Consider the following 63,325-nt stretch of genomic DNA (forward strand, 5'->3'; position numbering starts at 1 on the left):
CTTTCAAAGGGATCTTTTCTACAGGGGGAATCCAAACCCCACAACGCCAAGGAGAAAGAGCTGGTGCCTGCAGGGCCTCCAGTGTGCAGGGCAGGAGGTTAGGGGCCACCGGCTCCAAAAGCTTTATTGCTTCTTGGTTTCTGATAATTCTAAGGACTCTAGGACTAACAACCACTATCAGCGAACATAGCTGTAGTTAAGGACACCCTGGCTGTGCCGGGGGCGCGATGAGAAGGTCACGCTCCGTTGGCCCAGGCATCCCTGGCAGCAACTGTGGCAGGGCCCCACAGCCCGGGGTTCAGTGGGTGATGCAGAAAGGTTGTGGTAGAAACCAAGGAGAAACTGCAGCCCTGAGCCATGCAGTCCTGAGCCATCAGTGGCTCTTTTTTAGGGTAGCGTGGAAACCAGAGTGCAGGGAGTTGAGTCCAGCAGCCCAGAGGAGATGGTCCTCCCCACAGTTGGGCTGCCTGAGCCTCCTGGCACATGGCGGCTGCAGCCCTTTACTAATGGAAGTGGGAGCATTGCTGCCTCATGCAGTCCCCTGTAGGCTCTGCGCTGGTCTGCACTTGGCTTCACCCAGAGACAGCTGCACCAAAGGTCTGCTCAGAGGGACAAGCTGGGCCCTACCATTCCCAGCTGGACTCTGCCATCCTGCTGGGCTACTTGGTGGGCTCTGTGGCCATGGTGTCCGCATCTGGAGATGGCAGAACACCGCTGTTTCCACCATTGCTCACATTTCCCTCGCTGTTGTCCATCATGAGGCCGCTGCTTTTATCCTCCACTTTTTGCTTGAGTTTGAGGGAAGAATCTCTCTGGGACAGGAGGGGCTGGTAGCCAGTGAAGACTCCTCCACTCACGTTTGAACGCTTGTCTGTGGGTGGACAGAAAGAAAGAGTTGTTTACCTGGGGTCCAAACTGACCATTCAACTGAGAAAAAGGGTTGTGGAGCCTCTTCTTGCAAGCAGCATTCCTTCTCTGAAAGATGAGGATCCTTCTGGCCCCCAGATGCCCCCAAAGAGGGGATGATGGGTGGGGGACTGGGCTCATGCCCCAGCATGGCCGTGCTCAAGAGAGGGTGGTTGGTTGGTCTCCTACCTCCTGGCCCAATGGGGTGCATCAGTCGGTTCATCTGGACATTCCAGTGCTTGACGTTGGTGCTGGCCTGCCGCAACTTCCGCTGGGCTGCCTGGAAGGGAATGGAGGAGAGGGGTGAGCTGGTCACCCCACTGCCCCCGACTCGGGACTCTGGGCACGGACTTCCCTTCCCTGAGTAAGCCTGGATTGGAGGTTCCCTCTGGGATGGAGACCCAGCTCACCCTCCTCTAGGTCTCCTGCTCCTCTTTCACACTCCCACACTTCTCCACACACTCCCACTGTTGACATCACTTTGGACACCAGGGCTGTCTCCACGGGGCAGCACATGCTTATCCCGTCTCAGCCACTGCAGCACCCTATGCCTGCACATGGCACAGCTCAGAAACCCCCGAGGCAACGTCACCTTGGTTCCCAAAGCTGCTGGGTCCTCCCCAGTAGGAAGGTGGCTCCAGGAGGGCTGGGAAGTCCCCTGGGGCTCACCGCATGAAGGGATGTGGCACTGATGTGATACTCACCATGACGTCTTGGTCCACCCGCTGCCTGTTCACTCTCACTTCTTCCAGCTGCTTCTGTGCCTCTTCCAGACATTTGTTCTTGTTCTCCATCTCCTGCTTGAGGACTTGCTTCTCCCGCTGAGTTTTGATGATATATTCCTCTTGCTCCTCCTTCAGCTTCATCAGCTGCTTCAGTTTCTCCTCTTCCTCAGCCAGTAGCCTGACAATGAAGAGCAAGAGGTGAGGATGTCCCTCTGCCACTTCATCCACCAGCTTGCCCCGTCCCTGCCAGCATACTGGGAAGTCACCAGTGCACCCCTGTACCCAGGAGAATTGAGCTGCCCTGGGGAGCACATTCCCATGCACAGCTGCTGCCCTGGGAGCGGGGCTAGTTGAGGAGGGGGAGGGATGCCCTGGTCCTACCTGGCCTGCGCGTATCTCACGGCTTCCTCGTCCTGCCGTGCTTTCACCTCCTGCTGCAGGGCCTCCTGGAGCCGCTCCTGCATGGCCTCCAGCTCCAGGATGCGCTTGCGCTGACGCTCTGCCTCTGCCTCCTTCAGGACCATCTCTGCCTGCATGGAGGCACGAGCCTGCCACCAGGACAGGAGCCATCAGTGTGGGCAGCTGGCTGGGCCACTGCCACTGTCCCCAGAACCCCCTGCATCCCAGGGTGGATGCCAGACATCTCCCAAAACAGGGAGAGCCCATGGCAAGAGGTCCAAAGCAAAGCTGTTCCCCTGCTCAGGAGACAGGCTGCATTATTTGGAGCCAATGCTGGCTGTGAGGTCAGAAAAGGGCTCCCTGGCCAGCCTGGCACCAAGCACTTGTGTCTCACTGCCCCCCTCCATACCCTTGGGGCAGGTTGTCCTCATCTCCTGCTCCACAGGGATCTCAGGTCTGTCCAAAGGCTGACCCAGGCAAGGGAAGGGGAAAGAAGCACCTACCCCATGAGCAACGCAGCCCTGGCAGGACCCTCCACAGGGTGCACCCACCTGCTCAGCTTCCCGCAGCTGGATCTCCAGGGTCCTCTGCATCTCCTCGTGCTGCTGCCTCCGCCGCTGCTCCTCCTCCTGCAGCAGGATCTCTGCCTGCCGCTGGGCCTCCTTGAGCAGTTCCAGCTCCTGCAGCTTCCTCTCCTTCTCCTCCTGCAGCTGCTTGAGCCGCTGCGTCTCCTCCTCCTTGGCTGCCTTACGCTGGTCCCGCTGCTCCCGCTGCTCCCGTCGCTTCTGCTTCAGGTCCTTGTGTAGGGATTTCTTTCCCTCAGCCTGCAGCCGGATAGCCGTCTGGATGGCTGGAGAGGGAGGCCACAGTCAGTGGGGACATGGAGGGGGGCACGGGGAAGCTGGGGAAGGGGCATGGGGTGGGCACAGACCGAGTGTCCACTCCTGGCGCTGCCGGGTGTCAGAGGCGCTCATCTCATAGGTGCGGGAGGAGGTCTTCACACAGAACATGCACCTCTTCCCATCCCGGTCAGGCAGCACCTGCAGGGTGAGGACACAGGACAGCGTTATCCCTTGTACCCCACCTTATCCCCCTGGCTCCCGTGCTCATGGATGTAAAACTGTGTGTTCTTGGGTCTCCCTTCCTGGGTTCTGAAGGAGATCTCCCAGGTCTCCTCTCCCCAAGTTGACAAGTGGCCCTGGCCGTACCTCCACGCAGCAGTGCTTGTCCAATGCAATGCTCCCCTTTTTCTCCTTCCGTTCCTCGCTCATGTAGTATGAAAGGACACTGGGCTTCAGCATGAACCACCGCTCTGACCAGTTCCTCCTCAGCTGGCCCCTCTTCCAGAGGTATCCCTGTACAGGAGAGATGGAGATCAAAACTAGGTTGGGGGCAGGACAGGGCTTGTACCCCCGGACATGTGGGCTCCTTGCCTGCTTGAGCACATCCTCAATGACCTCCTGGTACACCTCCTCCACGGCCATGCTGATGGCCTCCTGCTCGATGCCTCGCAGGAACCGCCCTGAGTTCACCATGTCTAGGAACTGCCAGACCGTCAGCCCCTCTTGCCCCTGCGGCTCCTGGGACAGGTAGTCATCCAGCTCACAGGAGTTCAGCTCCATGTTCATGGCCGTACAGATCTTCTTAAGCAGGTACTCCACCTGTGGGGATGGGGAAACTCAGTGACGTGGGCAAGTGAGAGCTGTTCCCACCCCACTGACCCCTTTTGGAGAGCCCAAGACCACCTCTCTTTCCAGCCTGGAGATGCAGAACCCTGATCCCAGAGGTTGCAGTGGCTGAGGTCATGGCCAAGGCATTCTAGGCAGCAGGTTGGCTCAGGAGGCTGGCACTGGGTTAGAGCTTGACCACTACTGGGAGGTTTTTCCTTTTAACCCCAAGGCTGAGATATTTTGGCTGGTTTGTCTGCAGAGTAGGAAAACTCTGCAGCAGTCAAGAGCCTGAGGGAGAACAGGCCAGCACTGCTGGACCCCACACACAGCCTGCAAGGCCAGTGTCTCAGAGCACAGCCCTGAGGTCAGCACCACCCTGATTTCCAAAACCACTGGGAGCAGCAAGGGGACAGGTCCCAAAGGACATGAGCATCGCTTTGAAAATGCAAATAAAGTGCTTTTAAAAAGAGCCAAGATGGTTGACATGATGTGGGGAAGAGCTATTTCAGCTCAAGTTTTGCTGTCAGCTGCCCACGATCTGGGGATTGAGGCAGGTGGATGACTGCAGGGAGCCACACAGGAAGGTGACACACAGCAAAGTCCCCGTCCCTCCCTCCGCTGGATTTTTAATGTAATTTAACTAGGAGAAGGGCAAGCAGTGAATGCGCTTGCTCAGCCCCATAAGCAGAAGGATGATTCAGTTTCTCATGGTCTGGGGAACAGGAAACACTTCTCGCAGGGTGCAGGAAGTGTGGTTGCCCTCCTACATCTGTGCAGCATGGCCCTTCTTGCCTTTTTTTTCTCCTCTTGTGTTTTGGAGGTTTTTTTTACTTTTCTGCTGATCTCAGGAGGTTGATGGGGTAGAAGCCAACAGCAGTTGCTTGCGCAGCTAAGTTCCTTTTGCTGAGGTCTGTTCTTGGCTTCTACACTTGTGGCTCCTCCCTAGATCTGCCCCCCTTCTCATGGGGCTTTGATCTGACCCTGGAGAAGGGAGAACCTCCCCCCCCCCCCAAATTCTGTGGGATTTGGAGATTACTGCCAGAGGCTTTGCTTTGGCTGGTACCTCGCCCTTAACACTCCGGATGCTGGGCAGGGGTTGAGTGCCTGGTGGCAGCGGCCACAGAGGAACAGACAGTTCTGCTCTGCCACTACCCTCTAGGGGCAGAGAAGGTCCAGCGTTTTGGAGGCATCCTCCCAGATGCTCCCAAATCACCCCCTTCTCCCTGGCAGGGGGGGTGGCTGTGGGCATAGCAGGGCATGCCCAGGGCAGACAGCCCCCTCCTCCCAGGCCTTGCCTGCTCTCTCTCTCCCCCTGGAGCACCACTTCTTGCAGGATGTGGTGGGACGTGCCCGGAAGCGATAGCAGGATGTGTTACCCCCAAACAGGGCTCTGCCAGAGCACGGAGCCCTGGGAGGGCAGGGATGGGGGGGAGAGGCAGTCCTACCTCATCTGGCACCATGACAAGAGGGTATTTATCTTCAGACAGAAAGTTGAAGAGACACCAGAGCTTGAAAGCATCTTGGTGGGATACAACGCTATTCCCATTCCGGTCAGGTTTGTAGTTCTTCTTCGCTGTGAGGGTCCAGCAGAGCTCGTCAAAGTTTTCTTTGACAAAAGCACCTTCCTCCACCTGTGGGCAGGAGTTGGGGGTGAGCAGGGAGGCGCAGGGCTATGGAGAGGGATTCTGAGGGGGAAGTGCTAGCAGGAAGAAACCCTCACTCCTAAAATCTCTTGTCCCTGCCAGTGAGAAGCACGGGGTGATTTGGAGCACCAGCAGGAACCCCGTGGTGCAGCACATGCAGCAGTGTGGTGCTCTTCAAACCTCCCCAGTACCTCCACGGGATCGGGTCTCTTTTTATCCCACTCCACCATAAAGAGGAACTGGGGAGCAAAGGGAAGTGCTGGCCTGAGGGCAGGCAGCAGTGGTGACAGGAACGATGCCTCTACCGGCCCCACTGCTGTCTGTGAGCTTCTGTAACTGTGTCCTGGCACTGCAAGCAGCCTCACACAGCAGGTTTGGTGAAGATGGGTGAACTGTGATGTGTGAGGAGCCTTGGCTGTCCCTGGGTGCTCCATCCCAGCTGTAGGAGCCACAGGCTGCCAGCACAAGAGCAAACCCCAGCCTGCAGCAGCAGAGCTGGAGGAAAACCTTCGGGTGGGTAGCAAAAGCTAAATGCCTCTCTTACTAGGAAAACCCACTTCCCCTTCTCAGGATGCTTCTGGGATTTTATTACCCAGAATTATTTACGGTGAATCAGAAGAAGGGGGTTTAAAGATCATCTCCCAAAGAAGGATTTTGGCCACTTTGTGATGGGGAGATTGGGCTGGGCTGACCTTGGGCAGCTCTTGCCTGGGCAGAGGGAGCTGGGGAAGGCTCTGCCCTCACTCGCTGCAGACCAGATCCCCCACAGCCAAGATTAGCACCAGACTGGGCAGCTCCTGACCAGCTCCAGGCAAGGCAAAGATGGGCACAGAGACCCACAGAGACCAGCATGCCAGGAGAGCCAGGGGAACGAAGGGTTACTGCACCCAGCTCTGGCCCCCTTCTGTGAGCACAAAGTGCAAGAAAGCTGTCAGTCATTCTTCCTCTCCTTGCATGCCTGGAGGAAACAGCACCCATGGACAAACTTGTGGTTGTACAAGACAAAGGTGCCTTCGAATTACGGAAAAAAGGGAGAAAGCCCCTGCCCACCCCAACTCTGCTCCTGATCTGGCACCTCATCCTCCTCCCTCTCCTTTTCACCAAATGACGTCACACCCCAAATTTGAACAGGGTTAGAGAGGAAAAAGGGGCCAATTTCTCTCTCTGAGCCGTGCAGGAAACATGGGCAGAGATACTGCTCCATCCAGAGCCTTGATGGAAAGGGCTGACTTCATCTTTGCCGTGGAGACATTGAGAATTAAACGTTTCTCACTTGTTTTGGTATTCACCTGAGCGCTCCCCATCTCTCTGCACCCTTTTTCCACCCGTCAAAGCACGTGACCTTCCAGAGCTGCAGGGAGTGGAGCCACTGGGCTCCCATGTGATGCAGGAGCAGCTGAGGCACCACTGTGTCCCCCCGCTCCGAGGCCAAGGGGCTCACCTTATCCAGGATGTACTTGTTCAGGTATGGCATGTAGCCCTGGCTGGACACTGGCCCATCATCGTCATCGCGGAAATGCTCTTCCAGCGCCACGGGATCGTGGGGGATGCACAGCACTGTGTACAGGTTGTGAGACAGCACCTGGCCAAGCACGAGGGATGGTGAGAAGGTGAACAACCTCCAGCCCTGCCCCAGCACGCCTCTGTGGTGCCACCCCACACCCGCTGTGCCCTGTGACCTCCCTGCAGCCACAGCATTGAGGCAGAGTTTGGGTTTGGCAGAGGACGGGGCATCATTCCCAAATGAAAACCTTAGAGAATCATTTAGAAACAGGCAAAAATAAAGGATTTTTCCATATTAGTTACTTTTCTAAGCACACGAGGAACTTTTTTTTTTTAAAGAGCTGTTTCAAACCTCTCAGAGAAAACAGGACTTGCTCCGATCTAGAAAAGCTGATAAGCCACCCTGAGCCATGTGTTTGGTACAACCATGGCCCAGCCTGGCAGCAGTGTCTGTCTGTCAGGGGGCACAGAAAGATGAAACAGGAAAAAAGAAAAGATTTATAAGAAACTAAGAAAAAGTTTTGTCTGGAATGGAAGCAGACAGTGGAGATCTGGAGATGCACCATCTGCAGAAACACTTCATGAGTCTCACCAACAGCCCACTTTTGTTCACATTCCACAAAACAAAGGGTGTTTGGAAGCTCCCAAATTTCCCACGTGCTGGTAAGCTCAGAGCAAGGCTGTCCATGAGCATCACCAGCATCCCCAGCTTGTCATGCCAGACAGGCAGTGCTCTCCTTGTCTTTACCTCCCAAGAGCAGATGATTAAATGAGCACCCTAGACTGATGCCGCCCCATTGCACCAGGATCTGTGGATGCAGCTGGCCAAGGGTTCAAGAAAGGGCCTGGAGGAGGAGGTGGTACAGCATCTCTACTCCTCTATGCAGGTCTGGAAATTTCCTCCCAGCAGGAGAGGAGCCGGAGGCCACTCTGGCTGCTGCAGCTGGAGATGGTTCTTGCTCAACCAGATTTTCTTTCTCTTTTCCACCCTCCAGACTGATGGGATCAGCAGGACTCCGCCCTGTGCTCACACACCAGGGCTGCAGCCCTGAGCACTGTCGCTACAGCTGCACCTTTCGGGGTTGGTGCAGCCCTGGGACCTGCACAGGACTGGAAGGGGTTGGGAACACCCTGGACATCCTCCAGGATGGCTAACACATCTGTCAGGATGGACCGAAACTTTGGGAATCGCATCCTGTTCCCTGTTTCCAATGTGGGCCCTCGTCCCCATCCCTCACCCCTCTCACAGCACCCCTAAAAAGCACTGGGAGGTTTTGCACATGCCCCTGCCCATGATGGGCACCTCAAGCCCCTCTGTCCATCTTGGCACACCATGACCCACAGCTCCTCCACTCCAGAGCTGTCACTGGACAAACTGGGAGGAAAGCCCCAGCCTGGCCGATGGTGGGGTGACTGGACACACGAGAGGTGGGAAACACCCTCGGGCTCTGAAACAGAGACTGCAAGGGAAAAATATGACAGTGTGCAGCCACTGTCATGACCCCCACCACCTGTGAACAGAGGTGCCAAAAAGCACCAGGACAGTGCTTGGTGGCTCCCACCTCCTGCTCCAGCCACGCATGGCCACGCTGAAGGCACACATCCCACATCCCAGCCCACATCCACAGAGACAGGGAGCAGCTCCCTCTGCTCGGCCAGGGAGGATGCAGTGGCTCTGAGAGGATAAATGCCTTTCCAAGAGCAGGGCTGGTGTGTGCCTGCGCTAGGAACAAAACCACCCGACATCGCTCGGCGCATAGCACTCTACCGCAAGCTGCCCTTCCTTCCTGTGCACATACACACCTACACTCACAGTGTCTGCACACACTCTGCAGAGGAGTGCCCCTGCAAGGAGCCCAGCGGCTCCCACAGCTGCACCACCACACTGGGAACCCCAGTATGTTTACAGCAATTGGCTGGAACAAGGCTGGAATTCAGGCCCAGCTCCCACTTGGACACTGCCCGTCTGCCAGCACAATCCCACACAGCTCTGGGACTGCTTCCTTTCTGTAGGTGCAAACCCTTTGAACGCTGCTGTTTCTCCCACCCTTGTTCAAGACCCTTCATGCAGCTACACGCCCAGGTGAGGGAGCAGAGCACAGTTTGGGAGGGGTTTGGAGAGGGCTCAGCCCCTGTGGCTTCAACATGTTATTAATCAGACCTGTAAGACCTCAGATTCCTTCTGCACCGAACGGACAAAAATGCTGCTGCTGGCCTGTGTAGGCTGGGACAAACCTGAGCATATTGGGGGATGGAAATGATCTCTCCCAGGCCTCGAGGCAGGTGGAAAGTTATCCAGCGTTGAACTTCATCATTCAACGGTGCAGCTCAACCTACTACCAACCTGTCCTGTCACTGAAGGTTGGGGGAGAACATCAAGGAGGGAAGTTCCCTTCCCCTCTGGAATGTCACCCTGGGTAAAGCTGCTGTGGACACACCATCTCCAGCACCCCTACAGCCCCTACACGAGGGTTTGCAGCCCCTGTCCCCCATTGCACAAGCTCTCTAGGAAATTGCCATAAATTGAAGGTCTCTGTGGCCTCAGCATCATCTCTGATGATAAAGATCTCTCAAGACAAGCACTGCACGTGTTCATGCTGGCGCTTTTGGGTCTATCACGTGCCTGGGCTGGGCTCAGGACCCAGAGCTTGGGTGCAGGGGATGCTGTGAGGGGAACACAGCAGCCCCTCTTAGGGATTAGCAGAGGGAATTAAGCTTTGGCCTACTTTGGGATTTTCCTTAATTCCTTCAGCTATTTTCCGTCTTCTATTTCAGTTTTAGCAGGTGAGTGTGGCTCGCAGGACACACGCTATGAGTTCTGGGGAGCAGCAGAAGACTTTGCTGCAAAGGCAGTGGCTGAGCAGGAGTTGTCTGACTCCTGCTACTTTTCCTCAAGATTCCTGCAAACAAACTCTTAATTTTGGAGCAAAACATTGCCTCCCCACCAAGCGCAGCACCTTCCCTGCAGTCTGTCCTGGGGAAACCCTATAAAATAGAGGAAATAGTGGAAAAGAGCTTTCTTTGCAGCACTTCACAAGTGGTCTTGCAGACTGGCAGCAGCTGCCAAGTCCTGACGCAACATCTCCCTGTGCCCGGCATTTTTCTGCTCAGGTCTCTCCTCTCATCTCAGCCCCCGATGCTGACCAGCATTTCCAACCAGCCTAAGAACCAAGAGAACGTTCACATGGCAACAAAAACGAGGCCCACCATGTGCAAAGGAAAAAAAAATCAATAATTACTGTCGAAGCCAAGGGCTCCCTGGCGGGTTCGACCAAACACAGCCTGGGGGCAGGCAAAAAGGTTTTTAAAGCCGTAATGGGTTTGATAAAGGGCTAAGAGCAGGAGCCCTCTGAAAGCTGCTAAGCTGGGGGAGAGGGGAAAGCAGAGAGTTTTTAAAAACGTCTTGTTATTTCTGGCCACACCACTGTGGAGTTTTAGTTTAAAAACAAGCTGCCCCTACCTCCCGACCCAGTGGCTCAGCAGGAAGCAGAAATGCAGGTGCTCTGGCAAGCAAGAAAATATAAACTGAGTTTGGGCTGTTAGTTAGCCATAAAAACCGTAAGAAACTGTAAAGAACTAAAAACTAGGTTTCTCCTCATTTTCACCTAGAAAACACACTTGAGCATGAACTCCTACCCCTCCCTCTTTTTTTTTTTTTTTTTTTTTTTTTAAAGGGAGGTGATGCAGAGCTTGAGAACTTCACCAGAATCAGTATAGAGGCAACAGCAAGGTCTTACTGATCTCAGTATTTAACAATTCCTCCGCGGAAAGTGAGGGGATGCAAAGCAGCCCTGGACCTGCTCTGCCCCCCTCGCCGTCCCCCCTCCCCGAGCCCCCCGGGAACTCACTTTGAGCTGGGATTTGGAGACCTTGCCGCTCTTCTCCACGTCCAGGGCGGTGAAGGCGTACCAGATGGACTTGAGCAGCTCTGCTCGCAGGTCCATGGCTGCCGGCGGCTCTGCCGAGCCCGCGGATCCGGTTCCTGGACGCCGCCCGGGCGGGCGGGACGCGGGGCGGGAGCGCCGCCTGCCCGGGGAGCCGCGGGAACCCCCCGGGCCGCATCGCTGCGGCTCCGCCGCCCTCCTCACCGACCCTCCGCTGAGCTCGGCCCGGCCGGCATCTGTGCTCTGGGGAGAGAAATCTCCTCCCTGGCTCAAGCTGCAGCTTTCCCTCCCGGGACTGAGATGCAGAGCTTCCCCTCGCAGCAGGAGCACGGGCTGCGCTTTGCAACGGCTCCAGCTCTCCTTGTTTTGGGATCAGTCGCATCAGCGCAGGTGGGGGGAGACCCAGCGTGCTGCACCCTCCCGGGTTGTGCCCGTTCTGTGCCCGCAGAAACCTCTTCCTCCGCAAACTCCTCGGGGACGTCCAGAGAATGATCCACCTGACTGCCGGGAGCCTGCACTGGGCTCAGGTTTACAGTTGGAATCAACGATCTCAAAGGTCTTTTCCAGACAAAATGGTTCTGTGGTGCTTCCCGTGCTGGCTCTGTCTGCCCAATGCCCAGCGCAGTGGAAGGGCTGAGGGCACCTGCCCAAGTCCCTCTCCCCAGATCAGGGGCCTGTAAGATGTGTTCACAGACACAATTCTGTAAATCTGGGCTTGCAGGGAGTCCCTGGAAGAGCCAAAACCTGATCTGAGATTTTAGAGACACCTCTTAGCCCCCTCCAAGCCACGCACTGGGGGCTCAGAATACAGCTCACCCTGCTCCCTGCCCTCCTCTGGGACAGTCACTGCTTTGGCAGGACACATTCCATCAATTCCACAAATCTCCTCAATTTATTTAATCCCTACAGCTGCAAAACAGCAACATTGATCACCTCTTTCCAGCCTCCACCAGAGAGAAGGGGGCTGCTTTTAAAAACAACATTTTTGTTTATATTTCAACTCAACATTTACATTCAGGTCCAGCTCAGCCCTTGACAAGTGTTGGCTGCTCTGCTCCCAGCCAAGGAGTCAGCCATGGAAGCTTGCTTGAGAGCGGAGTGTGACAAAGAGATGGGAGAACTGCTGTCTGAGTGCTGGCTCCAATGGCAGGAACTGGTCACCCTTGACACTGAGCCCAGGACAGCCTGGGCTTGCTTTGATGGGCCTTTATTGCTTCCGTGCACACGCTGCCCACTTGTCCCTGAGCTGGAGGGGTGGACAGGAAAGGGGAGCTGTCAGACTATTCCTAGAGGTAGACGGCAGGAAGTGCCTTTCTGAAAACAGGGCTGCTGCTCAGACCCCAGAAGAGGCTCCAGCAGAGCCTCCAGGAGAAGGCAGCAGTCCAGTATCTTTGCCCTCCCTTCTTGGAGAGGAGAGCCCTTCGCACAGCCCCGCACTGCCGTGTCAGCCCTCCCAGCCCAGGTGGGGCACATGCTGGCTCAGACACCATCCCTGCCCCATGTCCTGCCTGCAGCACCCACCGGTCTTGACTACGACAGGCCAGGGCTGCCTCTCCCCCTGCCCCAGCAGCTCTGCTGGCCTCAGCTCTCTTTCTCAGATAGGGCTGTGTCAGGTGTCACCGGTCCACAGTGGATTACAGCTGCAGCCATGCTGATGCCTTCCTCCAGGCTCTGCTGTTCTTCCAGCTAGGGGAGGCAAGGGAGAGAGACAGTGAGTGCTGAATCCCCAAAAGGCATCTCAGGGCAGCCCTCAGCAGGACAGAGGGGCAAGGGGGTGGGTGACACAGGCGTGAAGCAGAGGGGCAGACATGGCTGTGATGCAGAAAGGCTGTTTACAGAGGAGCATTCTGCAATCCCAGGAGCATGTCCCTGTGCTGTCCTCTGTATGCAGGGTATCTGGGAATTAAGGAGCAAGCCCTCTAGACAAGCAGCAATGCAGCAGGGCAAGAGGGCAAGTGCTGCAGGCAGTAGGAGGCCAGGGAGCAAAGGGGTGCGTGGCAGGAGCCATGTGGTACCTGCACAGTGATGTGGGTGCCATGGGCAGTGGCCAGCAATGCCACCTGCTGATGACAGAGTGGGGCAATGGCGGATTCCTCTGGCACGACTGCCCCAGAAGCAATTATGGTCACCTAGGAAAATCAGATTAAAACCAATCATGTTTCAAAAGAAAATGCAGCTCCTTTCTAGCAGAGAACAGGAAAGGTCCGAGTTTTGTCTGTACCCCCTGCATCTCAGTGCGGTCAGTGTTGGCCACAGTCACCGTGCGAGTGTTGTCACCCGCCAGCTCCCCTTGGGTACGGCAAGGGCCCTGCTCTGTGTCACCACACCGATGGCACTGCCCAGGGCCTGCAGCTCTTCCTGTGACAGACTGACCTGGGGGATGACAGCGGATGCTCGGGGAGTCTTAGGCAACTCCCTAGTTTAGCAATGCAAAGGTCTGGGCAAGGATGAAACAATCTCCCTGCAAGACCCAGGGCAGTGAGAACTCCCAAGGACTTTGCCCAGGGTCACGGACAGAATTGATGACAGAGAACTCAGAGCTTGGGTCTCCAGCCCTCCTCACTTGTCCCACAGCTCCCCTCCCCATTCAGCCTCTTCTTTCCAGACTGTACAGGACAGCTTGTGCATTGTGGCAGCAGAAGCATCTCAGGCTAAGAGGAAACAAGTCACTTTTGGCAGCTGCTTCCTTTGCCCTGTACCACAAAAGGGAGTTTTTTCCACTCAGCACATGGGCAGCTGGTGGAGGGAAGTAGAAGAAAAGCACTACTGTATACAAATGATGACAAAACACCTCCAAATCCAGCCTATGTCAGCACATCTTGGGAGCTGCTGGGAGCCAAGGACTGACAGGCACTGCACACAAGCCTGGGCAAACACCTGGAGACCCCATCAGCAGGGAGAGGCACCCTTCCTGCTGGATCAGAGGCACCCCAAACCAAGACTGCAGCAGTGGGTGAGGCTGTAGAAGGGAGCCCTCAGAGCAGGCAGAGCACATGGAGCCCCAGGGTCTGTTTTATGCTGAAAAAACGCCCTGAAGAGAACACTGCAGCTGGGTAGAAGCAGAATCTCACTTCAGATAATAACTGCTGTCCCTGATGTGCTGGAGGCTGTCAGTGTCTGTACCTGCTCCGTTCCATCCTGCGAGATAAGTGAGACCTGTGTAGGCACAACATCTTCCTCTTCATCTTCTTCCATCTCCGACAGGAAAGCAACATGCTGGCTCTTCAGTGGGCAGCCTCTGTCAGCAGCTGGGTGAGGGAAAGGGAAGAGCAGCATTATCAGAACATGAAAGCACATGCTGGGCCCCAGGACCTGCCTGTGGCCTCAAGCACAGAAGAGCACAAGATCACAATAACACCAGCCCACTGATGGCCTGGTAAGAAGGGCCTTTACCTCTCCCTGTACTATAGAATGGGCAGGGACCTGTTCCCAACCAGGGACCTGTTCCCAACCTGACCAGGACCATCAGAGTCTGGATTTGATAGGGAGGCAAGAGGCCATGGCACAGACCTGGGTCTGAGAGGGGAGCGGCTGCAGGCTCTTGCTGTCACCTCTCTCCCCTTGGCCACATCTGACTCGAGCCTGCTGCAGGTGATGGGGGAGTGGGGGCTCACCCTCCAGCTGCTGCTGCTGCTCATAGAGGGCCTGCTCGCTCTCCTCCGTGGCCTCCAGCTCGCCGTGGCTGCTGCGCTTGTGCATGGCCAGCGTGGAGGTCTGGCGGTACATCTTCCCACAGCTGCTGCAGGTGTAGGGTTTGCAGTGAGTGTGCACCACGTGGTGCTTGTAGAGGCTGGAGTACTCCGTGAAGCGCTTCCCACAGCCTGGCACAGTGCACAGGTATGGCTTCTCTCCTAGGCAGAGGCCACAGAGCACAGCTTCACCCACTCACCCTCCTCATGCTCCAGGGAGGGATTCCCCCCCAGAGCAAATAGCTGGAGGTGGACCAGTGGAACTATAATCAACCCAATAAAGCAATTTCCACTATTTGTTTTAACTCCCTGACCACCCCCAGATCTAGTCCTGCAATGCCAGGCCTGGAAATGCCCATTTCATGCCCACAGACCTCCCTGCTGCTGGCTGGGAGGAGCTGGCCGCCTCCTACCTGTGTGGATTCTCATGTGGTTCTTGTAGTTGGTGGCACTGGTGAAGCCCCTCCCGCAGCCGGGCTCTGGACACACGTACGGCCGCTCACCCGTGTGCGTCCGGATGTGAACCTTGCGGATGTTGGAGGTGGTAAAGGAGCGGCCACAGCCCACGAAGGGGCACTTGAAGGGACGCTCACCTGCATTGACAGAGTGACATGGATGAGCCCTGCCACCATGCAGCTACCTGGAATGCCCTGGAGACCCTTTCACTGGCAGTGCAGTTCTCCCGCTGTGCTGCTCACCTGTGTGTGTGCGGATGTGTTTCTGTAGATCCCCAGAGGTTTTGAAGGCTTTGCTACACATATCTTCTGGACACTTGTATGGTTTCTCACCAGTGTGTGTTCTCACGTGGCTCTTCAGCCCATACCCTATCCAGGACAGAAATCACAATTAATTTCGTAAAGAAACACCATGACAAGCTGTGTATCACCCCCCACTTCATGTACTTGAGTGTCTTTCTTGTGTCCACAAAGCTCAGGGGTAAGAAATATCCAAACAGCCCCCAACACTACATCCTATCCTGCTTCCACCATTATCTGACTACAGTCAATCAAGTCCTCAGGCTCCCGTGCTGAGGTTCCCTTGCAGAAGGCTTTAGATGCTCTGGACATTGTGCTTTGCTGGACCAGAGCCAGGGCTGAGGCTCAACAGGGTTTTGGGTTGGACAGAAAACAAAATCTGCTCAAAAGAGAAGCTGTTACCTGTAGCAAATGCTTTCCCACAACTTGGGAAGTCACATGTATACGGCCGGTCACCTGTGTGAGCACGTTCATGTACCTGGAAAAGAAAGAACAGGTCATTAAAATGAGGACCAGAGCAAGGAGGAAGGAAAACAGCTGCACAGAATGCAGAACCCTGGCACTGTAACCTGGGACAGGTCTGGCCTGTACACTGCCACATCACCTGTTTTACCTTGCGGTGGTGGGCGGTGGTGTAGAGGCGGCCACAGCCTTTGTACCCACAGCGGAAAGCTCTGCTGCTGACCTGCTGCCCCTTCCTGTGGCTGAGCACCTCCTCCTCCTCCTGCAAATCCTGCCAAGACAAGTACAGGAACTAATCCAGCAAGCCACCACAGCAGGCTTCACCAAGCCCACACAAATATTTCCCTCCTTGCCATACATATGCACTCCTGCAGTTATGCTCCAAAACCATGTTCCTACAGACAAGCTTGTACCCACATAGTGCAGCCCAGGTGACAAGAGCTCCACGAACCTGCATTTCCCACTCCCACCTCCCTGGGGGTTCTCAGACACCTCACTCCCTCTCTGGGCTTTGCTCAGCTCATTTGTAAAATGTGCACTTACTATTTGCTAACTCGGCAGAGAAGCCACCAATGCTTTTTTAATTATTCGCTGGCAAAGAGGAGTTCGGTCTAGTTCCAGTCACTGAAAAATTCAGACCTGAGAAGGGACGTTGCTGGAATCCATACTCTTCATATGGCACGTGCCTGTCACTCCCTCCTCTTCCTTGTCAGACCCCTGTGGGTGAAGAAGCACAGGCACTGTTTGTGCCTCCCTGTACAGTGTGGAGCAGGAGAGCAACCCAAGCAGGAAGACAATGACAGCCAGTGCCACTATGCCCTTCCCCAGAGAGCTGGGACTGGGCCTGCTGTGGCAGAAAGGTCTGTGCCCAGCTGAGCATTGCCAGCACACTGCTGGCAGCCCCGTTTACACAATGCTATGCAGATGGGAGAAAATAGCAGCACCAGGATATTCAGGTGGGACACTGCAGTGACAACACATTAGGATTGAAAGCTGTTTTGTTTTTTTGAGGTCTTTGTCACCATGGGGACAGTGGCCATAGTTTAGCTGCTGCTGATATGTCAAAGGCTGTATCACAGCAGCTCTCCTCTCTTCCCAAATCCAAGCCTGTAGCACATTAAGGGTGGCAGGCCCAGCACTCCGTGGGACCGAATGGCCCTGTTCTGGGTCCGTAACTGCCAGCCACCCATCAGTGGTGGCACTTGCCCTGGAGCCCTGTCCAGCTGCTTCTCTCAAAGCTGGCACTGCTGAAAGACAGATATACACAAGTACTGCTGAAGTGAGGGCCGAACATGGCCCCCAGCCCACAGTGCTGCTGGAAAACCATGGGAGCAGTGCTTTGCCCTCACCTTACTCCGCTGCTGTAATGCATTCATGGTCTCCACGTCAAAGGCATCATCTTCCTCCTCCCTAGCTAACTCCTCAAGCCCAGTTTCTGTCTGCACTTCCAGGAGGGTGCTGCCAGGTGTCACAATGACAGGATGGTGGACATAGGCAGCGGAGCCATCCTCCACCTGCATGGTCTGGAAGGTGCCAGGACCATAACCACCTGGAAGAGAAAACCAATTACATTAAATGTAAAGAGCTGCTGAGTGTGAGGCAGAAGAGTACTCTACCTCCCCAGCCACCCACAGCCTTGGAGATCTGGGACACTTCAGCAGCTTCTGCTCCAGCTGCCGAGGGAAGAGCAGGGAGCACTTTACCTTTAGCTGTGCTGTGTATGTAAGCCATGCTGCCATCTTCCAGCACCACTGGCTGACCGTCTTCCAAAGCCACAGACTCTAAAAGAGAGGAGAAACATCGACACACCTTCCTAGAGGACTCAGGATGGAGGGAATACTGTGGCAGTTCCTGAATCCTACAGCATTAAGGCTCCCAGGAGAGGACACAGGCTTCCTGCTTGCCCTCGAAGGCAACCACAACTGTAGTTTTTAAGACACCATTTGAGCCCTTCTGACGTGAATGATGAGATTTTCAAGGCTTCATGCATTACTTCCAACAATGCCCACCTGCCCTTCACCAACACCTATTCCAAAAGTAATACATTATCTCACAGTTCAAAGGACATTCCTGTCCAACTGCTCCCACATGAAACAAAGTCTGTGTGGGAGCAGCACACAGCTCACTGGGCTTGTGGTCTGTCAGACCTCCTTTGGCAGAGGATCAACTCTTGAAAAACAATTACAGCACCTAAAGGGGCCTAATGTGGTGCCAGAGTTGGGTTCTGAGGACTGAAACCTTACAAAGCCTGACTGTGCAATTCTGTAATAAATGCCTTGGTTACACAAAAATTTGATGCAGAGAGGACATTGCTCCATCCCACTTGAATAGTGGAATCCAGGTTGGTTTCACCTGGAGCACAAAGTTTGGGGGGAGGCATCACCCTAGTCCAACTGAACACATGTGGAATATAAACTTCCAGTGAGTTCTCACAGAAAAGAAAGCAAGAGAGCAACTCCCAGGACGTGGAGCTGCACAGCTCATCCGTCCTGTTCTGCAGGCTGGGAAGGAGCATGCTCCAGTTCTGGGAGCAGAGGGTGGTGGAGGAAGGGGCACCTCACACGCACCGAAGTAAGGAAAGTGTTGAATTTGGCACCTCTCTGAGCGAGAAAAGCACTGTGAATCAATCCCTGTGCACACCAGTGAAGGAAAACCTCCTGCTCAGCCCAAGGCAAGTTTTGGTGGAACAGATCCCTCCAAGCCCCAGTGACCCCAGAGAGAACTGGGCTCATCTGGTCTGAACAGCACCTTTATTGTCTACAGCAACAGCTCTCTCATCTCCACAGCTTCATTTCCACACCAGAGGCACATTTGACTTCTATTTTATCAGACTTCTGTTCAAATCCAACAGAGAGTCATCTGTGCTGCTCGTGTGAAGTGGCCACAAATGTGTGGCAGCTCATTCACAGTGAGGGCACTTTTGGCAAGTGTGACTTTAATTCCAGAAAAAGACTTTGAGCCCTGGCAGCCCCAGGCTCCGTTACCTCTGGCAGCCTGCTGCAGGTAGGCCGTGGTGCCATCCCTGAGGGTCACTGCTGGCAGCCCCAGGCTCTCCATCCCGCCGGGAGTGCCGGGCCCAGAGGCAGGGGCCTGGGGGACACTGAGCCGTCCTTTTTGCTGCAAGCCTTAAGTAAAAAGAACAATTCCATTTTATTTTCTCTCCTCAGATGTATACTCACTTTTGCACACCAGGAAAGACTTGAATGGCCTCAAACTACTTTTGAGGTTATGAAGGATTAAGATGGACAATACTGCATCCTTCCCCCACCAATGGCAGGCAGGGCTAACAATCTATTCCATAGACAAACATAACCTAAAGCTTATCACACCAGTGAACCGACACACTCTTCTTTGAGACAGTGCAAATGCCACATTCAGCCCTTCTCGTCTTCCAAATGATCTTCAGGGAGGGTTTTCAAGTACTATAAGGAATGAACCTACAGGCTGTGAGTGTCCTGTACTGCAAGAGACAGGGGCAGGATGATGAGCTTTATCCCTGGAAGCATCCTGCTCTCCTCCCTTTCCTGACTAATTCCCAGCCTTCTGAGAAACAGAATTTCAGGCTCTAAGCACATTATGTTAAAACCACCACACGCCCACAAGAACATTTTGCTAAAGAGGCTCTCTGCTGACAGATTATCTTTCAAAGCAGCTACAGTGGGTTCTTCCTGAGCCATCTCTGAGATAACCAAATATTTTATCGTCTCATTTCCAGGAACAAGTCGGACCGCGCTGTCCGTCCCCGCCGCAGCCCAGGGTGCGCTCGGCTTTGAGCCCCCTCGGTACGCCTCACCACGCGTTCCCCGCACCCGGCTGAGGCTCCTCTGCAGCTGCAGCGGGTCCTGCCGGGGTTCGTTCCCCCTGCACTGCTGCGCCCCCCGTACGGGGCTGCGGTGCGACGGCACCGGGGGAGGGCAAGGCCCGAGGGGAGCAGCCGGCCGGACCTGGGGATGGCGGGGGACAGGGGGAGCTCTCCCCGCGAGGTACCAGGGGCTGTGGCAGCCCCGAGGCCCGGCCGCCATCGCGCACCGACCTGAGCAACCCGCCGGGCCCGGGTCCGCCGCGGGACCGACATGCACCGCGGCCGGCCCCGCCCACCCCGAACCCGCACAGCGGCGGGGCCGCCGCCCGTCCTCAATGCACGTTCCGGGGCGGGGCATGCGCGGTGCCCACACTGAAGCCGCAAGGCATCGCTTCCCCTAGTCCTTCCCGGTCGGGGGGTGCGCGGGCCGCCAGCGGGACCTGCCTAATGTCAGTGTTCTAGAGCACTGCCGCGCGCGGGGAGCCTGTCCAGCCTGCTCCTCAACGCAGCGGCTTCGCCCCGTCTTCTTCCCGGCAGCTGCTCAGGGGAGCCAGGGGCTCCTGGGATGCGCTGTGAAGGGATGGACGAGCCCCTGTCCTGGTGGTCCGCGACAGGAGTCAAAGAGCCCCTGGCTGTTCGTTTGACAGGGAAGGAGACGCGGGCGAGGGAGGGCAGTGTTCTCCGCCGCTCCCAACATGGCGGCCCCCTCCCGGCATGGCCTCGCGTGGCTAAGTCTCGCGAGATCTCGCTCCCATTTACCCCGCGCCGGAGGCTCCTCCCCCCTTTCGGTCCGAGCAGCCGCCGCCATGAGGTGGGTCAGGCCTGGCGCCGCATCCGCCGCCATCCGCCCCGGCCGAGGGGCTGCCCGGGCGGCCGCTGGGCCGCGGGCAGTGTGGCCGATGGCAGGAGGAGTGTGCGGGAGCCAGGGCGGGTTCGGGGCTGCGTCCCGGGCGGGGCCGGCCCTGAGCCCGCTCTGCCGTTTCCCCCCGCAGCAGCAAAGTGTCCCGGGACACCCTGTACGAAGCGGTGAAGGAGGTGCTGCACGGCAGCCGCGCCAAAAAGCGCAAGTAAGAGCCCCAAACGCGGCGGGACCGGGCGTGTGGCGCCCGGCCTTGGCCTCCTCCCACCCGGCCACGCCTCACCCGCTGCCTCTCGCAGGTTCGTGGAGACCGTGGAGCTGCAGATCAGCCTCAAGAACTACGACCCCCAGAAGGACAAGCGGTTCTCCGGCACCGTCAGGTTCGCCATCCTCTCGCTCCTACCCAGCCTTCGGCGCTGCCCGGCCCTGCCCGGGGCCGCCGCGGCGCCGAACCGCTCGGGGAGTCCAGAGCGCCCCGGCCCAGCGGGAGCGGCTGGACGGACCCTCACCCTGGGTCTTAAAACATGAGGGGAGGTGTGGGAGCCCCCCGGGCTGTCCCCACCGGCCTGCCGGGGGCGGCAGGTGAGCAGCGGTGCAGGACGCCCCGTGCTGTGGTAAGGTGTCTCCGTGCTGGCTCCAAGGACACGGGAGCGGTGCTGGTAAGGCAATGACTTGGACCTTTCATCCCTAGGCTGAAGTCGACGCCACGGCCCAAGTTCTCAGTCTGTCTGCTGGGGGACCAGCAACACTGTGATGAGGCCAAAGCAGTTGACATCCCTCACATGGACATAGAAGCTCTGAAGAAACTCAACAAAAACAAGAAGCTGGTGAAGAAGTTGGGTGAGTGTGGGTCAGGCTCTGAATACCTTGGCCAACTTGGGAGGGGTCTGGGTAAGCAGGAGGTTTTCTCTTAGCTCGTATTTCCATGTGGTTAGCTCCAGGGATAGAAAACTGAGCAGAGTACCAAAGTCTGCCGAGAAACTACCCAGAAAAGCCACCAAGCTGTTGGCAATGGAGGTCTGACAGGTCAGTGCTGCAGGAATTGGACTGGTTGTCCTGCAGAAGGAAGGGAAGGACACAGGAAAACATCCCTGTCACAGAGTTTCACCCTCTGCTGTGTTCCTTGATTTCCTGATCAAGGATGTGGAGTGCAGCAAAAGCAGAGAAATGCTGGAGGCAAGAGTGCGATTTAGTCCTGCAGTTCTTACATGAACAGAATAAAATTTGTCTGTTTTCTCTTGGACAGAAAATCCTTCCTTCCCTAGGAACTCTAGAATTTCTTTGGTACACGTTCCTGAGGCGGACAAGAATTTGACACTCAGTCAGTAATCAGCCATGGAACCATGTGCAGTTAGGAAGTGACATGGGATACTGTGGCTGTTGGCTAAGTCTCTCGTAGATGGGCTGTCCATCCTGGTGTGCATAGGCTGTGGCAGGAGGTTCCTGGCAGAGCTTAAGAGTTCAGTGTCACCTGGGGCTCAGCAAAGGACAGTTCCTTTAGGGAAAGAGCTGTGTGCCATTCGGAGTCCATGTCAGGAGTGGGGCTGGGGTCTGGCTGCTGTGACAGTCATTCCTGGTAGGTGGTTGGTAAAACCAGCCCCTGTCCAGGTGGGACCACAGTAATGTCTGTTGGGGGAAGTTGAGCTGTGCAGGCTTGGCTGAGCCGCTCACTGGGAGCTCAGTGTCGGAACAGAGTTTGTCCTCACCTCCCTGGTTCTCTCCTTGCAGCTAAGAAGTACGATGCCTTCCTGGCTTCTGAGTCCTTAATCAAGCAGATTCCTCGAATCCTGGGCCCGGGCCTGAACAAAGCTGGGAAATTCCCTTCTCTGCTCACCCACAACGAAAACCTGGTGGCTAAGGTTGATGAGGTCAAATCGACCATTAAATTTCAGATGAAGAAGGTAAAGTAGGGATTTTCCTCTCCAAGGCAGTTCTGTGTCTGCTATCTCTGGGCTGGGCTGTAGGTGTCTCTCGAGTGTTTCCTCCAGCAAAGGGAGACCTCTGCTGCCAGTCAGAAAGGAGGAATAATTTTTCTGTGGTTGACAGATCTGGAAGCAAATGATGATGAGATGATTTGATATTTCAGTGTGGAGCACAATCCAGTGCAGTTAACGCTTCTCCCAGCACATGGGTGACTCATAGGTTGGCCCTGGCTGGGCATGTCCGTGGGGGGCTGAACGCAAGCAGGGCTTTGCCAGGGGCAAGTCTGGGACTTGACTCTGCAAGTGAACTTGGGAACAACTCTGCAGGGATCTGCTCTCACTGTCAAGGCAAGCTGACTCCCTAAAGCCAAAATAACCTTGTTGAGGCATTTTAATTCTGTGTCTGGGCCAAGTCTGAGTCCAGGGTGTCACTCAGAATTAAGAGCTCTGCCAGCTGAGGTGCACCCTTGGGCTCCAGCTGGAGCAGATGTGAGGGTTTGCAAATGTTTGAGCATCTGAAGTAGCTCAGCTAATGATGTCCCAACATTTGGCCTGATGGCTCGCTCATAAATTCTGTCTCCAGCCTGCAGGGAGCATTGAGTTCCAGGCTGCTCGGGGAGGCTGGGCAGGCAGGTGGAGGCAGGCCGACAACTCTGCCACTGGTGCTTGGTGCCCAAAACAAAGTGAAGCTGATGTAGGGCTTGGCAGTGGAGAAGGTGTTCCCACCTTCTCCCAGTTACCTCTGTGTGCTTTAGAGGTGGCATCTGGGGGCTAAAGGCACAGGGAGCCACAGGCGAGGTGCAGCAGGCCCTGGAAAACCCCATGGGTGGGCTGGGGAAGCTGTGTCCAGCTGACAGACCGTGGGACAGTCCAGCACACAGGTGAGTTGAGGTCAGCACCTTTGCTTTGCCTGTGAAACGTGTACCTGGTGTGTGCCCACAGGTGCTCTGTCTGGCTGTGGCTGTCGGCCACGTGAAGATGACAGAGGATGAACTTGTCTACAACATCCACCTGGCCATCAACTTCCTGGTGTCCCTGCTGAAGAAGAACTGGCAGAATGTGCGAGCTCTGTACATCAAGAGCACCATGGGGAAGCCCCAGCGCCTCTACTAAGGGCGCAGCAATAAACTCTGTGGGCACCCATGGCCATGTGTGGTTCTGTCACTCCAGAGCTCCTTGGGGTGGGTTTGCCAGTGAGCTGTGGTGAGGCACATCTCAGATGCTGCTTTGAGTTGATAGGGATGTGAATTCCAAGCGGTATATGGAGCTTTTGAGGGAAGGGGCCTCATCTCTGCATTCAGAGCAGGGACGGGGAACGGCTCCACTTGCCCCAGACTGATCAGAGGTGTGCTGGGGGCCTGTGGAGTTTCAACAGTTAAACTATGGGCCCCAGGTCCCCCTGTGCCCCCAGAGTGCTTACCTGAGGCCCTCCTGCTGCAGAGCCCACCCTTAATCTGAGGGGGGCACCAGCTTTTAAAGGCTTCTGGTGCTCCAATCTGGGGCAGGGGGATTCTGCCCAAGGTGCAGTGTGTGAGGACTTGATGTGCGTCATCGAGCTGTCCCAGGGATGCCAGCGATGGAGCTGCAGCCCAGCAAGGGGGCTGGGGCCAAGGGTACAGTGTGTGTGCCATCTTCTCTTCCCTTTGAGGCAGCCTATGTCCAACTCCTGGGCTAAAAATCAGATTTGTTGCATCTAAGTAATGGGCATAAATAAATATATTATGCTGGGACTAGTGAGCTTAGGGAAGGCTGAACAGGGAAAAAAAATACCCCGGGCCCTGGAAAAGCTTGTCAGCATCTGAGGGAACAAAACAATGAAAATAGCTCTGGATCCTGCTGTTAAAAACCTTTCAAATAAGCATCAAAGCCAGTTTTTTTTAAGATCAACACGACACCAAGAAATTCCATTTAATAATTAAAAAAAGACAATACAAAATGCAAACATTTCTTTTTACAAAGTTCAAATACATTTTTCTTTTAATCAAGTGCAAATAACTTCATGAACTACATCTTGCTCATCACTTTAATAATTTTTGCTGGAGATGGCAAGTCCTGGCCTGCTGCAAAAGCCAGATATAAATACTCCAACATGGAAAAAAAAAAAAAAAAAAACAAAAGCCCAACAACCCTAATTTCTGTTCACGTCGAAACATTCAGTTCATCCCTTAGGTGGCTGGTGGGGGTTTCAGCCTTTGAAACCCTTTCTGAGGTGGGAGTGGATGGGGAGTGGGGCTGAGCCACATTGGGGTGGGTGACTCTGAGGGCCTCGTGGACTTTTTGGGGGGTTTTTGAGCTATTTGGTGAAAGGAGGAGGAAGAGGTGCCATTACAGGAGGACGTGTTTTCCACCTCATCCTTCCAGAACTGCTTTAGGGGAGCAGAGGTGGTGGTTGTGACAAGGGTGACAACTGGGATGCTCTGTGGCCCTGGTGCCCCACAGGGTCAGTGGGACAGCGAAGCCCACGTTAGAGTTAACCCTTTGCTGGACATGAAGGGCTGCTATGCACTGTGGCATCACCGTGGGTTTGGTCATTCCCAGGCTTGTTGTATTTTTGCTGTTGTTTTTTTTTTCTTCTGAATATGAAGGACCCTTTCAAGGGTCACTGCCTCGCACGACTGTTCCAGAGCCACACAACCCCTCCAGATCCCTGCAGCAGCTTTTGTGCATCAAAGCAGCTGCTTTCAGACAGCGACCAAGTGGCAAACAGCTCGGCCCACAGATGTGGAGCTTCCAAACAGGCTGGGAGCCGGCGGCAGGAGGGGAAAATCCACAGCTGGGATGAATCAGGACAGACTTTTCTAACTGATGCATCCCGGGGACAAACCTCAGCCCCTGTGCCAGTGCTCACCCTGCCAGCAGCCCCTCACGGAGCCTGAGAGAGGCTCTTGGAGTGCTGGAGCAGTGTGGATCAAGGAGGGAAAACAGGGATAAGCAGCTGCCTCCCAGATTCAGGAAAGACAGACCCAGTGGGATACGCAGAGCAATAAATAATTGGTTTGTTAAAAGCAGGGCTTGGCACATGGGCCCAGGTGTGGGCAAAGGGATGGGGAGGGACGAGCGGGGACAAGGGTGGGAGGGGACCTGCCTCTGGCAGAGCTGTAGACAAGTTGACCATGTTTAGTCCTGGCAACTCCAGGTTTTTGAGAGGTTGAAGATGGGGATGAAGGCACAGGAAGGTGACAGCTGAGAGCTGGTGGCAGGGCTGGAAAGGGAGGGAGGCTTGGGGAGGACGAGGAGGGATGACTGCAGCAGTCACCTGTCCTTGGGGGTCCTGTCTGGATGAAGATGCTGGTGGTCAAACCCACCAGTGGTGTCCACCTGGCTCTCGTCCCGAGCCAAGCCTTTCTGCAAAGCAGGGGACAGGCAGGTGGCAGTAAAACAGCAGGTGGCAGGATGGGTCTTTCCCAGGATCTGCACCCCATTCCCTGGGGAGGGGCTCCCACAGCATGCCTGTGGGACGAGCACATGCAGAAGGACGGAGCCAAAAGCACCTTGGAAGAGAGATTTGGAAGCACAAAGCCTGCCCAGAGGCGGGAGGGTGGCTCTGCCTCCGGGTCTCTCCATACCTGGGGGAAAGATTTAGGGGCTGAGTGGAAGGGCAGCTCCCCTCTCCTCCCAGTGTGCCCCCCAGACCTGGCCTTAGGAGCTGCCATCCAGTCTTCCAGGGTCTTGGCTTGTCCATGAGCCCCTGCAGGAAAGCAGATCAGTTTGCAACAAGCAGATGATGGGCCGAGTTTTGATCCCACTCACAATGAGGCTTGAACAACACCCAAACCGTGGCAGATGAGCGTGAAAGGGCACGGCCAACCCAGCTGCTCCACCCCCTGTGAACGGATCAAGACGCCTCAAACTCCCTGCAAAAACTCACCCCATTGCGCTGAGCAGGAGACACCATCTCCCCCCAGAACAGGGGCTTTTACTGGGGACAAATGTGGCAGAAAAGCTTTGAAGACGCCATCATGCCGGTCAGTGCAGCCCAGGGCCGGGCTTGCTCTAGGTGGGTGGTTTTAGTTTTCTTGCAAATGCACATTCTCATTTCTCAGGCAGGTATAAATATTGTCGTTTCTAGTAGAAAAAAAAACAAAAACAACTTCCCTCTAAATAATATAAAGAAGATTCAAATGATTGCACTTAATACATATGAGAAAGGTAGAAAGGAGTATATCCTAGTGCACAAACATTGACTCCTGCTCTTCTCAAAGCTTGCTTTTCCGAGTTACTCTTTGGCCGAGCTTGTAACAAAGTCTGGTTTCTTGGCACAAGTGTCTGGAGTTGGGGGGGAAAAAAAAAATCGAACCCAGCTGAAAGTCCTTCTCCTTTGCTCCCTGTTTTCTCCTGTGCAGCCAGACATTGTTCTCTGGGAACGTGGCTTGGCTGCGCTTCCCTCCCAGTGCCAGCCCGGCTCTCCAGTGGGATGGCCACGGAGCCACCACGCTGCCACGCTGGTGGGCTTTGCCATCTCTCCTTTACATTTCCTTTTTAATCAAGTTGGCTTTGTCAGTTGTCTTTCCCCTGACCTCTGCAAAGCAGCACCGATGCCCATGGCCCAGCGCTGTGGTGAACATGGTGTCACCTCCTGCACTCCTCTGCCAAGGGCTCTCTGTGGGGCTGCAGCTGGCACCAACCCCAAGGGCTGGAAGGACAATGACCCCCTCAGTGTCCTGGGCTGCCAGTGGCACCAGGGAATGTGGACAGGCCTGGCGAAAAGGAAACCAAAGGCAGGACAGAGGACAGTGAAAGGATCAGTACTTCAGTTCCTAAAACGAAGAAGCTGCTTTGAAAAAGGGGAGTGGCTTCATCCCCAGCTGGATGAGGCCAGAGCATCCCCAAGGCTGGGAGCACTGCTCTGCAGGGAGCGGCGGGGAAATCATGGGGAGATGTCTTGCGGGACGAGCGGTGGTGATCCTGCCAGAGCCGGGTGTAGGAAGGAAAAATCGGAAAGGAGAAGGAAGGGAGAAGAGGGTTTCCTTGGCTGCGGGGCGGCCCGGGACAGCGGGGGCACGGAGGGGCTATTTGTAAGGCCGAAGGAAGCTTGAGACTTTGGAGCGGAGGAGTTTGATGAAGGAGCGGGGCAGCATCTCCTTGTGCTTCTCAGTGTACTTGAAGTAGTTCTGGGGGTGTGCCAGCACATCGAAGAAAGCTTTGATGAGCTTCTTGTCCTGCGGGGAAGCCGAGCCAGAGGGAGGTTCACCACCCTGCCTTGTGCTCCCCTGCAGCGGCTCCAAACTGAACCCCTGAGTGCAGGGAGAGCATGAGGCACCCCTGAAGGGAAGGATGTTCCTGCATCCCCTGCAGCCCTGGGTAGCATGGACATGGGGGCACACGCTCACCTTGAGGATCTCCTGGTGGTTTTCAGAGGCGTAGAGTCTTCCATCCCGCACAATGTCCTCTACCAGCTGCTCATAGTCCTCTGCAACAGCCAGCCAAAAAAACACAGTCAGGGCATGAGCTGCCACTTGTGTCCAAGCATCCGGTTCCCATCCCTGAGTCCAATCCCCCCAAAACACACAGGAGGTGTCAACTGGGGGTGACCTGGGTCCCAAACTGGGCAGGGCAGCATCAGCCTGCCAAAGTAGTGTCTTCTGTGCCCTGTGCTCACCGTCATAGGTGACATAAGGGATCTGGAAGCCCCGGGCGCTGTTGGCTTCACTGGTTTTGAAGTTGATCCACAGTTTCCTGGAGCGGGCGGTGAAGGCGATGGGCCTCTCATAGGTCTGGCACGTCTCGTAGGTGGTGATAGAGGATGGGGAGGCTGCAGGGAATGGCAAGGGACACGGGATGCCAGTTGCCCATCAGTGGACCTACCCCCAGCTGGGCTAAAAGGCTCAGGGTGAAGGGCAGCACCAGGGATGGGGATTGTGTGTTGGGCAAGGCTGAGCCCCCCCCTAACCCTCATGTTACATACTAGGGATGTTGTTATTCCTTCCTTGCTCTGGAAATCTCCAAATGGGGTTTTTACCCATAAAAAATAATGTTGAGACCCAGGTGTGCAGCCCAGTCCATCAACATCCCCCTGATCCAGCAAGACACCAGGCTGGTAGGGTGATGCTGATCTCTCCAGTCAGTTCCTAAAATTCCTCTCCTGCTGGCCGGGGATGTGGCTTTCTCCCTTTGCACAAGGCAGCTGTGCCAAACCCTGAACTTTTCCTCCCTCAGCTCCTCCTGTGAGCACCGTGGCCTGCTCGGTTACCTACAGTTTTTCCGCATGACCAAGACGTCGCCACACTCGTCCTCAGAGGGGAGGAAGATCTCTGGCACCACGATGAGGATCTTGCGCTTGGGTGGCGGGTTGATGTTCCAGGTGCACTCGACATTGGCAGGGTAATTCCCCGGGTAGTTTGGAGACTCGATGTAGCCTGTGTACTCACCCAGCTCCCCTCCACACTGCCGGTCTGCAAGGCATGGGGGAGAGCCGGTTCCACTGGGAATCAGTACCACGGGCACTGGGGGTGGAGTGTTCCCCTCTGGGTGGTTTACTGGGTGTATTCCATTAGCACTGCTCCATGCATCCCCCCATGCCTGCCTGCATGCAGAAAGCACTGAAATGACCCCAAACTCTATAGCTCTATTTTACAGAATTTTTAAATATAGATAAAATATAGATAGGAAGGACTCCATGCCTAACACCCCGCTCCCTCTCCCACCCACCACTGCACCCCAGCTCGCCTACTTTTGCACTGGGACACAGAGGTGGAGCCATCGAAGTCAGTGGTGGTGTTGCCAGGACAGGCAATACAGTAATTCTGCCGGAAATCGGGCTGGTAGGTGCCCACAGTGCAGCGGATGCAGCGGTGGACACTTGTGTTGTAGTAGTGCCCAGGGGAGCACTGGACTGTGGGGTCAGAGAGCAAAGGGGCTGTTTCAGCTGCCAGCACAACCCCTCTGGGTGCCCCTCCCGAGGGACCAGCTCTGACCTACCTTTGGTGTCGCAGTCCTGGAAGGAGAGGGCTCCCTCGTGGCGGGTGGTCAGCCCCCCACCACAAGGGAAGCAGAGCGCCCGTCCCACTTCGGGCTGGTAGGACCCACGGGGACACAGCTGGCAGGGCTTGAAGCCATCAACAGAGTGCTGGCCAGGGGGACACTGACCTGTGGGCACAGGCATCGCTCAGTCCTGGCACCCCATATGCCCAGAGCTCTCCTGCCCCATGTCCAAATCCTCTCCCCCACAGCCTTGGCAGGACTAGTATATCCTGAGCAAGTGCTGCCCTTCCTAAGGTCCCCTCAAAATTATTAACTCCCAAAGGAGCAACTTCTGTGGGCTCTGGCAATGCTTAGGGCTTCCCCCTCTTCTGGCTGATGGTTGAGATTGCAGCCTTGGACGTTCCCCAAGTGTGCCTCCAGTCCCACTCCATGCTCTCCTTACCTGTGCAGCTGGTGATGTTGGTGGCTCCTACGGGTCCGAATGTGTCGCCGCGGGGACACAGGTCACAGGAAAGCTGCCCCTCCTTCTCCTGGTAGGTGCCGGGGGGACAGGGCACACACTGCTCCGTCTGCCCATTGTAATAGGTTCCCTGCGAGCAGCTGACTGAGAGCCGGGGGGGGACATCGGTGATGCTGTGGGGGTTGTCACCGCTGGGGGCCCCCAGACACCACCTTCCTGCTCCTTACCACACTTGCCAGCCAGGCGCTGCTGGCCCGGCCCGCAGCTCTCCTGCCGCTCCGGGGCCACGCTCAGCTTCCGCGCCACCTCGTACTCCATCCCTGCGAAGCGGAGCAGGAACCGCTCCTGGTTGATGGATTTCTTCAGGGCTTTGATGGCCGACTTCAGTTTTTTCTCCACTCTCTGTCGCAGGCACTGCAGGTTGCAGCTGGCTGGGGAAGCAGAAGGAAATAGGGGTGCAGGGGGAAACAAGGATGCAGTAAGAAGGGAGGGATGGAGAGGGAAACCCAAAAGGATTAAAAGCATTCCCCGCCATGCTCAGTTGGAAACGCTGCCCAGTACTTCCCAGTCCAGTGAAGGATGATGACTAGTCTGTCTCTCCTTGCTGCACAGGGATGGTATTGTGTCCCTGGTCCCACTACTGTCCCTGTGGTCCCACCACTGCTGCCTGCACCTGAGACAGACCAGGCCAGTGCTGTGCCCACCTGTGATCTCCTCTTGCTTGATCTCCGCCTCGAACTCCAACGTGATGCGTGTCACCTCTTTGTTGGGTGAGTTGCGAGCCCGGCGGCCCTTCCCCTTCTTGCTTGAGTCGCACTTGAGGTTGACAAAGGTGACCTGGCAGTCAGAGCAAGGTGCCGAACCACCTGCACGGGGAGGAACAGGTCAGAACCCCATCCCTGCTGGGGGAACAGGCACCCCCACTGGCCCCCTGCCATCACAACTCACCTTGTGCCCCAGCCTTCCCAGCCTCATCCTGCTTGCCCTTGGCCCGTGGGTGCAGGTGACATTTGGCATCCTTGATCTTGAAGGAGGCCTTCTGCTTGACTGGTGCAGTGACAGTCTCTAAAAGAAAAGGCAGTTGCTCAGCAACGTGGCACAGCCCAGCCCGGCTGGTGACCATGGGCACCTCAGGAGCCCCCTTACCGAGGCACTGCTGGCTGCTGTTTGTGGGTCTGTGCTGGCTACCCTGCCGCAGGATGGGGGTCCCACAGCTCACCGTGTAGCTGCTGTCAGATTCTGTGGAGGAGGAAGGGGAATTGGTGGATGCCAGAGCAACTGCCCGGTTCCCGTGATGCTCTGCCAGGGTGATGCAGGGAGGCATGGCTGTGCTGGGGGGGGACAATGCCTAGCACCCTGCCATGGGGATCCTGCACCAGGGACCCATCCCATGGGTCTACACCCAGTGACGAGCCCTCCTGAGCAAAAACTTCCCTCCCTCACCCGGACACTGCTTGGGTTCTCTGCACCCCAGCTGTGCAGCCATTCTCCCTCCCCTGACTTTAGGCCATGCAGGGAAATGGGGACCCCTCTGCCCAAGCTGGCCATGGCACTACCACTGGTACCTGGCAGAAATCGTGCCTTGGAGGTGCAGGAGAGGGCACAGCTATCCTTCTTGCCTGTCTTGTTGCAGGTGAGGGTGGCCCGTGGTGGCACCGAACCTGGCAGGCATTTCACCAGCTCCGTGGGACACGCGCCGGCTGGTGATGACAATCAGGGACACCTGTGGCTGGCACAGCCCAGGGACCCACGAGAGACCCCTGCACCCTCCCAGCTCATGGGGGGATTCAGTGGGGAGGAGAGGGTTCCAGAGCATAGCATAGGGATGCCAGCCTGGCATCTCAAATCCTCCAACTCCTCCACCAGCTGCGGTGGCTCCTGGCCTGACATACCGACACAGTCCTTCTTGTTCCAGTGCAGCTTGCAGCCAGTGGGACAGGTACACTGATAGCTGCCAGGTGTGTTGATGCAGCCGAATTTGCAGCCACCCCGGTTGATGCTGCATTCGTCAATGTCTGGGGAAGGAAGGGAGAGGCAGGGAGTGAGGGTCAGTGAGACTCCTGGCTCTGACACTGGGACAGGGCATCTGCACCACAGGGCACTTCCAGCCATGCCAGCTCTGTGGGAATGAGGGACACCCCGGCTCCTGGTGTCCCCAAGGGCTGAGTGGTGATGGGTGCAGCCCATCCAGGCTGAGTTCAGCTCTAGCCCCTGGTGGGCTGAGGAGCTGCAGGGGAGACAGCAGACAGTGCTGATGTGGAAACACGTGGGAGCCGAATTCAAAGGCAGCTGCTCAGTAGCCCTGGCCTCTCTTCTCAGAAGGTACCCTCTGCCCTGGCCTGAAACAGGGTGTTTATGATTCAGGTCTGGCATGAAGCATGGCAGGGATAGAGCTGCCCCCCACAGCCCTCCCAGCTCATCTCCCCCCCTCTGGGTGCACTGGTGGAAGCCATCAAATCCTCTGCTGCAGGGTCACCCTGAAAGGATCTGGGGGCTGTGCTGGCTCATGCTGGCTGCATATTTTGGGACTATGAGAAGGGTGCTTGCCCTAACCAGCCAGAGGCATCAGAGCACCCGGCCTCCTGCTGCCGTCATCCTGGGCTGCAGGCACCACTGCCACGACACGCTCCTGCAACCCCTCCAAAGCATGTTTCATCTGCCTCCTCGCTTCCCGGGCGCCGCACGCCCCCGCCCTTGGGAGCTATCTGCCTTGTGAAATTTAAATCAAATCCTTTTGATGTTTCCCTTCCCACCCTGTCCCAGCTCCCTGCCAAAAACGCCGGGGATTTCTCCCTCTCTCCTGCTGCAGACAAGTCGCAAATTGTTCCTGTCGCTCTGTTTGAAGTTGCAGACACCAGCTTGTCTGGCTGTGAGCCCCCTCCCTGCCTGGCCTCAGCCCAGGGTATGTGTGGAACCAACCCTTTCTACGGGCCCTTGGGGTGAACACTATCCCCAGGGGTGCCACAGCAGCCGTACCCTGGGGCTGTCCCACCCCTGGGGGTCCCATGTGCCTCCTTGGGACCCGAACCCTGTGGGGCCCCAGGCTGCTGCTGCTGCCAGCCCCCAGCTGACCCTACCTCCACAGTGCGTGAGCCCATACAGCGTGTAGCCCTTGTGACAGAGGCACTGGAAGCTGCCGGGAGTGTTGATGCAGAGGTGGTCACAGGTCCGGTCAAAGGAGCACTCGTCGATGTCTGGAGGAAAGCAAGGGGAGGAGGTAAGGGCTGGTGCAGAGGACAGGCCATTCATGACACAAGGGCTGTCCCCTTCCTGCTCCAATTGCTCCAGCAAGCTGGAGCTGCACTGCGATGCTACGAGACCCTGCACTGGGATGCTCCAAGGATCCAGAACCAGATTGCTCTGGGGATAGAGCACCACTATGCTACAGGACCCTGTGCTCCCACCCTGACTGCCTCCAAGCTTCCTCCTCATCCAGTACCCCAGCATCCCCTTGCTGCAAGCTGCTGCAGCCCCTCTGCACCTCAAATGGGCCAAACGGCTCCACATTCCTACCAGGACAGCCCAGGGACCTGCTGGGCCATTTAAACCTGCTATGTTTATGTGGAATGTGCAGAAGGATGTCGAGACAGAGAGAAAAAGGTGGAAGAAACAGCATGGAGCAGCCAGCTCCCTCCGGAATGAACAGGAGGCATCTCCCCCCAACTCCTGCCCTCCAAATAGCAGGAAGCCTGGCATGTGTCTAATTGCCAGCTTTAGCTCTGCCGCGAGAAGAGCCCACAAGTCCCCAGCTCTGAGATCAAAGGGCTAAGCCCCAGACCAGAACCCAAATCCGGCACTAATCCCCCAAAGGATGTACATGGTCCAGAGGAACGAGTAACCGGAGCAGCACTCCTCCAGCAGCAGCCGTGGGAGGGCTGTGAGACACGGGGCAGAGGTGCCATCCCCGGACAGGGCAGGGTGCTAGGGGCCCCCTGTCCCTTACCTTGGCAGTTCCTCTCATTGATGAGCAGCTTGTAGCCCTTCTTGCAGCTGCACTCAAAGCTGCCCACGGTGTTCCTGCAGATGTGGTCACAGCCACCATTGTTGAGCCGGCACTCGTCGATGTCTGGTAGGGACAAGGGACACCCGTCACACCCTGTCTGGGATGCTTGCCCAGGAGAGATGGGTGCTCCCCTCCAGAGCTGGTAAGCAGAGGAAACCCCTTGGGGCTCTGATGGTCACCAGGGTAAATATGGGTGCTGGTTTTCTCTGGGTGCATCTGGGGAGCCAGTGTGTGACACTGGCAGGACTCTGGGCTCAGCTCTTCTTGAAAGTGGTGCAACACAACTAATTTCTACAGGTCTCAGCATCCCCTGGAGCAGAGCTGGGATCCAGAGTCTCTGAAAGAGCCTTGCAGCTGAGGGAGAGCACCAGACCAGAATTTGCAGAGTCATGAGTTTGGGCTGGGGGCTGCTTTGGGGGACCAGGAGCAACAGGAAGAGAGAGAAAATCCAGAAGGGAAAACCTCTCTTTCAAAAACAGCCACGTGACAAAATAACTACTTTTCAGCCCTGGCCTCTCTGCTTGCCATCACCTTCCTGCCACGAAAGCCAAAGCTAAAAAGGACGACACACAATAATTGCAAAGAGCCCCAACAACCTGGAATGAGGCTGTTGTTTCAGTTGTCTTTCTAATTTTGCCACTAATCACAAAATTTACTGCTAGGAAATGACTTGTAAAATGGAAGGAGACCAGGAAGAGGAAGTGACCTGCCCTGTCCCTCCATCCTCCAGCGCTGGGGTAACAGCTCTGCCTCAGTGGGGCTGAGGTTTTCTTTTTTATGACTGCGAGGGAGTGAGCTGTAAACCCACCCGCAGCCACAGTAAAACCCCAGACACAGGGGCCGTGGCTCTGGGTTATTGCATGTTCCTGGAAACTGCAGAATTGGAGAGGGGGGGCTGCTCTGATAAAATACCCAGGGCAGGGGGTTCTGGAAGCAGTCAGCAGGTAGATAGGCAGCAGCAGCAAGACAAGCTTTCCCTTCAGCCAGGATCAAGTTCCTGGAGCTGCCAAAAGACACAACACAGGCACTGGGCACCCCCAAGGGGGACAAGTCTGTGGTGCTGGAATAATCAGCCTTGACTGCCCTGCCTTGTGGGGGAGGTGGTTGGGGATGTCAGTGGGATGTGCTGCATCTCAGAATATTCTCCCCCAAGTGGGACAACTGTGCTCAGACCTGGCTGGGCAGTGACCCCAGAGGAACTCATGCATCTCAAACTGTCAGAGCAGGTGTTGATTCCCTGCACACCCAGATCTACCCCGGGGCAGCTGAACCACTGGGGTGGAGTGAGATGGGACAGGGCACTCCAGCCCCACAAGGGCCATGCCATCACCTCCTTTTCCTCCTCTCTACAGCCTCTCCAGAGGAGCAGGGCTATGCAAGGTGCCTGCAGTAAGACGTCCAAGTGCCCACCCACCTTTGCAGGTCTTCCTGTCGGGTTGGAGCATGAAGCCCATGGGGCAGCTGCAGTGGACGCCCGTGGCCGCATCGTGACACTTGCTGTCACAGCCCCCGTTGTTCACAGCACACGTCTCTGCATGGGGAGGGGAGAGAAAGGCTGAGATTAAGGACTGGTGTTCGAAAGGCTGGGGGGGTCACAGCATCCAGATATCCCTCATGCCACAGCCTAGAAGGAGCAGCAGATACAAACCTCCCTGCAGAGCCCTGGGCTTCTCACTCAGTAACAAGCTCACAGAGCCCTGAATTAATGAACACAGTCATGGGGACTGCGTGTCCCCCACAAACAGGGTCTCCTGGAGGCTGGCTTCGGCAGCTCCAATGAGGAGGAATTGAATTTCCAGGGGAAAAAGTCATAGCATCTGTGCAAGTGCAGCCAGAGCCAGGCCTCGACAGGGGTGCCCAGGCTGCAGCTCCCCAGGGATGCAGGTGTGCAGCCCCAGTCCCCCAGTGAGGTGGTGGGAGGTCCCAGCCCCCTCGCTGCCATCAAGCTACTGAACCACAAAGCTACAGGTGACCCCATGCTGCTGGTCCCTGACTGTCACTCGCTGCTTGGGCACGGCGGCTGGTCCAGTGTTGCAGGCTAATTTGGGAGACACTTTGTATAATTAGAACATACACTCAGAGGCAGGCAGCATCAGTGGAAAAAAAATCCAACTGAAAAAAAAGCTAATTATTTCAGTATTATCAAAGTCAGCTGTTGCTGGTAGGACTAGAAGGGACACTAATTTAAATGAAACATTTTCAGCTTGACAGCTTCCCTGTGAGATCAATCCTCAATTTCGACCCTAACCACTAGAACAATGGTTTGAAGTGCATTAAGTTGTTCACAAAGGATAATAAAATATTCCTTTCAGAAGGCTGGTTGCTTGGATAAATGAGGCATTTGGGCTTCAAGGAACCCAAGACAAAAATGCCTTGAAGAAATTCCTTGGAAAGAGCAAATCCCAGGTTCTCCTGCTCTTTGCAAGCGCCGCATGGGGTGCGAATGACAGAACCGTCCAACCATTCGCCGCAGGGCTGGGGAGCTGGGATCGTTCTGTGCTCGTCTTGCCACTGCTATTTTTATGATGTCCCATAATAAGAGAACAAAAGAGACCATTTTATGAAATTAATCGCCAGCACAATTACAAAACCTAACGGCAAGGGAGGGATTTCTGCGGATATTATTCCTTCAGCCAGGTCTTGGCGCTGCACGCAGCCCGGCCGTGGCAGGGCTGTCCTCTCCCTGCGGCGCTGGGGAGAGGAGCACAGGGCAGGTGACACCGCACCCAAGGGAAGGGAAACTTTCTGGAAGCCCGGTGAATTATTAAACGCCAGCCTTTGTTTCAGCAGCTGATGCAGAAGCAGCCTGGGGAGGATTGATTTAACGGGGTCACTGCCGAGATGAGACGATGGGCTCTGCTCAGGCACTGCTTTCAGCAGCACTGGGGAAGCAGCTGCACCAGGGAGGACGGGGCTCTCCAGAGGGTGCAGTGCCCTGGGCAAATTTCACGGTGCTCACAGCCTCCTCCAGCATTGTGGCACCTGTATGCCCTCGTGGCCCCTTTGCACCTTTGGACTTTTTGGCCCAGATATGAAGCCAGTCTCACCCACCATCCCAGGGCCACTGCCTGGGGTGGGCATTGCGTGGGAGCTGAGCCAGAGAACAAAACAGCTTCACACTCCATCTCATCTGTGGTCTCACTTCCCAGCTGCTGTGCCATGGCGCTCCTTGCCCTGCTCAGCACCCTCCCTCTGCCACCCAACACTGCAGAGCCCCGACTGCACACAGTACAGCCTCACCTCCACCTTCTGGGATGTGATCCCAGGAGGCTGAGGGGATAATTCCATGGTAATTGGAGGGATTACAGCTGGGCTGGCTGAAGTGCAGTGACTGAGTGGATCTGGAGTCCCTTCCTTCTCCCACCCCTGTGGGAAAGGCTCTTCAGAGATCCCGAAAGCTGGAGTCAGTGCTCCCTGCGCTGGTGAGATGCACTCCCACAGCTCATTCTGGATGTGCCAGGAGTTTGCTTGTGCCCAACACGTCCAGGAACAAGATTCTCCACCACAGACAAGTTGCTTCCCCTTCTGCCTCAGTTTTCTTGGTGGCAGAGCAGAGGTGTCACCTTACCTTTTTGAAGGACTTGGAGACCCCACAGGGATGCAAAGAAACCCCTGGAGAGGTGCCCGGCCATGTAAAGGGCCATTGCAGCTCTGCCACTGCTGCAGCTCCGGGCTGGGAGCCTCTGGGCATGGCGAGCAGCCTTGTGAGGTCTAGCCCTGGGACGCCCAGAATGTCCCAGAGGGGACTATCTGCGAGTGGGTGGGCTCTGGGAAGGGGTAATTTTGGGTCTGCACAGCATAGAGATGGGCACGAGCACCCCCCATCCCACTGCATGTCTGCCAGCTGAGCTCCTCCTGGTTGGTGAGGGGTAACCACCACAGCCACTGCAAAGTGGTTGGTCACCCCCTGGGCCAGGCTGGATTGATCAAAGCAGTGCAAGAGCCCCCATCTCATGCAAGCACAGCCAGGGGAGGGTTTTCTGCTCTGTCCCCCAGCCCAGCCAACTGGCAGCCTGGGCCAGGCTGGCCCTGCAGGGTTTGGAAGCAGCAGCGGGGCATGGTTAGTGAGACATGCAGTTAGCATGGCAGCTCAGCCCCCCGAGCCCTGTTATGATCTCAGGAAGAGAGATCATCTACAGTTAGACCCCTTTGTAGAGATAGAGAGAACAAAAATATTTACCATTAGAAAACGTCTCAAGGATAACGTGTTGCTGGAAGTGTCTCTCCCCTGTTTAACATTATAAAAAAGTGATTTAGAAACAGTGTCCAGCAAGGAACTGGGTTGGTGTCACATGTCAATGGGTTTGATTCTGCTGCCTTTCCAGCCTGGTGGAAACTGTCCTTTTAGGTTTTTTCTCCTGCACCTCTCAAAAGAGCCAAACCCTGAGGTTTGGGTCCAGTGCTATTGACTCCTCTATCACCCCGTCCCAAGCATCCCCTGCCCCTCAGCCTCTCCAAACCTGCTCCAGTTTCACACACTGCGTTGGACTGGCTGGAGCCCCATGCGAGAGGGAGAAGCGTATTATGAGGAGCGTTAGTGCAGCCTGTTAGTCTGGGGAACCGGGTCCTCGTCCTTGTTGGAGCAAATTCAGCATGTGCCAGGGCAGGTGACCATTCCCAAGAGGAGCTGTGTGGACACTGTGCAGCCATGGGCCTCGGGAGGGGAACTGTGTCCTACCAGAGACACTTGCACCCCTTGGATTTAGCAGCCAAGCCAGCAGTGAACCCAAACTCTGGGCTGCTCAGCCTCACCCGTGTGTGGGTGCACCCAGCATTGACCTGGCAGTGGGACTGGCGCAGACTCTGCTCCCAGCACCGCTCCTGACACTGCCGGATCCACAGAGCTGGGGCACATCAGCAGTACTGCCGCAAACCGCCTGGGTGTGGGTCAGGAAATCAGCCATAAAACTTGAGTTGGGTTTAGTTTCCCTCTCCATCTAATAATATTTCCTTCCCACTCACCCCCTCCCACTCCACCAGTGCTCGCCACGAGTAGGGGTCCAGCAATGGCCCTGCTGCACCCCAGATATCAGCAGGGGGGAGCTGCAACGATGCCCTGGCTGGTAAATCTTCCAGCAAAGCCAAAATGTGCATCAACTAAGACAGTTGTTTGCATCTCCCCATGGGCACTGCACCCTCAGCATGTGCTTTTTTTTTTTTAAAGACTGCTTTTGGAGCATAAATATAAATATATGAGGCCATTGGCCTCCCCTCCCGCCTCCCCTTCCCCCTTGTGCCTGCAGACATGTTGGGAGCCATTAGCTCTGGCCCCTTTGCTCAGAGGCATGTTATTCATTATCTGCATTTTTAAAAGCAGCAATAAAAAGCGGAAAAATGAAAAACACCAGCCGTGGCCTAATGAAACTGTCACTCAGAGGGGCTGATCGTGCTTCCTGCCGCGTGGTGTGATCTGAAGGGAACCTGGACCAGGGGCCTGTCCCGGCAGCCCATCAAACGCACCGAGTACAATTTCAAAGCCCATGGCCTGGGGAACGACTTCGCGTTTCCCCTCACTGGAAAATTTATTCCCCTTGAAATGATGAAATATTTTTGAGGAAATGGGGAAGGGGCGGCGATGGGGGCACTGTGAATGGGGGAGGGTTGTTTGCTGAGCCCCAGCCATAAAACAAGAAAAGGTGGTTATAAATATCCAAACAGGTACCCTGGCTGGAAATCCCCTGCCTGGGCATCCCTGTGGGGCTGCTGGGCACAATCTCACAGTGTTCCCACAGTGGGGATGGGGGCCAGGAATCCCCCAGGGAATGTGGGAGCTGGGCAGGTCCCTTCCTGTAAGAGGGGACTGCAGACCCCAAAGGGATGAGACAGGCGTGGTGGTGGGCTTTGGGCTGATGCTGCTCCTAAAATCCTCCTGTGCAGTATTTGATTTGCCCTGGGAAGTGGACAAGGGGAGAGTTCACAGGGATGTGCTGTCTCTGGTGGGAGATGTCTCCCCAGCAGATACGGTGCAGGGTGTGAGGACAAAGAGGGAGATTCTGACCAAGGCCATGAGGATGAGTGATTCTGGAAAAATCCCAAATCCCACCCTCACATCTGTCGTACCCAGGACATGAGTGCAGAGATCCCCCCAGTAAACAGACTCTCGAGCATCTCCCAAATTAAAGGATGCTTTGGAGAGCTGCCGCCCCCAGCCACGCCCAGCAGGTCAGGAGCATCCTTGGTCCCAAACCTGCCAAGTCCTTGCACCAACACAGACACCACGCACAGGGCTCTCCATCCAGGAGGAACACACCAGCTGATGCACCCTGGGGTCCCAAAGTCCCTGCTGGAGGAGCTCTGCCCATCTGGGAACAGCAACAACCTTCTGGGGGGACCACGGGCTGCGAGCCCCTGCCAGCAGCCAGGAGGGACTGGGATCCATCCTGGGAGTGGGCTGGGGGACAGCAGTGACATTAAGGCAGCAGAGAGTTGATGGGAAGGAGGGCTCTGCAGGGGGCTCAGCCCCCAAGCTGGATAGGAGCAGTCAGGGTTCAGGGGCTCCACTGCCATTTGCCCTGAGGACTGAGTCATCCGTGGAAAGTGCAGAAGGTTTTCTGTTCAGGCACAGAAGGGACACGGGGAGCCAAAACCTCTCTTGCTTTCTTTTTCATTTTGCAGTAAGAACTCAAATGTCTCAAGCAATTTGTGGACTTAATCACTCCCCAAATATAACATTATTTAAATCAAAGCAGCTGTTCAACAGCACAAGCATATGAAACCAGTAAAACTTCTATCTCTGTTTGATGTTCTACAATTTGAAAACACACACAGGAAAAGGACAATTCTGAGGTGGTTGAGTTGTCAGGTTGTTGGGGTTTTGGTTGTTTTTTTGGTTTTTTTTTGCAAGACAATTGTTCCTGGGCCAAGGTCACACAGTGCCAAGTTGGAACAGATTGCTGTGGCCAAATCTGTCCCTTCCATGTCTCTCCTCAAAAGCTGCTGGTGACAGCAACAGTTAATAATTTCTAGCATGGGAGTATCCTCACTGCTCTCCCTCCAACAGCACAGATGCAGGAGGGAGACTCTGCCTACACCCCAGAACAGTGACCTGTCCCCAGATGTCCCTTCAAGCATCCCTGTGGTCACTTCTGCTCCTTGTGGTTGAGCAGCAACATATCCCTGCACCTGCAGGTGCCACAGCACCCCTCACACACACACTGAGCATCCCCAGTCTCAGCAAAAAGAGACATCACAATCCCAAAGCTTGGGATAAACCCTTCAGCAGGCCAAGGACAAACCATCCAGGGAGGAGGACGAGCCATCCCGCACCCTGCCCCACGCCCCCGTGGCCAGTGGTCTGACCTACCTATGCACGTCACCCCGTCGGAGTGGAGCAGGAACTTGACGTGGCAGCCACACTTGGGTCCCTGGTCCGTGTCATCGCAGGTGTGTTGGCAACCCCCGTTCCCATAGTTACAGGTCACTGTGGAGGCAAAGCACCGGCCATCAGCACGGCCCCAGCTCCTGCTTCCCTGTCTGGCATCCCCATGTGGTGCATAAAGCAGGCTTGGAAACATCTCATCCATACCCTTGGAGACTTCCCTCCCTCCCAGATAATTCCTAAAGCCTTTCACTTTCCCTGTGGGATCTTGGCAGATGCGAACTGCTGTGTGGTTTCTCATGTCTTCCTTTTGCATATCTGCTAAATGCCACTCAGTGGAGACTGCGCAAAAGGGGACCCGTGGGCTGGTTGCCCCTGACCCTGAATCTGGTGTTACAGCGGAAGGGTGAGACTTTCCTGAGCTCTGGAATGACTCAGGATCTTCTGGGAATCCCTCCCAGCCCTCCCCAGGGGGCAAGGTGTGCTGTTCATTTAGATTAAATAGGCTCCTAGAATTAAAACTCCATTTCATCAGCGATTTTACACGTTTGCTGCAGACAGCAAATGAGAAACAAAATAAAAATAATTGCATAAACACACATATATCTATTTAATAATCCTGGCAGTGCCAGTGGAATGCTGGCAGGAGATCAGACGAGCCTGGAGCACCATGACCCCCAGGAAGAGGATTCCTGCACTCCTCACGTGCCAATCACATTCTCCCTGTTCACCTCCCCTTCAGAAAGTGAAACACTGGGACAGGGAATGCTGTCCCTCTGGGACCCCTTTAACTGCTATTTCAGCCTGGTCATGTAAGGATAGAACATCTCATGGCAGAGAGGAGTGCCAGGAGTACCATCCATAAGGGAACAGAGGCATGCTGGGCTTCAGGTTTGATGAATCAATTGCTACCAGGGGGTCAGGGCTTTGCTGCAGGGACAGGAGGTGTTTGTATCATGAGGACAGGGTTAGTGGTCCCCAGGAGGCTGTATCTCCAGCCCTGGAGTGCTCCTTACATTTGCAGTCACGCTGGTTCTTGGTGAGCTCAAAGCCAGGGCGGCACTCACAGGCGATGCCCCCCTTGGGGGTCTCCCGGCAGATGTGGGCACAGCCGTGGTTCTTGTTCATGCAGTTCATTCCTTCTAAAAGAGAAAAGGAAGCAAAGAAATGCTCCAAAAGCTGCTGGCACTGGTCAGCAGTGGCAGAAGCATGTCTGAGAGGGGATGGGATGGGACAGGATGATGGGAGCAATGAGGGGAAAACCCTGTCAGTGAGGACCTTGGGGGAACAATTTAACCCTGGGCAGCCTCAACGGGCAGCTCCTCCTGACACATGGCTGCTTGAGAAGGTAGACAAAACCACCTAGGAGCCTTCAACCTTTGATTTCCTCTCACCTTGGATGAGACCTTGCTCCCACACCTCAAGGTGGCTTCAAATCCCATTGACTCAAAACACAGCACTTGCACCCCTTTCCCCAGTGGGGTCACCTACTGCAGCACCAGGAGGAAGAAGAAGCCAAGTCATCCCTCTCAGACACAGAGGGATGGGGACATGGGAAATGCCGCTGCAGCTGCTGAGCCATCTGGGGCTGGGCACGATTCCCAGGGAGCCAGAGTGACCAACACAGCTGGGAAGGGGGAAGGAGGAAAGCAAAAACCTTCAGCTTGCTTTGCCAAGCAGTGGAGATAAAAATCAGCAGAAATGCAAAAATCTCTCATTTCCTTCTATTTTGGCTAAGCAATTTGGAGCTGATACCAAGTCAAAGGGCTTGGTGCTGTACAAGACCTGGCAGGAGAAGATGAGTCTCGCAGGGTGGTATGAGGACCTCCGGGTTCCACTTATTAATAAACTGCTCTGGGCATAGGATTAATGTCCTCCATAAATGCAGGGATGGAGGATGCCCTGGGTCACAGAGCCGCTGTGCACTGACCTTCGGGGCGCTGGATGCAGGTGTGCTGGTTGTCACTGAGGAAGAAGCCCTCTCGGCAGAAGCACTCGTAGCTGCCCATCATGTTGACACAGGTCTGCTGGCACCCGCCGTTGCCCTCCGAGCACTCGTCCAGGTCTGTAGAGGGAGGGTGGCAGGGGGTGAGCAAAGCTCCGTGGCACACCGAGGCAATGGGCACAAGGTGGGACAGAACTGCTGGGTAGTAAACTACTTTTGGTTCACATCTGTGATCCTCCAGCTAGAAGAAAGGGGGATGCTTGAGGGCTGTAGGGGACAAAGGCAAAGCACAGCAAGGAGTGGGTGCAGGAACCATACTGCTTCCCTGACTGATGGGCATGAAGGATCCAGCCTTGTTTTACAGAAGGGAATACAGAGAAAGGTTTTTTCCTTGTCCCAGGACCCCCAAATAACCACGGATGGGACATCCCAGAGAACCATGGATGTTTATCTGGGATGCTGGCTGCCCCCGCTCCCAGCCCCTCCGAGCCTGTCGCCAGCTGGGGATGCCTGCACTTCATTAGGGAGAGCTGGGAAACCTTAGCCCAGAGCAGGGATAATTACTTGTAAGGAGACTCGCATCCCCAGCCGCTTGGCTGCCCTAACACCTGTTTTGGTTTAACAAACCAAGGCTGCAAGAGGCTGGAGATGTGGCCCCGTGGCAGCAGCAATGCCCTCGCCCCGGGCTACTCCCGCTCCAGCCTTGCAAATCCCACATTTAATGAAGAGCAACAGCCTGTTGCTCTCCCCAGAGGGTTTTTGGGGACAGTGGTCTGAGCTGAACTCACCAGTGCCCTGAGGTGCCAGAGCAACCAGATGCCGGGCTCAGGCAGAGACAAACCTCTGCCGTGGCCACCCCTTGCCCCCTCTGCGAGGGGCCCCGTGCCAAAGAAAACGTCCTGTGAACTCGAGCATTGCAGAGCTGTGGCTGAGGGGAAAGCTGAGCCCACCGGAAACGCTGGAATAGCGGCTCAGTGACGACACACATCGGGGGGTTTCCAACCCCAGCCCCAGCCCCAGCCCCAGCCTCCTCCCCAGGCAGCATGGCATGCACCAAAACCTCTTGCTCTTGGGCAAAGAGATGGATGGATAGACGGATGCCTGAGGGGTATGGGTGCCTTGCACTGTGCCCCAGCCTCAGGCAAGCCCTGGGGGAATGCTCAGAAACAGAAGCAGAGCTGCAGCTACGGCTGGAACTTCCAGGGAGCACCCCACAAAACCACTGTCTTGGAAAGGAGGTGTTGCAGCCAGGCACAAAGGGACATCCTCTGCAAGGCAGGAGGCTCACAGCTTCCTCCAGGCTTGTCCCAGCCAAACTATGTCCTGCAGATGCCAATAACTCTCCTCAAATCCCCCCGCTTAGAACAAGGGCTTAACGTCTCACAACTTCTCCTTCCAGCTACGCTCAAAAATGAGGAGGCAGCCGTTCAAACCCAACGGCTGAAACGAGACTCCACTGCTCTAATACCTGTTTTATTAAATGCAATGGAGATGGGCAGAAGCCAGCAGGGCCCATGTCAGGACAGCAGCTCAAATTCCTGGGCTGGTTCAAAAGGTCGCCCAGGGTGGGAAATGGAGGGGCTGGTGGGATCCTGTGGGCATGCACCCTGACCCCTCTACAGCTCAGCCCCTGCCCATGGCAGCAGCAAAGCCTGGGCATGATGCTGTGCTTTGCTCTGCTTCTCTTTCTTTTGGCTAAGAGGGGATGCAGGCAGGTTGGGCAAAGCACGTCAGGATCAGGAATGAGATGCTGGGATGAGCTGAGTAAAGGCTCAAGGTGGGAGCTGGGCTGCCCCCCACTCCCAATCCCTGCTTCCCCCGCTGCTCCTCAGCCATCTCCATCCCCTCCCACCCAACTCTGTAAACACATGACGTCTGTGGCTCGCTGAGTCCGGCTTTCCTTTCTTCTCCTTGGGCTCATTCTCCCCTGGGAGAGGAAGGCAAGGCCGCCCACCCGCGCCTCCTCCCAGCTGTGTAAATCTCCCTCCTCCCTGAGGAGGCTGAAAAGATCTCGGTGATGGTGGTTAATGCAAAAAGTATGTGTCCATAATCCCTTCCCCCCCTTCTCTTCCAAGTGATGAGCTCATTAATGACCCCTGTGCAGACACTAATTAGAAAATAGTAAGAGCTCCAGGCGGAGGGAGGGTGGGCGGTCCCGTGCCCCAGCGATCCCGCCGTGGATGCTGCGGGAGGAAGCGGGTGATGGGCGCGGGCAGCCCCAGGGACCTCAGGGCTCTGACGGGAGCTTTGGCTTTGCCGCGGCCGGATGGACTTTGGGACGGTGGGAAGTGGCAGGGAGGATGCACAGCCGCTCCGTAGGCAGATGCCGGGTTTGTCTTGGCCCAGGTATTATTTACGCAGTCCCTTTGCTGGTTCCCATCTCCACCATATTTGCTATTAACTCATCTGTTTTGGCAGGTGCAGGCCTGACCTCAAGCAAGAGCAGAGCGAGTGGCAGGGCCTGGGTGAGTCCTGCTGGCTGGTCCTGCCTTCGGCAGCGGAGTAGAACTGCCAGCCCGGCCTGTCACCACAGCAGGGTGAGGCTGTGGGGAGGCTGTGGCTCGCACCCAGCATCCCCAAACCCAACCCTCCCAGTCTATGGATAGACCCATGGAGCAAGTTTTTCTCCAAGCATGGAGCATCCTCCCTTGGCATCATCCCTGTGTAATGGGGAGCAATGCTGTCCCCAGCGAGCCATTGTAGTACAGGACACATCTGCAGCTAGCTTACTGCCCTGGGAGTGCCACCATGCTTCCCCGGCTCTGCAACAGCCCTAGGGGTGTCAGGGCTCGGGAGGTGCCTGGTAGAGAAAGCCAGCAGGCTGGTCCCAAGGTGCCAAAGCTGCCGAGGGGCTGGGACAAGCTGACACCCTTCACCTAAGCAGTTGTGGCCATCGTGCGCCAGGCGGAAGCCGTCGTAGCAGGTGCAGCGGTAGTTGCCGGGGATGTTCACGCACTCGTGGACGCAGCCCGCGTTGTCTTCCCGCTCGCATTCATCGACATCTGTGGAGAAGGAGGGCAGGAGAGCTGCAGGGCCGCCCCAGGGGCTGGTGGCTAATCCAACGCATGGGTACTGCTCCCCACCTCCAATGTCTTTGCTGATATTGTGCCCTGGAGTCTTCTGCTCTCTCTGCCTATTCCAGCAGGTCCCCAGCTCCGACAGCACTTACAAGAACCCCTCCAGACCATGCAAAAACATCCCCTTCTCCCCAGTCTAAACCTTGGGCCCCCAGCTAACACACTGTCTTATAGCCTTGGTGCAGTGCAGTACACTGGGAACCCCATGGGATTTCCCAGGGTGGAGGCAGCACAGCCCACCTCCATGGTGAAGCCCAGCAGCTCCTGGAGTGCTTTAATCCCTCTGCTGTTTGTACTTGGCCCATCCTGACCCTGGACCTGCTTCTAGCAAAGCTGGGAACTTTTCCCCCTGCACCATTCCTGCTTTGTTGCTGCTGTTCTTCCAAGAAGCCCATATTCTTTCCATTTGCCACTGAAATGCATTTATATATAGATCTATACCTATATCTATACCAATATCTACATTTACATATATATCTACATCTATACCTGTATGTATATCTACCATCTATATCTGTATTTCTATATCTTATTTTGAAGTTTGTCATGTTTTAACTGCTATCACAGTTCTGCAGCTTCAAAGTCCTGCCAGAAAAGAAGCCTAGCTTTGTTTAAAACAAGTCCCAGGTGACCCTGCTGGGACTGGGAAGCCCCAGACATGCAAACACAATGACTGTCACCACCACCAGCAAGGACAGTCGGTGCTGATGAGCCACCCCCAGCCTCTGACCTGCCAGGGCTGTCACTACTCAGCAGAGCTCTGGCTCTCACTCCAGCAGCAATGGCATGTCCCTACCTTTGCAGTGCTTCCCGTCACCGGTGTAGCCGGACTTGCAGATGCATTTGTAGGACTTGGGGGTGTTCTGGCAGATGGCATCAATGTGGCAGTTGTCGGTGCCCTCCACGCACTCATCGACATCTGCAAGAGGACAGGCGGGAGGAGCGCCAGGGGAGAGCCAGGGACCTCTACCCCCTGGGAGCCAGGAGCAAAAAGAGGAGGGAGAACTGGGGAAAACATCAAAGCTTCCTTGGGGACACAGACAAAACCTGCATCTCCTCCATCCCCCTTTGCCCCTCAACCCCCTTCTCTGGGATGCAGCGCCGTGGTACCCGAGACATCACAGCCAGAGCTCCACGTGCTGGCAATGGCCTCAAGCAGCGATGTCCACATGCTGCAGGAGGCAGCGGGAGGGGAGGTTTTGGGAAATGGAGAAGCCTCAAGCACATGGGGTGGAGGTTTATGAGAAACAGGCTGCTCAGGTGAGGCAGCAAGGGAGACATGATGCCCTCACTGCCAGTGCCTGGAGAGGGTCAGGCTGCTGGGGGGCAAGAGGGGACTAAGCATCACCCTCAACCCATCAGGTATGGGCAGGGCTCCCAGAGCAGCCCAGGTTTCCTGCTCCAACTCCATTGGCATACGGGGAGCACCAGTGCTGCTGCTGGGGATTTGCCTCCAGCTCCTCTCACAGGGATGGGGAGCATCTCATCAGGGAAAGGGGACCTGAGAGTCTCCCATCAGGAGGAGTGTGAGGCTGCAAAGATCTCAGTTGTTTTAAATCCTACTTTTCAGCAGCCCCAAGAGGAGCTCCAGGAGCTCCCCCAAACCACAGAATACCCCTGGAAGTGGCAGGCAGGCCCACAGCCCCGCAGGACAGGGGTCACGGCCACGGGAACGCCGGCCAGAGCCCTCTCCCGGCCACCTCGGCGGTTCTTTGCCGGGAGATGTGAGTCACCCGACCGGGAGTAGGAGAGCTTTGTCTCTGCACCAGGGAGGCAGCACGTGCCTGCGCATTGTATAAATATTTACAGCCCGCATTCATATTTGTTATTTGACATTAGCCATGGCCCGCGGCCACCACAGCCTCCCTTGGGCCATCAATCACCGGCTGGAGGCTGACCCACCACGGTGGGGATGACGGAGGGATCGCACGGGGACCGGCACCAGGATCCCGGCTGGCATGGCATGGCACTGGCACTGGCACTGGCCACGGTGCCTCCGTGCTGTGGCCACCCCAGCACCCCACAGCATTCCCGGGGAGCTGCTCTCAGCCCTCCCTGTGCCAGGGCTCCCGTGGGCTCTTGTCCCTTCAGGGAGTTGAGCGTGGCTGTCCAGCACTGGCAGTGACTTCACCTCCAGCTCACGCACCCTCACTGGTGCCCAGGGATAGGAGCCTGGGAGGACGGTGGAAGGTTGTGGTGCTGGAGCAGGGGGACGTGAGGGGACATCAAGTGCCGGCCGTGATGTGTGCAGGGACGCAGCAGCAACAAAGCCAGTGCTGACCCAGAGATCTACTGAACCTGCCGATCCTGGTCGTGGTCCCGTGTGATTAGGAACCTCCCTTCAGGTCTTCCCCCAAAGTTATAAATCACATCTTGATGTTTCCAGCCGTGATCCCAAGGGGAGAGTTGCTGGATCCAGCACCCTCGGCACCCACCCTGGCATACGGGTGGGAACCAACACCCAAACAGTGCAGACCAACCATCAATCCCACCTCCTTCTCCTGGAAACACCCAAAACATGAAGTATCCAGCAGACACCACATCATTTAAAACTTTCCCAGCCTCTTGCCAGGAATTTCACTTTTCTGGGGGTTTTATTTCCTATTTCTTTTTCCTCCTGCACCCCCAAACTCAAGACCATGAACACACTGCTGGGCCTTTCCCACTTGCACATGTATAGTATCTTTTTTTTCTATCTTTTCCCCCCCCATTCTGTAACTTCAAAACTTCTCTAATTTTGGAAAGATTACACAGCAGCAAAAGTACAAAAGAAAACATTATCAATTTTCCACTCTGTCATTTTTCCAAAGTTGGAGACATTCTGAAAGGTTACAGGATTATATTAAAAAAAAAAAGGAAAAAAAATGTGTGTGTGGGAAGAGTGAATAAATACCCTCCTCGGCACCCGAGGAGCCATCCCAAGATTGGCAAAGATCCCAATTTTAGAATGCTGAAGTTCTGGCTCCTAAGTATCCATCAGAAATGATGAAGTGAATTAAAATAAAACCCTCTGAAAAACTAATTTTTTAGCATTTTTGTCAATGTAAGCAACATTTTCCCGTGAAAGGGAAGGTTTGCTGTCAGGACAGCCTGTTTTTCCTGCAGGAGAATTTTCTGCATCCAAAAAGTTGCCTGTGGCCTCATTGCAGGTGCTCTGAGCTGCTGCTGCTATATGAAGGGTTTCATATTCAAACCAAGTGAAGATTTTTTTTTTAACAAAAAATCCTTCTTGGTGTTCCTGTCCCTATTTGCTTCCACAAAGTCCTCATTGGGGGCGTGCCCTGCTTGTCCCCCTACTCCAGGGTGCCTGCTTCAGTCCACGTCCCAGATCTAGGCGGGATTTTTTGAGGGTTTGCCAGGCCCCCAGCAGACCTGCATCCCTACAGCCCCTCTATTCCTCCTCTGCACAAATAATTAAAACCTCTGTTTTTCACCCCAAGCTGCCTGAAATGAGCTGCCTGAAATGAGCCCAAACTGGGCAGCACAGACGGATGCATCACGCCTCAAATTCCCAGCACCGGGGAATTTTGCACCTGGCAGGGAATTCGGTTTAGGTGAAGATGCTGAGTCTTTCTAGGGACTGCAGGTCTCACCTGTGGTGGCCCCACCTCCCCATCCCACTGTGCTGGGGTAATTGGGGCTCCTCAGAGGACAAGAGCATCCCTGGCACGGCCATCGCCAGGGGCTGCAGTGAGGGGTAGGAGGTTGTGGTGCTCGCCCTGCGCCTTGGGCCATGTTTTTTATTCCATTGTGGGTGGGATTTTCCAGCTCTGGCTGTTGGGCCCCGTTCCGCTCCAGCTGCAGCTTTATTCTCCATTTCAAAGGCAGCGGAGGCAGACGGTTTCAATGCCACTGCCATTTCGAGTGTGCCAAAAGCAGGGGGACCACCACGTCCCTGGGACCAGCGCGCACCCACCAGGCACCCGGAGGGCTCTGGTTGAGGCCAGCGAGGGAGACGCTGGCAGAGCCCACGGGCACACGGGTCCCATGTCTGCACCCTAGGGCATCACACTGCCAATGATACCCTGATACAGCAAGTAGGGGGATAAAGAAACAGCTCATATATTTTTAGAGCCTGCATTGAGTCTCTTTCCTCAGTTCCTTATTTTGTTTTAAAAACATAACAAAAGATGGTTTTATCTGTAGGCTGAAAGTCCCAATAAATTTGAGGAGGGGGACAAAACAGGGCAGCAAAACCTGAAAACCCCTGAACAAACAAATCCACCATCCTTTTTCCCTCTCCTGCAAGCGCTTCAGCTTTTTCTTCAAATTAATTTTATTCTTTGTTTTTATATAGGCATATATATTAACAGCCTGTCTGTATGGGGATGTGTGTGTAGCTGTTGGCAGACATGTAGAGTTTCCACTCGGCCTTAATGCCAAATTAAAGCTTTATAACTTCAGTAGCTCTTTTTACCAGGGTATTAATAACCACCTCAGACACTGTGGTGCAGTTTATTAATCATTTGTTCATCCGGGGAGCTCGTGAGGGCGGCTCGTGCTGTGCCACAGCAGGATGGGTGCGGGGCACAGCCCCCTGGGAGGGAATGGGAGGGTGCCATGTGGAGCAGCTTTTTGTAAATTGGCCAAAGATGTGTTATCTGCACTCAGATCCTGACTCAGGTGCTGTGTGATGCCTTGCTGTGCCAGCAGTCTCTGGGCAGGTACCTGTGCTCAGGTCACATCAGAGGGGATCTGCATCTCGCCATGACAGAGACCCTCGCACCAGCCCCGTGCCCCAGGCACCCACCCAGCTCTCCTGAAAGCATGTGAGACACAGGAGAGGCAGTTCCAGGATAAGGACAAGGAACCACAAGTCACAACAAGGACCTGGGAGATTCCCAGCCTGATCACCCCACTGTGCCAAGCCTGAACCCTGCTCTGTACCCTTTGCAACAGGTTTTGCTGCCCTAAAGCTGGCAGTGCCCCAAAAGGGGCTTTTTTCCCCTCTCATTGATGCTTCCCACTCCCACGAGGGCAGAGCCAGGTTGAGATCTCCATCCCCTGCACTAGTTTAGGTCATCCTGATGAACTGCAGCTTTATCACCATCCCCTGGGTTGGAAATGCTCCATCCCACCTTCTCGTGCTAACCCTGGTCGCTTCAGCCCAATGCTGTCACCATTTCCCCATGAAGGGTTCGATGCTCCCCACCAGCAGCATGTTCATCTCCCTGGGGAATTGTCATTGCTGTTGTTGTTTCTTTGGCTTATCAGACTGATCAAGCTTTGCCTTAAAAAATGCATTTGTTTGGTTTTTGCTCTGGGAGTAGCAATTGCAAGATCTCCAGCAGTGAGATGGCCTCCCCAAAACGTGGCCGGACATCCTCCCGCACCGCCAGACAGAGCAAACCTTATTTGCCATCCCAGGCTTCTCCTAAAGCTTCTCGGGGGACTTATAATTTTGGAAGTGAAGGTTAAGGTCATTCATGCATACTTTTTCCTAAATAGATTACTCCGGTGTGACTGTCTGCAAAGGAAAAATCTCTATAAAAATAAAAGAAAAAAAGACCCTAGCAGTTAGGAGGCAGCAATACATCGACACTGGAAGACTCAAGGTGTCTGAATATTTATACTCCAGTTGGCAGTTATAAAAAAACTCTTCTTCCCTCCTTCCTACCCACCCCCTCCCCTTTTTAATCTCAGTACAGGCACGTTAGACGCCCTCAGTCAAAGATCTCCTTTGAACTGCGTATGTGAAATGTTTACAGTTTTACATTTCATATTTCAGTGGGGTGGAGGGGACAGGCACAACAGTCACACACTGTGAATGCCGGAGAGGGAGGAAGGCAGAGGCCAAGGGGGAGGAGGTTTGGCGGCAATGGGAGGAGAATCAAACACCATCTCAACACTGCAATTGGAAAATTTTAGATTCCTTAAAAAAATATTTAAAAAATAATCCCTGGTGGCGTAGGTTCTGCAGGTGCATCCCACTGACACTGGCCCCTCACATGGGATGGTGGCTCCATCCACCAGCACCAAAAGGTGACCACTGAGTGACCAGCAGGCTGGGCTGGGGCCCCAGTCCCACACAGAACCCTGCCCTGGATCTGGGCGAGTGTCAGGGGCTGCAAGCTGGAGTGCTGAGTCCCCCCAGGGAAATGCTGCCTCTCCCTTCCAGCCCCATGCCCTGGCATCATTTGAGGACATGTGCAATTAGTTGCAGGGAAAAGTGGCAAATCCTGGTACATGTCCCCAGTGATGGGGATGCCAGAGGGGCCAGTGCTGCCTGGCACAAGAGGAGCTTGCAGAGCTGCAAGTCCCTGGGCTCAGTTGTCCCAGGGCACAGGGAGGGACAGATGCCAGCAGGCAGTGGGCAAGCACACTGCTCCACCGAGAGCAGGAGCTCAGGACAAGCTCCTCTGCCTGGCAGGCTGTGAGATGGACTGATGGACAAGGGGTTGAGACACTGGGGGTGACAGGATCTGTCCAAATCCCAGGGGAGCAGTGGGCATGGCAGTGATTGGGCAGCTTGGACTGGGGGACCAAGAGAGAGTCCATCCCAGCTGTGAATGCATCTCAGGAGCCTCCCTGTGGTTATTTAGATTTATATTGCCAGTACTCCTCTTGAAAGCTTTCCTAGCCCTAAGCTGACCCTGCAGCCAGACAGGTCTGCTGGCAGACACCGTCCAGGCCCGGCAGCCGGTTCTCTAAATCCTTCCTTCCCCGCAGACTAAACTTTCTGGGGTAATTCAGTGCAAGAAATGAGCCAGCAAGCCCAACCCACGGCACAACCTTATCCCAGGAAGAAAAGTCGATCTGATGGGAGAGGAGCCCTTCCCAGCCTGTGACAGTCACCTGGTGAGAGGGGCTGTCCTCAAAAGGCAAAGGCTTCGGGGCAATGTGTGCCCCATCCTTGGGGCATCGCCCAGCACATACGGGGGGTGCTGATGCTTTTCAGAAATATCCTGCTGGGACACGTCCCAGACGCACAGGGCAGCTTTGAGGAGCTCAGTGACACTGGCAGGAAACCAGGCAACAGCGGGTTCTGAGGAAAGGCACAGGTTGTACCTGTCATCGGTGATGCCCCCATGATGTCCACGAGTTCAGTCCCATCCAAAAAGGATCAGGACCGGGTCCACCCCTGCCCAGAGTCCTTGCATGCCTGCAGGCACCAACCTTTGCCCCTCTGCAGCTGCTTCCCCCTCCCCAGCCCACAGAATCCCCCATCAGCAGCCTTGGGGATTAATTCCCCACCACAAACCCCTGGCTGCCAAGTGGCTGGACACCCGGGGGCTGCTCAGTGCCAGGAGGAGACGGCACTGTCCCAGGCATATGCGAGCCATGTACCCCGGTGCAGGATTGAGCTCACCTCTCTCCACCCCCACTCCACCCATCTCCTTCCCTGAAGGGATCTGTCAAGTCTCTGCACGATGGAATTTCACTTTGCTATTTTAATGCAATTCTGGCTCAGGCTTAAATGGAACTGGAAACCAAAAGGCCTTAATAAATAAATATTATGATAAGAAATGAAAGCAATGCATACACTCAAGATAATTTAAGGGGGGATAAAAACATAAGCATTCCTTTCTGTGCCTAAATCATAAAGCTTTACGTGAAGCTGGATGCCTTCTTACCAAACCTTTGCCCTGGAAAATCTCTCCTGCTTGCCCAGGCTGCCCTCCTGAAAAGTCGCCTATTGTTTTAGAAACACTTTGAGCCAGATAAGACAACAGCCTTGAAATTCCTTCTAACTTTGTCAGTGACAGGGCTCGGGTGACCAGGCGCGTGGCTGGAATCTGCCCATAAGAGATCTTTCATTATATTCTGCGCTCTGAGATTTCATTCACATACTATTTAATCCTGCCGTACGCACAAACACGCAGCTGCCACAACAGCACAGCCAGAGCCGGGTTGGAGAAATCTTACATCCTGTAAGTGCTACGGAAAGAAAAGAGAAAAACCAACAGATGGTACAAATAGTGGCGAATTAAGGAGAAAACCCCCTTTGAGACAGCCAACAGGATCATGTATAGGGCTGTGTGTGCTCGTGTGTGCGCACGCACTCCCGTGCGTGTGTAGAGAAAAAAATCGGGGCTAAATATAGAGGTGCTATAGAAAAGCGAAGGTATAGATAGACCATACATAAGGCTCTGTGTGTGCATCTGTGAAGGGGAGGCTCTAGTTCAACACGGGAGCGGTGAATCAGAAAAGCCAGAAGTTGATAAGGATGGGATGTACCTCTCTTTCCAAGAGATAGGGAAAGAGCTCCCTTATTTTTCAGGCTTTGCTATGCTCAGCTACCCGAAGTTTTCTGCTCCCCACACCCCTGGAGCCAACATCTGAGACTCCCCCGTGCCGATGGAAAGCCCCTGAGCACAGATGCAGCCTCCCGGCGTTATCGACGCCCGCTCCGCCATCCCTGCCCTCCAACCCAGCCCGGAGCAGCCTCCTCGCACGCACCGCCGCTGCATCAGCCCCATCTCACAGACACCGAAACCAGCAGAGCCCCCCTAAGCCCCTCTAAACAGCCATATTTTCCCTGTGATGGGTCCAGACTTGTTTGCCCACCCTAATTTTCTGCCTCTGCACTCCCTGCCTTGAGATAAAGAGCCCAAATAGAAAAAACTAAAGTCTAAGAAATGCAACTCATTAAAGAGTTTACAAACCCAACCCCAGTCCAAGGCAGTAGGAGAGAATATCTGCAAGCGACATTTAAAATCCCCTCCACTGTTTGTTGTTACTGCTGCTGCCTTCTCCAGCCTGCACTTAAACCCCAGCTCTAAGGAGGAGATCCGGCTGCCCAATCCACACATCAAATAGCAAAACCTTCGAGCAGGGAAGATTTTCTCTTACCTTGACTGGCTTTATTTGCCAGAGTGTTTCCAGAGTGGAGGAGAAAGAAAAGGATGGAAAATCCAGCAATCTGCAAAGCTCCCATTGCAATCCCAGTCTGCAGGGAGGAGCAGGGGCAAGAAGGGGGATTTCTAGTGCTTTAAAGGAAACAAGGGGCTGAGCATGCGAAGGAAAATCAAGGGGAGGAAGGGGCTCTCTCCTTGCCGTGTGTGAGACAGAGGAAGGGAAGGGAACTGAACTGATGGAAAAAGCTGCTTTGGGTTCAGTTTGGGGCTCTTGGTGTTGCTGAAGAGAAGAGAGCGAGGGAGGGAGACCCAGGGCAGTTGGAGGAAAGTGGACTCTATCGCCCTCTCTCTGGCGGCTGCTCTGATCCCTTCTCCTTTTTTTTTTCCTTAAATAATCCCAGCCAATTCCAGTTTTGCAAGAGCAGCAGCAACAGCAGCAGCAGCGCTGAAGGGGGGAAGCAGGCGCCTTGCCCTGGTGCTGGGGACCTGGGAAAGGGGAGTGGAAAGGAGAGCCCCATCCAAGCAACGCCCTTTTTCTCTCTCCCAGCTTTTCTTTCTTTCTTTCTATTTGGCTTTGGTTACTCCTTCCCGGCTCCCCCCCTCACACCCCCAAGGCTGGGCTTTGCCTGCAGGAATTTACAGTCTGCGCTGAAGGAGAAGGGCCAGTAGCCATGGAGACTGCTTCCCTGGGAGCAGGGAGGTCAGGCAGAGACCACGGGCGATCAATGCATCAATGCAAAGCCCCCCGCAACCCCCAGACCCACCCGGCACCTCGCAGCCCCTTGGCCAGCCGAGGGCTTGAGGTGGTGGCAAGGGGAGGGGGGCTGGGGGAGGCTTATGGAATGAGAAAAGGCAAGGGGTGGAAAAGGGGAAAGAAAAAAATATGCATAAGAAAAAACCCCAAGAGTTTGCAGATGGCACAACCCGGCTGGGCTTGGCAGCTCTGGGAGCATCTCGGAGTTGTGGGCAAGGGGAACACAGGGCCAGAGAGCAGCTCTGCTGGCTGCAGGGAAAGGTGGGAGAAGGGACTGAAAATAAGGGCAGAGGGAGAAGAAAAAGATCATTCTGAAATATTCAGAGGGTTTTGTTTGCTTGTGGGAGCTTCTCACAGCCTGGCCTCCTGCAGCTGGGGGCACTCCAGGCAGGCAGGGGGGACCCCTGCCCCTCTCCATGACCATCCCTGAGCTGGGAGCTGCTGGCACTATCTCTCTTCCTGGGTGTTCCTGTTCTCCAAGCCAGGAAAGGCATTACTAGCCATGAAATTGCAGCAGGAGATAAGGCTGGGAGCCAGGAGCAGGGGGAAGGTGTGCAGTGATCCCACCTGTCCAGGGATACAGGGTCTTGCAGCCACAGAGGCCACCATGCCCACAGGGTTATCGTGCCCAAGGGCTTCTCCCAGCCCACCATGCTGCCCCTGAACCCTCCCGTACCCCCTTTTGTCCTAGTAACACCTAAAGATATGACAAAAGGGGCTGTAGGCAATGGAAAACATCCAACCTAGCCAAGGCACCCACTGCACAGAGGAGGGTCTGCAGCCAGACAGGAGGATGCTGAGGAGTCCCTCGGTCTAGAAATTTTTTCCCTAGAAAAACATCCCCCCTTGGGCTGCCCTCATTGGATGGGGGTCTTCCCTTTGAGAGGGGGTTTGCAGGAGCAGGTCTGCTCCCCTGAGCCACACCAGTAGTGCAAACTCATCCCTGGCACAGCCAGGCTCCAGGGCAGCCTGGAAAGGGCAAAGGTGTGGGAACGGTTAGTAAAGTTGCAAAAGAGTTTTATACATAAAAGTATGAATACAGAGGTGTTGTCCTTAGTACTGGGAGAGGCCCATGACCAGTGGGAATGTGCTATCCCGCTTGGCACTGCCACCAGAGGAAGCCAGCTCCAGTCTGTGCCAGGAGCTCCTGGGGACGAAGGCTCCTCTTGTACTGTGCCGAGTAGGAAGGAGCCCTGGCCCTTGCATCTCACATCCTGGCACGAGCTGAAACCATCGTCAGTGGGGTGCCACCACCCTTCCATGAGCATCACTCTGCTTTTCTCTCCCGGCTGGGATTTGCTGCATAAACACGAGTCTCTCGTGGCTGTTTTAAGAGCAGAGTCAAAATGGAAACTCTGCTGGGTTACACCAGCAGATCCCTGAGCCTGCCACTGCACCTCGCACCCCATCCTGTGATCTTTATCATCATAACCAGAGGAAAACTAAACAGTCCTCCTTTTTTTCTCTCTAACCTATCCTCTAAATCTGGAGACCAATCTCTCGACAAGAGGAACAAGACCTTCAGCAATGTTGATTTATAATTGAGCTTCTAAATTGCAGGTTTACGCATTAGTATAAACACCCATAAACCAGCCTTAAATACACAGGACCGTGCGTAATTAAAACACCAAAACACCAGGCAGCCACGTGACAGCACGGGGGGATGACTGAAACTCCTCACTTGTGCCCAGGCCACCTCAGTGGAGACGAGTCTCCAGCCAAGTGCTCCCAGTTAAACCAGTGCCTTGCACTGGGGTAACTGGGTCTTGCCCTTTGTGGCAGATCCTTGGCCAGCAGAAGCCTTGCCGTGCCATGGGAGCCAAGGGGCTGAGACCCACATCTCGCTCCTCCAACGGGCTTGCAAAGCCCCACAGCAAAGCAGCAGGGTTGGGGTGAGCTGCTGATGACCAGGAGCTCACTAAACAATGATATGATCTTGCTTTTTTCCCAAAGCATGCTGCCTGGTCAAGCGGCTGACAGAGATGCCAGGGGCTGTGCCATGGTGCCCCTCCAAGTACAGGGCTGTCCCCTGGCCCCACGCACAGACGGGGAAAGTCAGGCAGATGGAGATTCCTGAGATCACACAGGGAGTCTGAATGGAAGGCCACGAATCACACTTGAATCACCTGCAGGACAGCCCAGCACTTTGGCCCTGATGGCTCCTCACCAGCTCCCGCTGCTGCCATGTGGAGCTGGCACGGATCTGTTCCAGGGAGCCCTCTCTGAAAGCCTTCACAGGCACTGGGACAGCCCTGCCAGCCTGAGCCTTGTGAGTGTGCGTGTGTGGCAGAGAAGGAGGTGGCAGGACTCTCCTCCCCGCTGCCTCCACTCCCCGTTGTGCACTTCTGGGCAAAATCCATTTGCTTTGGCTTCATGTAGGGCCAGAAGCTTCGGCCCATTGTGCTGCGGCGCTGAAGAGCCAGCAAGGAACTGTCAGCCATGCTGAAACGGTTACATGGGGAGTCATGAAAATTTACTGCACCACGCTCCGGTCCCTCGCCAAGAAATAAAAGCAAAAGATCACAACAGGCATTTTTTTAATTTGAAGCAAAATTAAAAAAAGAACGGATCTGCACTCAGAAAACAACAACCACATCCACAGATCAAAGCAGCTGTTCTCCTCTCATTTAGGGTTTTAAGAGGTTTCTGCAGCTACAGAGATGTTTACACAGGGAGAGAGATACATACATTGTGCTCTCTTGATGCTGCCTCTCCCCCCTTCATCTGGCATAACATTCCCTGGGAGGCGATATGAGGTCATTCCTAGCCCCTGTCTTGTTTTCCTCAAGCTGCAAGGCTTCAGGGCAAGAGGCAATTCAGTTCCCATTAGCACACACACATTTGCACTTGGAACCCTCCCATGTACATTTTGCTGGGGGACCTTGGGATGGACAGGGGACCTGCCCTCATCAGCTTGTTCCCAGAGGGAATTCCAGCAGCCAGAGCTGACGGGAGAGCCAGCGGCTCTGACAAAAAGCTCCTGGGAAGGGACGTGGAGCCAGGAGGTGGCCTGGCATCTTCTGCAGACCAGCATCTTCTGCAGACCAGCCACAATGTTTCTGTGGCTTCCACCACTTTTATGACAAGAAGGGCTGAATGGCTCTGGGGAGCACTAATGGACTGTAAAAGGCTTTTTCCCCTCTGCCTCTTTGGCTTGAGCCCAATTCTGAGCAGCACTGAGCCCCACTCCAGTGCTTGTGCAGGGACAGAGGTTGTGGGAATGTGCCAGGGCAGGCTCTGCCTTCACCTCTCGGCATCAGCACATTGGTCCAGCTGCTCTGTGGGCAGCACCCGCTTTGCCAAACGGACAAATTCCGGCTGTGAGCCAACCTGCACTGTCTGTGCAAATTAAAAAACCCTCCGAAACAAATCTCCCCATCTCTAGCATGGATTCAGTGCCATGTGCTAGGAACGAGCTGCGTGTCCAGCTTGGACTGCGCGTGCTCTCGTGATGCTGAGCCAAAGGGTGTTTCTGAGGCTGCAGAAGAAGCTGATGAGAAGCAAAACTCCCCAAGGGCCTTAGGACCTGCAGAAGCAGCAACTGAATCGGGCAGGGATATTACAAGCAGAAGAGTAAACGGGAGACGTGCCTTTCTAGTCCATGAGGATTAGAGGGACAACACTGCCCATCTGGGGCAGGACCCCCTCTCTTTGCTGCACCCGGCAGCTGGGGGGGTTGGATGCTGGCACCGTGTCCCACCCCGCACGCTGGAAGGTGCTGGTTCCAAGAAACAGCAGCCCAGACATTTCAATGGCCCAGTGAGGGCTGTGGCCTACAACTTGGAACAAAAAGGACTATTTTTAAAAACAGAGAGGAAAACACAGTATTCCCAGTAACATGCCAACAGCCCAGGCTCGAGCGACTCAGCCAGTCCCCAACGCTATGTCCCTCATTTCCCCCATGGTTTGATCAAGATGCCTCCAAAGTGGGTAGAAAGGCACCAAGTAACACTAAATGAGTGCCTGGCACTCTGTGACACCTTTTTTCCAGTGTCACGGAGTTTCCTAAAATGCTGCGTGCAAAAGCCCTTGTTTGTAATTCCCAGTTTGCAGCAGGAGAAGGTGACACATGCTGAGGTGAGGTGACTTACCCGGCATCACCAGGAAGGTCAATGGCAGCGCCAGGAATAGCCCCGTTCCCAGTTAACCACTAACCACGTTTATCCCAGAATAAGGGTCCCTTTTTCCAGCTAAATTTATAACAGCTTTCCAAGTGACATAAGGTCTTACAGAAATAGGCAGGCTTTTATTCCAGAATAATTACTGGGAGATTGGACTGGAGTGTGTATAATTACACTGGTGTCACTGCTGCCAGCGAGCTGGACCCTGTGCCACGGGGACACTTGCTGCACGCTCCCTACAGCTTTTATCTCCTCCTGCTTTTACACGAGTGTGTGTATGTCAGCTGAGATCGTCAGGATGTGGGTGGAAAAGGAAGGGTCTTAGTGTAGAAAGGAAAGTGATATATCACTCTCTAAAGCTCTGTTAATTGTATTTCCCATGGAAGATATCCTTCAGCTACTGAAGTCAGAAGGAGTCTTTTGGGGGGCACCGGATCATACCCCAGATGGAATCAGCAATGCTCGGAGCATCTGCTTCAAGTTCATCCCAGCCACAGCTTTGGAGCAGGTGTTTTATTTTAAATACATTTTGCATCCCACATCAGTAAAATCAAGCTCTGAGTCCAGGTCAAGGCCTGAAACACATTTCTGACATAAGCTGTGGGGACACCTTGTAGGTGAACACCCTTTGAAAGTAACTTCTGCGTTTATCAGGTGTGGATGTGTCTGTGCATTGGCCAGAATGGTGCCTGCCAGGAACAGGGCTGTGTGGTTGTAGGGGGCTCTGGAGGGCTGCTCTGCCCCCCCTGGCCCTGGGGCCACACACAGTGACAAGGCAGGGGTTAACTGTGACACTGCGGGAACTCCAGGACCCAAACGCACACGTTTAAAAGTAGCACTTCTCTCCTTAAAATAGTTTATGAATCTTACTTGGGGATAAATCCAACACCCTGCAGCAGAAGGAGACCTATTAATTCCTGAGTTTTTTCACGCCGTAGTAAAGCAGCGGTTTTATTTGCCCGCCTTGTGTAAGATGTCAGTCATTTTCCCACTTGCATTTCCATCTACAATTTAACAAGGCAGCAGTTTATTTCCAGAAGCCCCAGCCAGACCCCAGCCAACTGCGTCAATATTTTGTTGCTTACACAAATGTCACCATTAGAGTCAATACCCCGTTCTGGGGGAGGCTTTTTCCCTTTTTTTTGGAAAAGGGCTCCTCTGGGATGATGCATGTACAGCTCTGGAAATATGAAGGGTAAGAGCAGCCTCTCCGAGAGGGTACCTGGCGCAGAGACATCGCTGAAAGCACGAGCACACTGCTCAGGGCACTGACCTGACCAAAGGCATTTGCTAATTAATTCATTCTTCCAAGAGACTTAACTGCCTCTTGCCTTTGGAAACCAAGGCAAACTTGAGCCAAATCCAAAGCCCTTCGGAAAACACGGAGAGACCCTTACTGAGCGCAGAACACTTCAGAGGAGGGAGCTGGCTCCCGCTCGGCTGGTGCTGGCCGCGGAGCCGATGCAGGGCAGCCGTCCAACTCCAAGCGGCCACTTCGCTCTCTCACAACGTTCCCCAGTGCCACTCGTGGGACAGAGGAGGGAGGCAGAGCTTGGCCATGCAGGGGCCTCCCCACCTTCCTCAGCCTCCTCCTACGACAGTGCTTTGGGATGTCTTCCCTGTGCTGCAGCAGGTCACGGGCTGACCATGGCTGCTGCCCTGTTTGATGGGTGCTCCTGCAGCCTGCACCATCCTGTTGCCTTTGGCAGGTTCTCCCAAAAACCCTCAGAGATTTTCTGGTCCAGTGTGAGCTCGAGTTCAGCATGGCAGGTTCATCCCTCCGCCCCAGCCTCCCGAGCATGGCTCTTGAGGCACCCCCAGCACCTCCCTGATTCTGCACCCACTGGCACCCACAAAAGCTGGAGGCTTTAAGCCCACTCATGGCTAAAACACCTGAAAAAAATCCCAAGGCCAACAGAAGGAGGGAAACAAGGGGAACATAAAGAACAATGTTCCACCAGCCTGGGCAGCTGGGGAAGCCCTGCAGGATCTCCTCCGTGATCCTGCATCAGACCACTTTCACATGAGAACAGAGCAGCCTCAGTGTGTCAACAAGCCCTAAACACCGAGGGCAGCTGGAAGTCAGATGACATTATTATTTTTTTTATTTAAAACAAACTTCTTAACCTACAGGAAAGTAAACGTTCTTCTAGGATGGCCAAGAAAACCATGCTGGGATTTTCCAAATGGGCATGACTGACTGTTTATGAGCAGAGGCTTCCAAATGCAGGAATAAATGGCTTGCTCTCAGCAGGTTTTCCTTTCTATATTTACCCTCACCTGAAATGAACACTATTGCATAGTGCAACACTTATTCCCTCTAATCGGGGGAGCAGGCAAAGAGGCTAACCAGCCACAACATGTCAAACAAATTGTTAATCTGGTGTTTGCACAGGCAGGGGGAGGAGGGAGTCCCCTGGGTTTGGGGCAGGGCCCAGGTCCTGCTTACAACTCCCATCCCAGCTCGGCAGGAGCACTTTGCTTGCCTGCTGCTGCTTCTGGCTGCCGAGAGCTGGAGCTAAGCCCTTCGTGGAACTGATTTGGCAGTCCCCAAGAGGTCTCATGTCCCCTTCCTGTGGCACCCAAGCATCCCTGTTCACAGGCAGCTATTGGAAAGGGGTGACAGCTGGTGCAAGGACCTGCCTGAGGCTGCACAAGAAGCTTAGCAAGGCAAGAAAGTGTGCCCAGATCCAAGTGAATGCTCAGGCATGAGACAACCCTCTCCAATGGGATGAGCTTTGCAATCCTCCTCCATGAGTCCCAGTTTCCCCACTGGGTGTTTCTCTGCCTGTTCTCAAGGTGGGAAGTCCCTACAAATGCAAAGGTGTGGTCCCTCCCAGCGACAGAAAGCCATCAGGCACGAACTGCCCTGCTGGCATACAAATGTGCCATAAAAGACCTAAAAGTTTCTTTGACAAGGGCCTTGGGGGCTGAGCCACTGTGAGCCAAACCTTACCATGAGGCCAACCACTCAGCTGTAAAATCTCTCCTAATCCCAGGCCTGGGGAGAGGAGAGGACGGGGAGATCACCTGCCTTTCCAGGACGTCACCCACATCACATGGCTCCCTCGGTCATGCTCACACCCATCACCACCTTCAAATCTGGGCTTGACCTCCAGTTTACCTTGAAGTTCACTAACTAATTGTGCCAGCTCTGGCACAAAGGCTGAAAAAGGGGTTCACATCGTCCCAGGAAGAATGGGGGGCATTAATCCTCCATGGCAGTGGGGGAGGTTGATCAGGCATTAGAGTACACAGGTGCTGATGACACCTGACAGCCCCTGAAGGGGGTCCTTGGATGTGGGCTGCAGGGCTTGCATGCATTCATGCCAGGCAGGACTTGGCTTTTTTTTCCCCCTGTTCTAACTTTTCGCTTTTGAAAAATTCTGTCCTTGTCAGAATAGCTGAACAAACCCTTCCCCAGCCAGCCATTCCAAGAGAATTTGTGTTAATCCAGATTAATGAACATAAAGCAATCTAGATAAACCACATGAAGCCAAAAACACCTTTGAACTTTTTTTTTATCACAATCCCTACCCGAGCACTGTGTGTGGTTTGGGCCTCCCCATACCTCAGCTTCCCCAGAGCCGAGCTCTGCACCAACCCACAACTAAGTCAGCAAATACAAAGATTACCCAGAGCCTGTGGCACTGGCAGCAACCTGGCACGTGGGGCCCAAAAGCAGTTCCAGGTCCAGGGGCATCCAGAG

General features: G+C 54.9%; 4 protein-coding genes across 6 annotated transcripts; 1 reads left to right on the forward strand and 3 right to left on the reverse strand.

The window, feature by feature from the left end:
• Positions 1-6: 6 nt before the first annotated feature.
• Positions 7-10,790, reverse strand: DEF6 (DEF6 guanine nucleotide exchange factor). The gene is made up of 11 exons (XM_027899899.1): positions 10,695-10,790; positions 6,785-6,925; positions 5,146-5,331; positions 3,464-3,691; positions 3,239-3,385; positions 2,962-3,070; positions 2,582-2,880; positions 2,013-2,179; positions 1,611-1,809; positions 1,096-1,186; positions 7-871 (listed from the first exon to the last, which is right to left on the reverse strand). Exons 1-11 carry the CDS (start codon positions 10,788-10,790, stop codon positions 660-662), a joined length of 1,875 nt encoding a protein of 624 aa, XP_027755700.1. The 3' UTR covers positions 7-659.
• Positions 10,791-12,249: 1,459 nt separating this feature from the next.
• Positions 12,250-19,421, reverse strand: ZNF76 (zinc finger protein 76). Its single transcript, XM_027899917.1, is given in 14 exon segments — positions 12,250-12,416; positions 12,746-12,859; positions 12,952-13,022; positions 13,025-13,103; positions 13,854-13,981; positions 14,342-14,581; positions 14,833-15,012; positions 15,118-15,243; positions 15,577-15,652; positions 15,788-15,907; positions 16,276-16,353; positions 16,986-17,185; positions 17,340-17,417; positions 18,555-19,421. Coding segments are annotated over 14 exon segments (1,734 nt in total). The 5' UTR covers positions 18,694-19,421; the 3' UTR covers positions 12,250-12,311.
• Positions 19,422-20,133: 712 nt separating this feature from the next.
• On the forward strand, positions 20,134-23,362 carry RPL10A (ribosomal protein L10a). The gene is made up of 6 exons (XM_027899878.1): positions 20,134-20,249; positions 20,431-20,505; positions 20,597-20,677; positions 20,989-21,137; positions 22,026-22,198; positions 23,162-23,362. Exons 1-6 carry the CDS (start codon positions 20,134-20,136, stop codon positions 23,330-23,332), a joined length of 765 nt encoding a protein of 254 aa, XP_027755679.1. The 3' UTR covers positions 23,333-23,362.
• A 1,381-nt stretch (positions 23,363-24,743) lies between these two features.
• SCUBE3 (signal peptide, CUB domain and EGF like domain containing 3) lies at positions 24,744-55,261 on the reverse strand. 3 transcript variants are annotated; one of them, XM_027899893.1, is made up of 23 exons: positions 54,737-55,258; positions 46,740-46,862; positions 45,743-45,868; positions 42,852-42,986; positions 41,938-42,063; positions 40,907-41,023; positions 37,784-37,831; positions 35,018-35,134; positions 33,544-33,666; positions 32,678-32,794; positions 31,493-31,615; positions 31,166-31,300; positions 30,747-30,839; positions 30,549-30,665; positions 30,305-30,466; positions 29,828-30,031; positions 29,583-29,744; positions 29,138-29,305; positions 28,890-29,051; positions 28,414-28,611; positions 27,819-27,971; positions 27,550-27,629; positions 24,744-27,378 (listed from the first exon to the last, which is right to left on the reverse strand). In XM_027899893.1, the coding sequence occupies exons 1-23, from the start codon at positions 54,819-54,821 to the stop codon at positions 27,229-27,231; spliced, it is 3,024 nt and encodes a 1,007-aa protein (XP_027755694.1). In that variant the 5' UTR covers positions 54,822-55,258; the 3' UTR covers positions 24,744-27,228. The 3 variants fall into 3 exon arrangements, with proteins under 3 accessions (XP_027755694.1, XP_027755695.1, XP_027755696.1); XM_027899894.1 differs by lacking the exon at positions 37,784-37,831; XM_027899895.1 differs by lacking the exons at positions 24,744-27,378; positions 27,550-27,629 and having other exon boundaries at positions 27,825-27,971; positions 28,410-28,611; positions 54,737-55,261.
• Between the last annotated feature and the right edge of the window lie 8,064 nt (positions 55,262-63,325).

This window comes from Empidonax traillii, unplaced genomic scaffold (assembly GCF_003031625.1).
Source record: "Empidonax traillii isolate 1590-97213 ecotype Southwest subspecies unplaced genomic scaffold, ASM303162v1 scaffold694:size336501, whole genome shotgun sequence".
In the NCBI taxonomy this organism is placed as follows: domain Eukaryota; kingdom Metazoa; phylum Chordata; class Aves; order Passeriformes; family Tyrannidae; genus Empidonax; species Empidonax traillii.

Excerpts from the sequence above, each read along its gene's own strand:
- SCUBE3 (XM_027899893.1), bottom strand. The coding sequence starts at position 54,821 with ATGGGAGCTTTGCAGATTGCTGGATTTTCCATCCTTTTCTTTCTCCTC. Across the intron at positions 41,024-41,937 it reads GAACCAGCGTGACTGCAAAT|TGACCTGTAACTATGGGAAC; the intron begins GTAAGGAGCACT and ends TTGCCTCCACAG. Across the intron at positions 29,052-29,137 it reads CCAGGACTGCGACACCAAAG|TCCAGTGCTCCCCTGGGCAC; the intron begins GTAGGTCAGAGC and ends CTGACCCCACAG.
- DEF6 (XM_027899899.1), bottom strand. The coding sequence starts at position 10,790 with ATGGACCTGCGAGCAGAGCTGCTCAAGTCCATCTGGTACGCCTTCACC. Across the intron at positions 6,926-10,694 it reads TCTCCAAATCCCAGCTCAAA|GTGCTGTCTCACAACCTGTA; the intron begins GTGAGTTCCCGG and ends GTGCTTGGCCAG. Across the intron at positions 2,881-2,961 it reads GCGCCAGGAGTGGACACTCG|CCATCCAGACGGCTATCCGG; the intron begins GTCTGTGCCCAC and ends CTCCCTCTCCAG.
- RPL10A (XM_027899878.1), top strand. The coding sequence starts at position 20,134 with ATGGCGGCCCCCTCCCGGCATGGCCTCGCGTGGCTAAGTCTCGCGAGA. Across the intron at positions 20,250-20,430 it reads CGAGCAGCCGCCGCCATGAG|CAGCAAAGTGTCCCGGGACA; the intron begins GTGGGTCAGGCC and ends TTCCCCCCGCAG. Across the intron at positions 20,506-20,596 it reads AGCCGCGCCAAAAAGCGCAA|GTTCGTGGAGACCGTGGAGC; the intron begins GTAAGAGCCCCA and ends TGCCTCTCGCAG.